The 69,292-nt window shown below is 41.5% G+C and overlaps 1 protein-coding gene across 1 annotated transcript; it reads left to right on the top strand.

The window, feature by feature from the left end:
- Positions 1-27,777: 27,777 nt before the first annotated feature.
- LOC109218058 (WRKY transcription factor 22-like) lies at positions 27,778-29,213 on the top strand. The gene is made up of 3 exons (XM_019382374.1): positions 27,778-28,283; positions 28,381-28,494; positions 28,619-29,213. The coding sequence occupies exons 1-3, from the start codon at positions 27,778-27,780 to the stop codon at positions 29,049-29,051; spliced, it is 1,053 nt and encodes a 350-aa protein (XP_019237919.1). The 3' UTR covers positions 29,052-29,213.
- The last annotated feature ends 40,079 nt before the right edge of the window (positions 29,214-69,292 follow it).

Here is a 69,292-nt window from a genome sequence, read left to right as displayed (position 1 = left end):
TCCTAACATCTTCACTGCTCCACCATGCTCTGCTACAACACAACCTTCACTGCCAAGGCCCGCCTTTGATCCCTCAGCTTTCACCTTCCAAAACCCTATCTTTCCAGTGGATCCCCCTCAATATCCCACATATAATTACTCTCAGCCGCCACCATTTGAGCTTACGCCAGGACAAGATCAAACTCCCAAAGCTCCTGAACAAGATGAGATGGCGAAAAGAATAAGAAGCCTTGAATAGAGTTTGAAGAATATGCAAGGTTTGAGTGGGCAAAAGAGTGTTTCTTATACAGATCTGTGCATGTTCCCTCACGTGCACCTGCCCATGGGATTTAAAACGCCAACGTTTGAAAAGTATGATGGGCATGGCGATCCCATCGCTCACTTGAAAAAGTATTGCAATCAGTTGTGTGGGGCTGGCGGAAAAGAAGAGTTGTTGATGGCATACTTCGGAGAAAGCTTAGTAGGCATTGCCTCAGAATGGTATATGGACCAAGATGTCTCACGATGGCACATTTGGGACGATCTTGCCAGAGATTTTGTAAGGCAGTTTTAATACAACATCGACATCGCACCAGACAGGAACTCCTTGGCAAACTTGAAGAAGAAGCCCTCGGAAAGCTTTAGAGAATATGCTATTAAGTGGCACGAACAGGCATCGAGGGTGAAACCTCCCATGGATGAAGTAGAAATGGTCACTGTCTTTCTTCAGGCCCAGGAGGCGGATTATTTCCAGAACATGATGTCAGCCATGGGCAAACCTTTTGCAGAGGCGATTAAGATCGGGGAAATGGTGGAAAATGGTCTGAAAACAGGCCGGATTTTGAGTCAGTCGGCCATCAGAGCAACCTCCCAAGCCATCCAAGGCGGGTCTAGAGGAATGGCCAAAGGTAAAAAGAAAGACGAAACGGTCATGGCAGCATTAGGGGCAAGAAGATACCGGGCTCCTAGACCTGTGTTTTCCGAAAGAACCCCTCAACATTACTACCCTCATGATATGGCTTATGCTCCTCCACCTTATGCGGTCATGAATGCTCAACCCTTTGCTCGGCCTCAGCCACATGCCAATAGAAACCATGTTCCATTCCCAAGAAATCAGCCTCCCCACCAAAACCACTATAATCCCCGTCCTCCACAAAATAACTATCCTCCCCGTGAGCCACCCAGGAGGCAAACTTTTACTCCAATTGGTGAATCTTACTCCAATTTGTTTCCAAAACTTGTCCAAATGGGTCTATTGCAGCCCGTCCCTCAGAACAAACAAAACCCGGCGTCGCCTGCCTACAGAGCCGGTGTGAGGTGCGCATATCATTCAGGGGCAGAAGGCCATGATACAAATGACTGTTGGATGTTGAAACGAGCAGTGGAACATGTAATAGAGCAAGGAAAAATCGTACTGAGGGATGAAGATGTCCCAAATGTGACCAACAATCCATTGCCCGCTCACAACAATGGGTCGGTAATCGGGATGATTTGTGAAGACAAGGAGTTTGATCCGGCCTTGAAAGCCATAATTGCTATTGCCGATGCAGAAAAGAAGCCCAAGGTACCCCCGAAGCAAGAGAAAGGAGAGAAGAAGAATAAAAGTGTCAAAAATGAGCCTGAGAAGAAACCCGAAACAAAAGCAGAAATGGAACCCCCTAAGAATGGAATTCTCTATGTTCCGCGAGGACGCCAAGAAAAACCACTAGTTGTCAGTGCTCCAAGGAAGTTTGAAGTAAAAAGGGAAACGCAAATGTATGTGCCAAAAGGAGCTTATGTGGTATGGGGACAATTAAGCCGCCTCGGCTGAATGAGCCAGTGGTTATTGGACGCGTACCACAGAAGCCAATGACAGACCCCTCTGCAGTGCCATGGAACTATCAGCAAACAGTGGTTATATACAAGGGCAAAGAAATCTCGGGAGAACTACCAGGAAAAACCTTTGTTGAAAAGTATTCAAATGTATAAGAGGTAAACAATGCCACACGAAAGCGCTTTCCGTCCAAGAAGCCAGTGAGTGCTGAGGAAGCAGAGGCCTTCTTCTAGAAAATGAAAATGCCTGATTATGAGGTAGTAGATCAATTGAGAAAATATCCTGAACAAGTGTCATTACTGTCATTAGTGACGAAATCCTCCGAACATCAAAAGATCTTAATGAAAACTCTGAATGAGGCGTATGTGCCAGTTGAAACTTCAGTCGAACAGCTTGAAAGAATGGCAGAAAGATTCTTTGCCGTCAATCAAATCTCCTTTAGTAGAAATGACTTGCCTCCAGAGGGAGCGGCTCACAACAAAGCCTTACATCTGACTGTCAGGTGTGAAGGTTACTATGTCAAGCGAGTCATGGTGGATGGCGGTTCGGGTGTTGACATCTGCCCACTCTCCATGCTGCAAAGAATGGAAATCGGGACTGGAAGGATTCGTCCCAACAATGTCTGCGTAAGGGCCTTTGACGGTATCAAAAGAGACACATTGACCTAATCTTGACCATTGGCCCGGTGGATTTCGAGGTGACTTTCCAATTTCTAGACATGGACACGTCCTACAATTTTCTTCTAGGAAGGCCTTGGATCCATGCTACAGGAGCTGTGCCCTTTACCCTCCATCAGATGGTGAAATTTGAACACGAGGATCAGGAGATCGTGGTTCATGCAGAGGATGAACAGTCAATCTATCGGAACCCATCTGTCCCATGCCTAGAAGTGAGGGAAGGCAGTGAACACATAGTTTACCAGGCATTCGAAATTGTGGTGGCAGACTAGCATGAAGAAGGAAACCCATGTCCCCAACCTTTCCTATCCAATGCCTCGATTATGGTAGCCAAAGAAATGATCAGACATGGTTTTAAGCCAAGGAAGGGACTTGGAAAAGCTCTGCAAGGAATATCTGAACCGGTGACCCTGCCAACAACTGAAAAATTCTTCGGGATAGGTTTTCACCCCACCCCAGATGATGTAGAGTGGGCGGCTGAGAGAAAGAAAGAAGGATGGGTCTTGCCACAGCCACTGCCACATCTGTACGAGACCTTTGTTAAGCCAAAATACAATGAAGCAGAAGAGGATGAGGCCTTTACGGCCGAAGAGATTGAAGAGATATGTGGGGAAATGAGAAAGATATTGTACGAAACCCACATGGTTCAGCCGGGAGAGGGCTCCAGCACCGCTGAGGTGCTGTATATGGGACCAAGCGCCAAGCTGCAGAACTGGAAGGCTACACCATTCCTGATCAGGCGGGAGTCCCGATAGACCCGTCCTGCTACTTTTTCTGCATCCCGAGTTATTCCAGGGTGTAACTCGGATGTTTCCTGTAGTTTCTTGTCTTTAAATTCTCGACTGTGAACCCTGTTATCTTTAAAATTCCAAGAAATGAAATCAATATTTCATCGTTCATTTTTCTTTATTCTTTCTGATTTGCTAGTTCTCTCCTTCATTTCTTCTCTTCAGTTTTAATAATGCAGCTTTAAATAACATGACATGCTTGCGGACTTCATGCCCAGATCCCAAAACGCTGTCAGATTTCGAAATAATGAATCAAGAGGCGAAATGCAAAGAAGGTAACCTTGAGGAAATAAAACAAAGAATTGGAACAATGGAAGGAAAATTGGTTCGCGGGTTGGAAAGGTCCATACATTACAACAAAAGAGTGTGTTGTACTCAGGGCACATCCGGGCAGTTGTACCAACAAAATAGCCCGCGCCTACAACAAGAAGGTGCGTCCCCAGGAATTTTGAAGTGGGACAACTCGTGTTAAGACGCATTCTCCCTCATCACCAGGAAGCCAAAGGAAAATTTGTTCCTAATTGGAAGGGTCCATACATTATCCGAAAAATATTGCCGAGAGGAGCATTGTATCTGGGGGACATCGAAGGCAATGATCTCGAAGCAGCTGTAAATGCGGATGCGGTAAAAAGGTACTATGTCTAGACCTTTTACGATGATGACTTTGCGCAGTTGAGATGACGAAGGCTTTCCTTCCTGCTACCCCAAACACTATCAATCCTTCGTAAACCCTTTGGGCCGGTTACGCTTCTTTGGTCACCCCCTTTGGAACCCGGAAGTATTTTTGAAAAAAAAAAGAAAAAAAAAAAGAGAAAAAGAAAAAGCAAAAGAAAAGAAAAAAAAGAAAAGAAAAAAAATGAAAAAAAAGAAAAGAAAAGAAAAGAAAAGAAAAAAATGAAAAGAAAAAGAAAACAAAACAAAAACAAAAACAACAAAACCAAATGTTTTCCTGAACTACGTGTGACTTGATTCCGAAAGGATACGTAGGCAGCCTCTCTCTGGGGTTCAACCACACCAAAACAAAAATCACAATTCCCCAAAAAATGAAACTGGGGCAGATGATATAATGGCTCGGCAATGAGTCCACCAAAACGGTTCCAAAGTTGTAATTCCATCCAAGATTCTTTTTACCCAAAAACCTTGTCAAAGTCCTTCCGATCAATTGGCAAAGGCGTGGGAATTGAAAACATTATTGTTGGAATCTGATGCAATCAAATTGAGAGAAATAAAATGAGAGAATCTTATCGTTGAAAACCTACGGGTACCATAAGGCGACGGTGAGTAGAGAAATTGAAAATGAGAGAGTCCGCTTAGTGAAAACTCATAAAGAGCACTATCGGGCGATGGTGAGAAGAGAAATGAGAGAGGTCGATTGGCGAAAACCCGCAAAGGGCGCCGTCGGCCGAAGAGAAGACATCCCCCACCACTGAAAGAGTCCTGGCAAGGTTCCCTGGTTTTGAGACACAGGTCAATGAGTTTACGAGAAGTTGGAAAGTTTGTGCGGGTTGGGCATCTAGTCCAAGAAGCATGTCATGTTTATTTGAAGCTTGCATGCACCCCCAGATAAGTCCTTCTCTTTCCCCCCGAAAGGGACGCTTCTCTTTAAATTCATCTTCTTGCTTACTTTTTCCTTGAATCCCTTTCGGTCTAACGCTGATTCCGAAACTATTACAAAGAAAAGGTGGCAGGATTGGCTTTACAGGGCTCCCCCTAACAAAGCTAAAGAAAAGTACCCAGCCTCAACGGGTGCATCAAGTCAATCCCGATTGGCCATGTTGGCGGATGCTTTGAAATCAAACTATTGAAAGAGAAAAACAAAAAAAAGGGTCAAGGACAAAGGTCTTAAAGGCAGAATAAAGTGAAAGGCCGGAGCCCCACGCGGGCGAGTTGTCATGAAATCCTGAAAGATGAGCCATTCGGTTTGAAAGAGAGAAGAATCTTCGAAACCAGCAAGCAGCGGAGGCTCTCAACAAAAGCTAGGCCGGGATCAAGCAATCAAGGCCACAAAACCAACCACCGTTTCAAACTAACAATTGTTCTTTGTGTGAAAATTGAAACAGGTGCAATCTAGGCAACCGCGCAAAAGCTGGTGCAGCCAAAAGAAAAGAAACACGCAAGTGCTGAAACAACTTTGCAGCAAATAATCAATGCAAAAGGGAAGTTTCCTCCAAGTTCTTTCCTACATCTTATCAAAAATGAAAAAAAAAAAGAAGAAAAAAGAGATAACAAAAGAATCCCAAAAAAGGATAGTTTAGAATTCCTAATACCAACCTGTTACTTGGTTTAGCCAACATTAGGGCTCCAACCCCTGAGTTGAGCGTTTTCCCTTTAGCCAACATTAGGGCTCCAACCCCTGAGTTGAGCATTTTTCCTTTTAGCCAACATTAAGGTTCCAACCCCTGAGTTGAGCGCTTTCTTTTTAGCCAACATTTGGGCTCCAACCCCTGAGTTGAGCGTTTTCCTTTTAGCCAACATTAGGGCTCCAACCCCTGAGTTGAGCATTTTTCCCTTTAGCCTTTTTCTCTTAATCCCGGAATAACCCGTGGATCTCCTTGGCATAACCCAAGGAGCCCTTTTTCTTTCCGTCCCGGCATAACCCGAGGACCCTTTTTTTCTTTTTTCCGGCAAAACCCGGTCATTTCCAGCATAACCTGGATTCATTCACAAGGATACACAATCCCGATTTGATCGCTTAGATATGTGTCACAACTAACCCACGAAATTTTCCTAGTGAAAACTGGGGCAGAAAATTTCGTTCGTTTGTTTGTTTTGGTATCTTAAGCAGGTTGACCTCAAGACATAGGGTGCGAGACGACTGATGGAATGAATCTCAATCCAGAATAAAGAAAAGAAGAAAAGAACAAAAAGAAATGAAACTCAAAGGTGAAGCAAACAAGGGTGCGGATTGCTCAAAATCTGATTAAAGTCACAAGCTCCGTTGATCAGGTTTTGACCCAATGCTACAGAAAGAAGTAAACACCTACAACTTACGAGCATCAAGATTCAGATCAGGGTCCACGGCAAAATCAGCTAAGACTCAAGATCAAGTTCAAGAGAATTATAGATAGGAATCTGTAACTCATAGTTGATAGGTCAANGGAACACTAGTACCTTTGGTAATATTTTTCATAAAAAAATGTACTAGTTTCTAGAATTAATGGGATACAAAATTCCCCAAATTACACCACAAGTCAATTCCTTCTAGATCTAGAAACAAATCTTCTGAAGGAATTAAATGAAATCCTAAAATTGGAAGAGGAATTTTGGAGACTCAAATCTCGAATACAGTGGTTAAATGAAGGGGATGCGAGCACAAAATTCTTTCATATTACCACAATGCAAAGAAGAAGAAAACATAGAATTCTATGTCTTAAAGACGAAGTGGGCAATTGGTTCTACGACCAAAAAGAAGTGAAATCCCTAATAAATAATTACTACAAGAACCTCTTCACTACAAGTCACAACAAGTCCCATAAAACGAATCATTGCATGTCCTTCTATGCAACCCTGAATAACATAGACCAAGAAGATCTGTGCAAAGATGTCACAGTCCGCGAAATTAAAAGTGCTTTGGACTCTTTCAAGCCATACAAAGCCCCCGGGCCGAATGGCCTTCACCCATTCTTTTACCAAAAATTCTGGAATGAAACCAAAGAAGCACTAATTGACTTTTGCAAAGACACATTTAGGAAGAGAAAAATGGCCGAGGACATGAATAGCACTTATATATGCCTAATCCCAAAGTACCAAAATGCTGAAACTATTAAGCAATATCGGCCTATCAGCATGTGTAACACAGCCTATAAAGTAGTTACAAAAGTCATCGTAAATAAAATCAAACCCTTATTGGCTAAACTAATCCACCCAACACAGACTAGCTTCATGAAGGGAAGAAGATCTTCCGATAATGCTATTATTGTCCATGAGACCCTAAACCACTTTAAAAAAATAAAAGGATTAAAAGGGAAAATGCTGCTTAAAATAGATTTGGAAAAAGCTTTCGATAAGTTGGAATAGTCCTTTATAAAATTATCACTAACTTCCCTAAACTTCTCCCAAGATTTAGTTGACCTAATCATGTCCTGTATCTCCACTACGTCTACCTCTATCATAGTCAACGGTTCCAACTCTGAATTCTTTAGACCGTCCAGAGGTATCCGACAAGGCGACCCTCTATCCCCTTATATATTCATCATCTGCATGGAAATGTTGTCAAGACTAATCCACCACGAAATTGACTGTTGTAGATGGGACCCAGTAAAGATTTCTCCAAACATCCCCCCTCTATCACATCTGTTCTTTGCAGATGACCTAATCCTATTAGCAAATGCTAACCAAAAAAGCTGCAACTCTATGATAAATACCCTCAATAAATTTTGCGCACACTCAGGGCAATCCATCAATTTTAACAAATCAAGGCTAATATTTTTCGAAAATGTGCCAATTGATTTAGAAAACGACTTTAGCAATTGTCTCTCAATAAATCACACTAGAGATTTCGGAAAGTATTTAGGGTTCCCTATAGGATTCTCCAACCCCTCAAAGAAAGACTTCCAGTATATCATCGATCGACTAAACAACAGGCTAAAAGGGTGGAAAATCAATTTCCTTAGTGTGAGCACGTGATTTTTGCCACGCTTAAATTACTCCTATAGAATTTATTAGAGTTAGAATTTTTCTTTTAGTATTTAAATATTTTAGGAATTAATTGCATGATTTTGTGTTTTGTTTGCATTTTGTGTGCATTTTTAGGTGTCATAAAAATGAAAATTACAAAAAAATAGCACACTTGCATTTAGGACCTAATGCTATATTCTAGATTGATTAAACATCATTGAAAATAGGAGAAAATAATTAAAAATAGTCCTTTATATCGTTTACTTTCAATTTTTGATTTTTCCTTAAAGTTTCCTTTTAAAATTAGGATTTGTTTAATTTTTAGGAAATTTGATTAGTCTCATTTAGAATTAAATCAGGTTTTGGCTATTTTTAATTTTGTGTTTAATAAAATCCAAAATTCAAATAAAAAATGTAAAAGAAAAAGAAGAAAACAAATAAAAAGGAATTAAGATAAAGAAGTAAAGGGCCAGCCAGCTTTTGGGCCACTTTCGTGCCAAACACCATGGCCCAAGACCCCCAAATCCGTTCCCCCAGTCCAAGCCCAAATCTCCAATAACCTGGTCCAGCCCTCAGGCTAATAAAACGACACCGTTTTGGCGTCAAGAAATCTAGGCCATTCATCCACGTGAATCTAACGGCCCAGGTTCAATCACACATTTTAGATAAAAATGTCGAAATTCCTTTAGAGATTCAGAGACAAATGCCTCCTTCCTCGTACCCACTGTCCCTCGCCGGCTCCGCCTTACACCGCCGCCGGAAATCGCCTCACGGCGGCGGCCGGCCTCCAAACTCGCCCAAATTTTCACCACAGATTCCTCCCTCCCTCCTCTTTCCATATCCACGCTTGAAATCCTTCGAATCCTAGCTGAAATCCTCAAATATATCAAACCCTAGGCGCCGCCACCACCGTGCACGGCGGCACCGTCACCCAAAACCTACCAAGTCCACACCCTACACTCCCCTCACTCTCCTTAACCTAAAACCCTAAACCATTTTCCCCAAATCCAACTGGAACTCGTAAAATCTTAGATCTAGGGTTTTCAAAGTTCAAACTGTTTTGGAATTCAAGAACTCGGTTGATTTTTAACTAATGTTATAGGTTTATTTTTAACAAAATAAACATGTAACATTAATTAAAAATCGAAATCGATCAAGTTGAAGAACGAAATCAGTAAGTCTTCTCCTTATTTGATTATTTTTCTTCTTTTTATTTTTTTGGTTGATAATTCTATTTTTTTTCTTCTTTTATTTTGCATTGATGATTCTGTTGTTCTTTTGTTGGTTGATGATTCTGCTTTTTTTTTCTTTTTCTTTTTTTTTATTTTCTTTTGATGATTCTGTTTAGTTATTGTTCATTAAAATTCATTTTTGTTGTCTTATTTTGTGATTTGATTGTTAATTCTGTTTTAATTGATAATTAGATAATAGTGTGAATTAGGATTGATTTTCAGTCCTGTTTGGTATCAATTGGATTCAATGATTCAATCTTAGGGTTTTGGAATTGTTTTGGTTATAGCTGTTCATTTTTAATCCCTTAGTTGATTTTAACTAGAGTAAAATGTGTTGGGTTTAGTTTAACTAGTGTTAGTAAATTCAAGGGTATCCAGGGGTAATCTAGGTATTTAGAAATGGATAGGAATGCTGTAGTTAAAGCTAGAACTCTCTAGAATCTTCTAAAATAGGGCTTTAATTCTAATTTCAGAAATTTAATGCAGTAACTTGAGAAACAAGTCAAAACATTAGGGACTAATGTATAAAAACTGAAAATAAAAAGATGGGGAAAATGGGTAATAAAATCTAGAAGTTTCCCCTTGATTTTCTGCCTATAAAAGGCACCCCCCCCCCCCCCCTTTACCTTCTTTTACAAGTTTCAACACTGGAAAAATTCCCAAAAAAAATTTTAAACATCTGAAAAATTCCCCAAAAACTTCCAGCATCCAAATTTCCCCCCAAAACGTTTTCAGCAAGTTTTAGCCTTAAAAATTTGAATTTTAAATAAATAAAAAAAACAAACCTGAACTCTTAGAGTTCCAAAAACTTCATCCTAGATATAAATTTCCAGAAAAACCAAAAAAAAAATTAGCAAAAAACTCCAAAATACTGTTCTATTGAAATACTTAGGTCAATTTCAAGTTGTAGTGGTTAATCTGCATCTTCTAGCCTAAGTTCTAATTGCTGAAGTATTAGAACTCTTCCTGGGTTAAGTTCGAGTCTGGAGTTGGTTTCAATCAAATTATTTTGGGCTGTCTGGTGGCTTTATACTTCTGTGATCTATCCCTGGTTTTTTTAACTATATCCTGGGTTTGAGATCGATTTCGTGGCTGTTGTTGAATTCTAGTTGCTGCTGATTATTGTCTGCATTGCTGATCCCTCCTCTTTTCATTTGTTCATTTCCAGGTATACTCTAAAACCTCAAGTGAGGACTGAATTCATATGTATGACTACTGTTGAAGAGGAACATTGGAGGACTCTTTTGTTTCCTTTGTTTTACGTGTTCTGATTTGTATACTTAGGCATTTAGTTCAATATTGTTATTAGACTATCATCTATCTTTTGTATAATTAAGGACTGATTGGACTGTTTTAGACTGGACTGCTGCATTTTTACTGAGAACTATACGAATGTCCTGATAATATTAGCCTTGAGTATCCTGTTAGGTTGAACTTAAGACTAGAGTAAGTCATTGGTTAGAAATTAAATCTGGAGATAGCATGAGCATTTTATTAATGAAGAATTGACATCTCTTGTAGTTTAGAAAAATTGATCATGTTTATTTGTTCACCATGTGTTTGTTGAAAAGTAGGTTTCAGAGTAATATATTCACAATTCAAAACAGTTTGGCACTCCAGATTCATGTCGCATTACATGTTTAAGTTTGGACGTTCATTATTAAATGGTTGATTGGATCTCTGAAAAACCTTGTTAATTACCAGTGTACCAACGAGTTGAATGAACTGAATTAATTAGGTGTTTGAGATTTAGAGTTGATGTGAATAAATTATGCATCTATTTACAAGCTTGCTGGCAGGCCCAAATTTAAGGTTAATATTCGATTTCTGGGCCTGTTATGAGCCCAGGAAGCCTTGCTTCTTGTAAATGAAATCTGGGCTTGTGATCGAAGCCCACAAATGGGCATTGTCTTATATAACAAACTGACCGAAGATCCTTGGGCCAAATTCAAGGCCCCATTTGCTAAAAGTTTAATTTTCCTTTTCAAATTGCAATTTAGTTTAATAATACATTTCTAGGCTTTCCAAGCTAGGTAGCGAATTTAAATTAAGAGGCTTTCCTCTTGTTTAAATTCGGACTTGAGCTTGAGGCCTGAATTTCATAATGCCAACTAATTAGGGCCCTTTAGAGACAAATTCGATAGAAAATTATAGTTTGCTCTAGGATGGCCTTTGAATAATAAAATGAGGTGCGTCCCGCCAAACAAAATGCATAAATCGCGGGGCCCTCTTTAAAATGCTTATATTAAAATACTTAGAATTCGGGACGCGCCGTTTAACGAATTTCACGGCCTCCCGCAAAGACAAATAACACGTTAGTCGCTTTAGGCCCGGCATTTAATAATATTACTTTCTCAAACTCGGGTGCACATTTATGTGACCCAAATCCAAATCCCAACGAAGTCGAAATGTGTCGAAATCCACGGGTGCATTTATGTGACGTGGTTCGAGACGTGTTTTCACGACGTTGCAATTCTCTTTAAAAATAATAATAAAAGCGGTTTAAAGTTAAAAAGCACATAGGTTAAAACATGTATTAAAATCAGATTTTTAGCCAATTATAATAATTTAAGCGACCGTGCTAGAACCACGGGATCCGGGGGTGCCTAACACCTTCCCTCGGGTCAACAGAATTCCTTATTCAGAATTTCTGGTTCGCAGACTCCAACTGGGAAGTCGAAAATTTTCCTCGATTTGGGATTCAAGTTAAACCGGTGACTTGGGACGCCAAAAGACAAACCTATCCCAAGTGGCGACTCTAAATAAATTAATAATCCCATTTCGAATAATGTCACTTTAAATGGAAAAACTCCCTTATACATTATCCTTCGGGGTAGGTGTGTAAAAAAGGAGGTGTGACAGCTCTGGCGACTCTGCTGGGGATACGAACCCAGAATTTCGATTCAGGGTTTAAGAATTCGAGCTTAGTATAATTGTTATATTTGGCTTTATCTGATGTTTCTACATGTTCCATGCTATATGTGCTAAATGTTTTACCGCTGTGATATTATCTGAATTGTATATATGAAATTGTTACGAAACCCTTCTCTTCTCATCTCCAGGGATGTGCTCACTGGTTGAGACTCTCTATTCTGTTAGTGTCAATACCTTAAAAAAGAAAGAGGCCGGACAAGTTACTAAGCCGGATGGCCTTTCGGTTCCCGGTACGTAGCCCCCTCCTCGACTCGAGTTGTCCGCTCGGGTACACAGTCTAGAACATATACTCAGGTTTTGAACCTAGAATAACTCGACCTCATGCCGGATCCCTAGTAGGACGTTTGTTTGCATCATGTGCATTTGGCTTAGGGGACTCAACACAGGGGTTGGGTCCGTCTAGGACAGGTGACCTGAAATGAAAAAGACCATCCAGATGCATCTTACGTGCTACTTGTGCATTTATTTGCTCGGCTTTTGCATGTTGACCGGCCTGTATATAATGAGAAAATTGAGAAAATAGCAGTGTTGGGACTAAGTGAAGGTAACCATGTGTTTTGAAAAACCAATGCCCAAATAGTACCGAAATGCTGCCGGATTTTTGAAAAAAACAAATGGAAAAAGAAAATATTTGAAAATGAAAAATTTCTGTTCAAAAAATACATTTGATTTTGTCCTAATCTGCCCGAACTACGCTGGTTTGATTCTCACCGAATGTGAGATACGTAGGCAACCCTCATCGGGTCCAACCACCCTTTTTGCAAAAATAGCCAAAAAATGTCAAAATTTTAATTTTTGTCACAAATAAGTCAGGTGATGCCATTCTTGCTTAAAATAAGCCGAATGTCCCCAAAAGGACGCCGGAAGGCTGTTTTTGCAAGAACAGCCATCTTGGGTCATTTTTAATGGTTAGCAGGCACAACCTTAAAATCTTCCCCCAGAAGTGCTGAAAGGCCGTAACTGCGAAACCAAGTCTTTGTTTTTCTTAAATGAAAATTTTGCAAAAAATAGCCTTTTTTATGTTTAAGTCAAATAAGTCATTAAATCACTTTAAATAAATGTGCAGGATGAGCACCATTCAAAATAAATCTTTCTCAATCATGAATAAAATCCCTATGGAGTTGCGTCTGTGGTGGAACGATCTAGGAGGAGAAGGAAAAGATGAAGTCAAAAAATATTTGAAAGGGCTTACCGGTTTGTTGGAAATTACGCCCCGGGGAGACATCATAAGGGCATTAGTTACATGTTGGGACCCGGCGCACAATGTGTTCCATTTTTCAGACTTTGAACTCACCCCGACCTTGGAGGAAATAGCCGGGTACATCGGACGTGCTGAGGTTCCTTTAAGACACAAGTACTTGATTGCCCCGAGAATTGTGGTCGTGCACAAATTCTTAGACTCACTGAAGATAAGCAGGACGGTCCACAACACGGATTTGGCGGATGACTTTTGTACTCCACACTTCATATACCATAGATATGACCACATCGGAGGGCTCAATAACCCGGAGAACAAGATATGTAGCAAAGGAAACCGCCAAAAATGGGAAGAACATAGACGTTTTGCTTTTATGGTGGTCTTTTTGGGGCTTTTGGTATTCCCGAGGAAAGATGGAAATATTGACATAAAGATAGCCGGGGTCGTCAGCACTCTACTCACTCAAGCAAAAAGCACTCTTGCGCCCATGATATTAGCTGAAATCTTCCGCGCTCTTACAGCCTGCAAAGCCGGAGGAAACTTCTTTGAGGGGTGCAATCTCTTGTTGCAAATGTGGATGACCGAACACCTGTGTCATCGTCCTCAGTTCCTGAGTTATGGGTCTACAGAGAAAACCTGTATAGAGGAGTTTTATACAAGGATTAAGGGGGTCAGCTTGCCTGAAGGATTCACAGGCTGGACATCATACTTTCGGTCCCTCACTGCCAGTCAAATAGAGTGGACGTTTGGGTGGTTACCTGTCGATGAAATCATATATATGCCGGCAGCGGGGCCGCACTTTCTCTTGATGGGTCTTAAGAGCATTCAGCATTATGCTCTGTATCGGGGTTTAAGGCAACTCGGGAGATGCCAAGTAGTGCCAAAGGACGACGACCTTAGTATCCAAGTAGTTGAGATTGGTCCTGATGGTCAGTTTCCTGAAGCAAGGGTCCGTCAGGTTTGGAGCGAATGTCAATTCTTGGCGGCAAATACTTGTGTCCAGGATCGATCTAAAGGAGAAGTGTCACCTGAGTATCATGCCTGGTATAGAAGGGACGTTGCATTTGGGAGGCCGGCCAAAAGACCTCACCTTCAGGATTTTGTCGAATCATCTCAAGAACAATGGGCCTGGTTAGCTAAAGAAAATGAATACAGAGCTAAACTAGGAGAATTGGAAAAGCAAATCCGAGACCTTCAGTTTGAAACAGTGTGCAAGCTGCAGTCGATGAGAGTGAGAAAAAGAAATTGGCCAAAGAGAATGAAGCCTTACGAGCCCAAAATCAAAAGATGAAGATAGCGGCCAAAGATCCCGTCAGGAGTGCCAAAGATGCAAAACTTATAGAAAATCTAAGGCAAAAAGTGAATGACTATAGTTTTGACCTCAACAAAGCAGAAAGAGAATTAGCTGGGGTTCGAAAACAATTGGCTAAAAACGCGGAAGAACGAGCCCGCATGGTTAAACAGTTGAAAGAAGAATACGATAATGAGGTCGCGGGATTAAGGAAAAGGGTCATCGCCACAGAGAACAAAATGATCAAACAGGCAAAAGAATTCAAGATTGAAAGAGAGCATTGCTACGCGGCATTGGCACAATTAGAAATGGACTTGCAACAACTCCAGGAACAAAACCAGATAGCCGAGCAGACTTTGGAGGCCACGGCCCAACAGATAGGGCGGTTGCTTCAGGAATAGGGCAGAATCAGAGAAAGAATCTTAACCGTTGCTCACTACATTACTAGGAAATGCCAAATGTGCGAGAACATGACTCGCACCACTTTCTTTGCATCGGTGATGATATTTGTGAAGCAAATAATGAGTGACCTGGACAGACTTCAAGGGGAACTTGCATATAGGCCCGCGGCGAGACCGAACGATGTCCCGCGGGCACCAGGAGCTTTAATGTATTCGTGATTCTCATATTTCCTTTTTTCTAGAGTCTGTCAGTGTTTGAGTCTGTATTTTCTTTTCGCTAAGAGTCTGTCAGTGTTTGAGTCTGTATTTTCTTTTCGCTAAGAGTCTGTCAGTTTTGAGTCTGCATTTTCTTTTGAAATAGAATAGTTGACGTTGGAGTCTGTAGTTTTTCTTTTATCAGAGTCTGTTATGTTGTTTAATTCGTCAGTTTTGAGTCTATGTAATCAAAGTATTTTCTATCAATAAAATTGAAAATCCCAAAACATTTTTCTTCCATTTTACATTTATTTTGCAAGAACTACGCTTGGTCTAATTCATGCGGGGTCATGATACGTAGGCAATCTCCATAGGATTCGACCGTAACCCTAAAAAAAAGAAAAAAAAATACGAGGGAAGGAAATAAAAGAAAAACAAGAGAGGAAAAGAAACGCAAAAAGAGAAAATAAGGAATTGAGAGAAAGACCATGGCAAAAGAAAAGGGAAAAGCAGAAAATGAAAAAACAGAGAGAAAGAAAAATGAGAGAAAAAATAGAAAGAGAAAGAAAAGCAAGAAAGACAAAGAGTAGAAATCAAAAGAAGAGAAAATAGAAAAAGAAAAGCTGGGATGACGCATGCAACCGTTGCAAACATGTAGACACCCAGTTAACTGTATAGGTGCATCACACCCCAATGTGCGATTACCTATCTGTTACTTGTCTCAAACTAACCGTGTGTTGCTGTCATTTCCAGCTTAGCTTTTAGAAACGGTGGTTGGTTGTGGTAAGCTGGCATCGCATCAATACTTCACCAGATCGAAAGGAAGTGTGGAAATGTCTACAGAAATGACTTTGCCTGCAGTTTCCATCTCTGAGGACAGCCCCATCTCGGGGATCCCGGCATCTGAGTCTGTCACAGCGGAAGAGAACCGGATACTAAGTCTCCGACTTATGGAGATGTAGGACGCCTGGACTAATGGAAGAGAGCCTCCAAGCGCCATCCCTGGATTTCCTGAACTATTCCCTAGATCTGGGGGTACCTCCAATATCCCCATCAGCCACCCTCACACTCCTTTGGGACAACCTACCATGACCGCTCACTTTGTTGGAACACCTTCTGAGGTCCACCCTCAGGTATCCAGCAGGAGCAGCTCCTAACATCTTCACTGCTCCACCATGCTCTGCTACAACACAACCTTCACTGCCAAGGCCCGCCTTTGATCCCTCAGCTTTCACCTTCCAAAACCCTGTCTTTCCAGTGGATCCTCCTCAATATCCCACATATAATTACTCTCAGCCACCACCATTTGAGCTTACGCCAGGACAAGATCAACCTCCCAAAGCTCCTGAACAAGATGAGATGGCAAAAAGAATGAGAAGCCTTGAACAGATTTTAAAGAATATGCAAGGTTTGGGTGGGCAAAAGAGTGTTTCTTATACAGACCTGTGCATGTTCCCTCACGTGCACCTGCCCATGGGATTTAAAACGCCGAAGTTTGAAAAGTATGATGGGCATGGCGATCCCATCGCTCACTTGAAAAAGTATTGCAATCAGTTGCGTGGGGCTGGCAGAAAAGAAGAGTTGTTGATGGCATACTTCGGAGAAAGCTTAGTAGGCATTGCCTCAGAATGGTATATGGACCAAGATGTCTCACGATGGCACATTTGGGACGATCTTGCTAGAGATTTTGTAAGGCAGTTTCAATACAACATCGACATCGCACCAGACAGGAACTCCTTGGCAAACTTGAAGAAGAAGCCCTCGGAAAGCTTCAGAGAATATGCTATTAAGTGGTGCGAACAAGCATCAAGGGTGAAACCCCCCATGGATGAAGTAGAAATGGTCATTGTCTTTCTTCAGGCCCAGGAGGCGGATTATTTCCAGAACATGATGTCAGCCATGGGCAAACCTTTTGCAGAGGCGATTAAGATCGGGGAAATGGTGGAAAATGGTCTGAAAACAGGTAGGATTTTGAGTCAGTCGACCATCAGAGCAACCTCCCAAGCCATCCAAGGTGGGTCTGGAGGAATGGCCAAAGGTAAAAAGAAAGAGGAAACGGTCATGGCAGCATCAGGGGCAAGAAGATACCGGGCTCCTAGACCTGTGTTTTCCGAAAGAACCCCTCAACATTACTACCCTCATGATATGGCTTATGCTCCTCCACCTTATGCGGTCATGAATGCTCAACCCTTTGCTCGGCCTCAGCCACATGCCAATAGAAACCAAGTTCCATTCCCAAGAAATCAGCCTCCCCACCAAAACCACTATAATCCCCGTCCTCCACAGAATAACTTTCCTCCCCGTGAGCCGCCCAGGAGGCAAACTTTTACTCCAATTGGTGAATCTTACTCCAATTTGTTTCCAAAACTTGTCCAAATGGGTCTATTGCAGCCCATCCCTCAGAACAAACAAAACCCGGCATCGCCTGCCTACAGAGCCGGTGTGAGGTGCGCATATCATTCAGGGGCAGAAGGCCATGATACAAATGACTGTTGGACGCCGAAACGAGCAGTGGAACATCTAATAGAGCAAGGAAAAATCGTACGAAGGGATGAAGATGTCCCAAATGTTACCAACAATCCATTGCCCGCTCACAACAATGGGCCGATAATCGGGATGATTTGTGAAGACAAGGAGTTTGATCCGGACTTGAAAGCCATAATTGCTATTGCTGACGCAGAAAAGAAGCCCAAGGTACCCCCGAAGCAAGAGAAAGGAGAGAAGAAGAATAAAAGTGTCAAAACTGAGCCTGAGAAGAAACCTGAAACAAAAGCAGAAATGGAACCTCCTAAGAATGGAATTCTCTATGTTCCGCGAGGATGCCAAGAAAAACCACTAGTTGTCAGTGCTCCAAGGAAGTTTGAAGTAAAAAGGGAAACGCAAATGTATGTGCCAAAAGGAGCTTATGTGGTACGGGGGACAATTAAGCCGCCTCGGCTGAATGAGCCAGTGGTTATTGGACGCGTACCACAGAAGCCAATGACAGACCCCTGTGTAGTGCCATGGAACTATCAGCAAACAGTGGTTACATACAAGGGCAAAGAAATCTCGGGAGAACTACCAGGAAAAAGCTCTGTTGAAAAGTATTCAAATGTACAAGAGGTAAACAATGCCACACGAAAGCGCTTTCCTTCCAAGAAGCCTGTGAGTACTGAGGAAGCAGAAGCTTTCTTCCAGAAAATGAAGATGCCTGATTATGAGGTAGTAGATCAATTGAGAAAATATCCTGAACAAGTGTCATTGTTGTCGTTAGTAACGAAATCCTCCGAACATCAAAAGATCTTAATGAAAACTCTGAATGAGGCGTATGTGCCAGTTGAAACTTCAGTCGAACAGCTTGAAAGAATGGCAGAAAGATTCTTGGCTGTTAATCAAATCTCCTTTAGTAGAAATGACTTGCCTTCAGAGGGAGCGGCTCACAACACAGCCTTACATCTGACTGTCAAGTGTGAAGGTTACTATGTCAAGCGAGTCATGGTGGATGGCGGTTCGGATGTTGACATCTGCCCACTCTCCACGCTGCAAAGAATGGAAATCGGGACTGGAAGGATTCGTCCCAACAATGTCTGCGTAAGAGCCTTTGACGGTATCAAAAGAGACACCATTGGAGAAATTGACCTAATCTTGACCATTGGCCCGGTGGACTTCGAGGTGACTTTCCAAGTGCTAGACATGGACACGTCCTACAATTTTCTTCTAGGAAGGCCTTGGATCCATGATGCAGGAGCTGCCCTCTACCCTGCATCAGATGGTGAAATTTGAACACGAGGATCAGGAGATCGTGGTTCATGGAGATGATGAACAGTCAATCTATCGGGACCCATCTGTCCCATGCCTAGAAGCGAGGGAAGGCAGTGAACACATAGTTTACCAAGCATTCGAAATTGTGGTGGCGGACCAGCATGAAGAAGGACACCCTTGTCCCCAACCTTTCCTACCCAATGCCTCGATTATGGTGGCCAAGGAAATGATCAGACATGGTTTCAATCTAGGGAAGGGACTTGGAAAAGCTCGCAAGGAATATCCGAACCGGTGACCCTGCCAACAACTGAAAAATTCTTCGAGATAGGTTTTCACCCCACCCCAGATGATGTAGAGTGGGCGGCTGAGAGAAATAAAGAGGGATGGGTCTTGCCACAGCCACTGCCACATCTGTACGAGACTTTTGTTAATCCAAAATACAATAAAGAAGAAGAGGATGAGGCCTTTACGGCTGAAGAGATTGAAGGGATATGTGGGGCAATAAGAAAGATATTATATAAAACCCACATGGTTTAGCCGGGAGAGGGCTCCAGCACCGCTGAGGTGCTGTATATGGGACCAAGCGCCAAACCGCAGAACTGGAAGGCTACGCCATTCCCGATCAGGCGGGAGTCCCGGTAAACCTATCCTGCCACTTTTTCTGCATCCCGAGTTATTCCAGGGTGTAACTCGGATGTTTCCTGTAGCTTCTTATCTTTAAATTCCCGAATGTGAACCCTGTTATCTTCAAAATTCCAAGAAATGAAATCAGTATTTCATCGTTCATTTTTCTTTATTCTTTCTGATTTTGCTATTTTTTCTCCTTCATTTCTTCTCTTTAGCTCTAATAATGCAGCTTTAAATAACATGACATGCTTGTGGACTTCATGCCTAGATCCCAAAACGCTGTCAGATTTCGAAATAATGAATCAAGAGTCAAAGTGCAAAGAAGGTAACCTTGAGGAAATAAAACAAAGAATTGGAACAATGGAAGGAAAATTGTTTCGCGGGTTGGAAAAGTCCGTACATTACAACAAAAGAGTGTGCCGTACTCAGGGCACATCCGGGCAGTTGTACCAACAAAGAATGGCCCGCGCTTACAACAAGAAGGTGCATCCCAAGAATTTTGAAGTGGGACAACTCGTGTTAAGACGCATTCTCCCTCATCTCCAAGAAGCCAAAGGAAAATTTGCTCCTAATTGGAAGGGTCCATACATCATCCGAAAGATATTGCCGAGAGGAGCATTGTATCTGGGAGACATCGAAGGAAATGATCCCGAAACAGCTGTGACTGCGGACGCAGTAAAAAGGTACTATACCTAGGCTCTCTGCGAGAATGGTTTTTTGTGCAATTGAGATGACGAAGGCTTTTCTTCTCGCTATCCAAACACTATCAACCCTTCGCGAACCCATTTGAGCCGGTTACTCTTCTTTGGCTACCCTCTTTGGAACCCGGAAGTACCATCAAAAAAAAGAGAGAAAGAAAAGGAAAAAGAAAAGAAAAGAAAAGCAAATATGATAAAAAAAAAACAGAAAAGAAATGAAAAAGAAAATATGATGAAAAAAAAGAGAAAGAAAAGAAAAGAAAATATGATGAAAAAAAAAGAAAAAGAAAACAAAAACAAAAACAACAAAACCAAATATTTTTCCTGAACTACGTCTGACTTGATTCCGAAAGGATACGTAGGCAGCCTCTCTCTGGGGTTCAGTCACACCAAAACAAAAATCCCAATTCCCCAAAAAAAAATGAAACTGGGGCAGATGATATAATGGCTCGTCAATGAGCCCACCAAAACGGTTCCAAAGTTGTAATTCCATCCAAGATTCTTTTTACCCAAAAACCTTGTCCAAGTCCTTCCGATCAATTGGCAAAGGCGTGGGAATTGAACACATCATTGTTGGAATCTGATGCAATCAAATTGAGAGAAATAAAATGAGAGAGTCTTATCGGTGAAAACCTACGGGCACCATAAGGCGACGGTGAGTAGAGAAATTGAAAATGAGAGAGTCCGCTTAGTAAAAACTCGTAAAGAGCACTATCGGGCGACGGTGAGAAGAGAAATGAGAGAGGTCGATTGGCGAAAAGTTGGCCGAAGAGAAGACATCTCCCACCATTGAAAGAGTCCTGGCAAGGTTCCCTGGTTTTGAGACACGGGTCATTGAATTTACGAGAAGTTGGGAAAGTTTGTGCGGGTCGGGCATCTAGTCCAAGAAGCATGTCATGTTTATTTGAAGCTTGCATGCACCCCTAGATAAGTCGTTCTCTTCCCCCCGAAAGGGACGCTTCTATTTAAATTCATCTTCTTGCTTACTTTTTTCTTGAATCCCTTTCGGTCTAACGCTGATTCCGAAACTATTACAATGAAAAGGTGGCAGGACTGGCTTTACAGGGCTCCCCCTAACAAAAGCTAAAGAAAATTACCCAGCCTCAGCGGTTGCATCAAGTCAATCCCGACTGGCCATGATGGCGGATGCTTTGAAATCAAAGTTATTGAAAGAAAAAAAAAGGTCAAGGACAAAGGTTTTAAAGGGAGAATAAAGTGAAAGGCCGGAGCCCCACGCGGACGAGTTGTCATGAAATCCTGAAAGATGAGCCATCCGGTTTGAAAGAGAGAAGAATCTTCAAAACCAGCAAGCAGCAGAGGTTCTCAACAGAAGCTAGGCCGGGATCAAGCAATCAAGGCCACAAAATCAACCACCGTTTCAAACTAACAATTGTTCTTTGTTTGAAAATTGAAACAGGTGCAATCAAGCAAAAGCAGGTGCAGCCAAAAGAAAAGAAACGCGCAACTGCTGAAACAGCTCTGCAGCAAATAATCAATGCAAAAGGGAAGTTTCCCCCAAGTTCTTTCCTGCATCTTATCAAAAATGAAAAAAAAAGATAACAAAAGAATCAAAAAAAGGATAGTTTAGAATTCCCAATATCAACCTGTTACTTGGTTTAGCCAACATTAGGGCTCCAACCCCTGAGTTGAGCGTTTCTCCTTTTAGCCAACATTAGGGCTCCAACCCCTGAGTTGAGCGTTTTCCTTTTAGCCAACATTAGGGCTCCAACCCCTGAGTTGCGTTTTCCCTTTTAGCCAACATTAGGGCTTCAACCCCTGAGTTGAGAATTTTCCTTTTAGCCAACATTAGGGCTCCAACCCCTGAGTTGAGCGTTTTTCCTTTTAGCCAACATTAGGGCTCCAACCCCTGAGTTGAGCGTTTTCCCTTTTAGCCAACATTAGGGCTCCAACCCCTGAGTTGAGCGTTTTCCTTTTAGCCAACATTAGGGCTCCAACCCCTGAGTTGAGCGTTTTCTCCTTTTAGCCAACATTAGGGCTCCAACCCCTGAGTTGAGCGTTTTCCCTTTTAGCCAACATTAGGGCTCCAACCCCTGAGTTGAGCGTTTTTCCTTTTAGCCAACATTAGGGCTCCAACCCCTGAGTTAAGCGTTCATCCCTAGTTGATTTTCCCTTTTAGCCAACATTAGGGCTCCACCCCTGAGTTAAGCGTTTCCTTTTTTTCCTTTTAGCCAGCATTAGGACTCCAACCCTTGAGTTGATCGTTTTCCCTTTTAGCCAACATTAGGGCTCCAACCCCTGAGTTGAGCGTTTTCCCTTTTAGCCAACATTAGGGCTCCAACCCCTGAGTTGAGCGTTTTTCTTTTAGCCAACATTACGGCTCCAATCCCTTAGTTGAGCGTTTTTCCCTTTAGCCTTTTTTCTCTTAATCCCGGCATAACCCGTGGATCTCCCTGGCATAACCCAAGGAGCCTTTTTTCTTTCCGTCCCGGCATAACCCGAGGACCCCTTTTTTTTTCCGGCATAACCCGGTCGTTTCCACAATAACCTGGATTCATTCACAAGGATACACAATCCTGGTTTGATCGCTTAGCTATGTGTCACAACTAACTCACGAAATTTTCCTAGTGAAAACTGGGGCAGAAAAATTTTGTTCGTTTGTTTGTTTTGGTGTCTGAGCAGGTTTGACCTCGAGGCATAGGATCCGAGGTAGCTGATGGAATGAGTCCCAATCCAGAATAAAGAAAAGAAGAAAAGAACAAAAAGAAATGGAATCAAATGTGAAGCAAACAAGGGTGCGGATTGCTCAAAGTCTGATTGAAGTCACAAGCTCCGCTGATCCCGTTTTGACCCAATGCTGCGGAAAGAAGTAAACACCTACAGCTTGCGAGCATCAAGATTCAGATCGGAGTCCACAGCAAAATCAGCTAAGACTTAAGATCAAGATTCAAGAGAATTATAGATAGGAATCTTGTAACTCATAGTTGATAGGCATAGCTAGCTTAGTTTAATTTTCCTTTTGGTGTAATAAGGAGGTCAGCAAGCAGTAGCAGCAGCAACAACAGTGACATCACAGCTCCTGGTAGTCCCAGCTACCAAACCTTCCAGAACTACACTGACCTGATTCCTTTTCAGCTAAGGATATGTAGGCAACCTTTGAAGCAGGGTTCGGTCAGACGGTTTTCAAAATTGCTTCTCATGGAGTGCCAAGCGGGCAAAAATCTCTCATAATTGCTCATTTATCTTTGCCCGAAAAACCTCCGTGTCTCCGAGCAAAGAGGGGCAGTTGTGAGCACGTGATTTTTGCCTCTCTTGAATTGCTCCTACAGAATTCTTAAAATTAGGATTTTTCTTTTATTATTTGATTTTTAGGATTTAATTGCGCAATTTTGTGTGTGTATTTGCATTGGTATGAGCATGATTAGTTAGATAATTCATAAAAAAATATAAAAATATTGCATTGGCATTTAGGATTTAATTTTACATTTTTTTTAGATCAATTAGTAATTAAAATTGATTTGTTTTGTTTGGTTTAAATTTTAGGTTTGAGGTTTATTAGTTTCCTTTAAATTGGTATTTTAGTAGTAGTTTTAATTATAACTTAATTATGTAGGTTGAATTAATTTTTTAGGTTCAATTTTAGTTTTGAAAAAAAAAAGAGAAAAGAAAATAAATAAAAGAAAAGGAGTTAAATGAAAAGGAAATAAAGAAAAAGGGACAATTGGGCCAAGGCTAATATAATTCACTAGCCCAAGCCATTAATCACTGAGACCCCGTTCAAAAACAGCCCAAACCCATCCCTGACCCGGTCTCCCTTCCCCCCTTAATAACTCAAACGACGTCGCTTCATGGGATTAGATCAGGACCGTCGAGGTTTCTTGATCGGACGGTCCTGAAGCTTGGTTGCTTTGATATATATTGTCCAAACACGCCCCTACCCCCCCTGTCGACCTTCTCTCAGACCCCTAAACACCCAAACCCTAATTCCACCGCCTGCCACCGCAAACCGACGGCCGGAAATCATCTCCGCCGGCGGCGAGTCACCAATGACCCCCAAATTTTCACCACAACATCCTTTCCTCTCCCTCATCATAGATGTGTTGTTATTTTTTATCAAATCCCATTGAAACCCCCTGAAAATCATAAACCCTAGGGCGCCGCCATGGGTTCCTCCGCCGTGTCCGGCGGCGCCACCACCCAAACACCACCAAAATGATACCAAGCCACCTCCACCTCCCCCTCTTCCCTAATCCATGGTTGATTTTCTCCAAATCACCCCCGTCTCCTTCGAATCTAACTGTGAAAAAGCCCTAATTTTACAAAATCCAATTTAGAGGGGGATTACTGATATTTGGATTATAATAACCCTTAGTCATGTGTTTTCTAAGGACTGTTTTAGTCCAAACAATTCATAGCAGCTTGCCAAGATTCGAGGTTTAATTGGGCCAATTTCTAGGTATTTTCACTTCACATTTCTCTTCTGTTTTTCTTTTATGATTTTTATTTTTCTGTTCTTGCTTATCTTTCGATTTCAGTATTTCTTTTGTTATTTTAATTTTTGTTCTTGATTTGATTTGTAGTCATTTAGGGTTCTGTGTATATGAATACCAGTATAGTTCATTGTTAATTTAGATTTGAAGTAATCCGTTCCTTATTCTGTTTTGACCCATTTGATTCTGTTAGACTTAGTTGTATTTCTTTTGGTTGATAAATTTTGAAGCCCAAGAAATAGTAGGCCCAAGTAGGTACTTCATTTGGGTCCATGACCCATTTGATTTGGCCTGATGAACTCGTGGTTTTCAGGGGTAATTAAACATGGGATCAAGGGTAATTGGGGTAATTCAATTAAGGAATCCTGCAGTAACTGAAAATAGAAGCCCCTAGAACCTTCTAGATTGGGGAACCAATTTAAATTTCAGGAATTAAGTAGTATAACTTAGGTAACAAGTCAGTACCCTAAGGGCTTTTAAGCTAAAAACTGAAAATTAAGAGGGGGCTAGGGTGTAAAGTAAAAGTCTGAAAATTGGCCTAATTTTGCCTATAAAAGGCAGTATCCCTGCCTTGCAAAACAAGTTGGAGGGGGAAGAAATCTGAAAATTTGAAATCCAAAGTTTGAAGTCTGAAAATTTGAAAATCCAAAGTTTTGAAATCTGAGAGTTTTGAATAGTTTTGAGAGGGAATTTTCAAATCTAAAAAGAGTTCTAGAGAGCGTAGAAAGCTACTGAAATTCAACACAAAACTGCAGAATTTGAGAGTTCAAATGCCTAGATTTTAGATCTTAGAGAAAGAAAATCCTAAAAAATTAACACAAAAAATGGCTTAGGAATCCAGCTAAGATACTGTTTGTATTCATCTGGTTGAGAGGTGTTTAAACTGGTTCATTGAAGCTTGGTGTTAGATTCAGCTGGGCTATTGTTCAATTGGTTTAACTCTAAAGCATTTCAAGTCGTTTAGCTGGGTTGATAGTTGTTGCTGATTTCCCCTGCTATTTGCTGATACTCCTGCTTTACTTTTGTCTTCAATTTCCAGGTATTTACTTAACCATTGAATGGCCAGAGGTTGTGGAAACATGTAGTTGAAGATTAATTTGAATAAAAGGTTGTTCCAAGCTGATTTCCTCTTTTCTGATTCCCTGTTTATTCATTTGATTTGTAATAAGAGATGTAATCCTACATATTGTTCGACTTATTGATCTATGCATTTAAAGTCTCATACGTTCGATAGCCATGAGTAAAAGTAGCGTTGTTTGCTTTAGATTGTGTTATTCATTTAGTCAAACTCTATTTTAAGTCAGTAAGTCATGTGTAATTAAATTAGGATTGTTGTCAGATCATCTTGGATTAATTAGTTTTGCTGAGATTAGCTTGGATCCTGTTTTAGATCTGGTAATAGGTCCGTTAGGTTCAATTGCTCAAGGTTCATTTTAGTTTACTGAATGTGTCTCAGGTGTTTTGCGCCTAAACACATGATTTTCTAAAGTCAATACTGGATATATGTTTTCTTTTAAGGAAATCGATTTGATAATATGTCAATAATTGTTTTGGTTGTTTTAAATTGTTTTAGTTGATTTAAATTGAATCATGAGCAGCAAAAAATTCAAATTCATCTTCTCATATACTTGTTAGTTAAAAATGCAAATAATATGGAAGCTGCCCAGGTGTTCGAAAATGGGCCTGTTTGTTGATACATGGGCCCAAAGCATTGGGCAGCCTTACAACTGAGGCCCCCGAAATACTTTCTGCATAGAGGTGGACCTCCAGTTAATTACCAGGCCCAGATCATGCGTTAGTATGCAGTGAGTTTCAGTAGCTTCAGAGTATTAAAGCATTGGGCCTCCCCTTCAGGCCCAGCTATGGCACATGTGTGTTCTTGTGTTTAGCAATTGGAATTTAAATTCACAGCCCATATCTAATCCTTATGACCTTAGTAAATTAGTAAGACCCTCAAAATAATTTTAGGAGGGCCATTTTAGATAACCCAATAGTCCATGACCCTTCAAGCTTAGTTTAATATCCTTTAAAAGATGAAACCGAGGTGCGCCGCGCCAAACAAAAATCGCAAATTTGCGTGGCCCTCTTTAGTTACTTCCATTTAAAATACTTAGAAATCGGGACGGGCCATTTAGTGAATTTTCATGGCCTCCCGCAAAGTTAATAATACGCTAGCTGCTTTAGGCCCGGCATTTAATAATATTACCTTCTTAAGTACGGGTGCACATTTATGTGATCCAAATCCAAATCTCAACGAAGTCGAAATGTGTCAAAAACCGCGGGTGCATTTATGTGACGTGGTTCGAGACGCGTTTTTACGACGTTGCAATTCTCTTTAAAAAGAATAATAAAAGCGGTTTAAAGTTAAAAGGCACATAAGTGAAAACATGTATTAAAATCAGATTTTTAGCCAATTATAATAATTTATGCGACCGTACTAGAACCACGGGATCCGGGGGTGCCTAACATCTTCCTTCGGGTCAACAGAATTCCTTATTCAGAATTTCTGGTTCGCAGACTCCAACTGGGAAGTCGAAGTTTTCCTCGATTTGGGATTCAAGTTAAACCGGTGACTTGGGACACCAAAAGCCATTCCTATCCCAAGTGGCGACTCTAAGAATAAATAAATAATTCCATTTCGAATAATGTCACTTTAAATGGAAAAACTCCCTTATACATTATCCTTCGGGGTAGGTGTGTAAAAAAGGAGGTGTGACAATTCCAAACATTTAAAATTTGAATTAGATATTGATTATATAAATCTCTTCACGTTGACTCTGTCTTATTCAAACACTCTCACCCCAGAAGTAAAAAAGAGAAAAAAACAATTGTTGTGCTTGAAATGCTAAGCAGAAGTGGACGTGTGGGGTGGGTAGGTAACCCCCTTTGAGTTCCCCTATGTATAACAAACAAATCCTGGTCAATTTCTGCATCCATCATTGTTTGGTCCTAATTCTCTACCCACTCTCTTCTGTAACTTACACAACACACACACATGAAAACCATGATAGAGACATAGCTACAATTTAGGTTTTTTAGCATTTCTTTATTTTTAACTTTAGATTTCTTGCCCCTACCTATCATCCTCTCTTCCCCATTTTCTCTGTAGCTACCTAGATATTTTATATAGAGCTGAAAATGGGTGACAACAATTGGAATCTAGGTGCAGTTGTAAGAAGCTATAACATTAGACCTAGTCATGACACCAACAAGGTAGAAGTTCCCAGTTTAGGCTTAGAGTCTCTGACTTTTGAAAACGATGATGATTGGAATTTTTTCCATAGTCTTTTAGATGTTGACCGTGATGACGACATCATGACTTTCGAATGTTTAACTGATATATTCTCTAGGAATGAACAAAAACCTGATGCGTCTCAACCTTCTTTTGTTAGTGTTCCTATTGCTGATGAGGTCAAGAATGACCAAAATCACCAACAGCTGCTGTTACAGCCCATTCAATTACCAGCTCAGCAGACCCAACCAATTCCTCCACCATCACCAGCGGCTGCAGTGTGTGTGCCAGCAGCAGCACCGCAGCAAGTGATTCTGCAGAAACTGAATCCATGTCCAGTTCTGAAGCGGGCTAAAGTCCGTCCTACTATCACTGTTTCCATTAGAAATCCAATCATCCAAATTCGAAGAAGGTATATATATATATATATATCATGGTTAACTCGCTTTTTTGTATGTGTCTTTTTCCCTTTCTATTGGAAAAAAATAAAATTTTTATTGTCGTCACAGGAAAAATCAGCCGGAAAAGACAGTCTATGAAGTGAGCCAAGAGGAACTCATTGATTTTACATGGGCATGGCGTAAATATGGTCAGAAGCCAATCAAAGGGTCTCTATTTCCGAGGTTTTGTTTTTCAGCAGTTTCACTACAACTCCCATTCATGGATTCTGAATTTCAGTGATAAAAAAAAAGGTTGCATTATTAATTAATGATATGCTTGTTATTCACTGTGTATATGACATGACAGGAACTACTTTAGGTGTAGCACTTCAAAAGACTGCGACGGAAGGAAACACATTGAGAAAAGCCCAAGGCATCCAAACCTTTTTATCGTCGCCTATTCAGGTGAACACAACCATCCTCCCCCGGCTAACCGGTGCACTCTCTCCGACAGCACCAATTCCAAACCCAAATCCAAAAAGCTCCCAAAAGGCATAAACATTGTTCCTAGGCGATCCTTAAGCTTCAATTCATCTTCATCTAATGACTCCGGTTCCAGACCAATTAGCCCAAATATGAACGAAATGGTTGTAGAGGAGACGAAAGCAGACAATGAAGAGGAAGAGGAGAAAGTTGTTCCGATTCCTAACAATTTCATGACTGAAGACATTATCAAGAGCTCTGAAGAACTCAATGGAATTACTACCGCTGCACCAAAATTTGCCCACCTAATGGCATGAAAGGGACAGAGGGAATTGAGCATATGCATATTATCTTTTCCCTCCTCCGCCAACTCTATCTATCACCTTTTTTCTGTTATAACCATGTTGTTATAGGCTTCTATTTTAGATTTAGTGCGCGCAGGAATTTCGGGTATGTAGTTTGCAGTTTAACTATGTACATCGTAGTCTATGGTCTCTAGTCTAGCTAGATATGGACTATTTTCAGTTTCGTTATTATGTTGTTCTCCTATGACAAGTCTAATCTGGTTTGGTCCGGTCCTAGCTGTAAGTTGTTGTATCTTTAAGAAAAAAAATCTCGCTCTCCATATATATATATATATATATATATATATATATATATATAACAAACTATATTAACTTTATGGTGGTTAAGTATTATATTGAGATAAAAACAAATATATTATCTCATAATTAATTAAGATTAAGTGATAAAATATATGTGAAAGATACATGTGAATGCATTCATTGATTTGATGCATACTTACAAATCCTTTCTATTCCTTTAATTTTTTAAATTCAAGAAGATTAATAAGTTTTAATGATTTAACAATTTATTTTAATTCCTCAAGCTTTTAGACGTAATATATGCTATATATTTTCGTTTTTTGTTTTGTTTTCTACTCCTTTAATTTTGAAAGTTATAACGTCTGTGGTAGGTGGTAACGATGTCGTTGACCTCAAGAACTTTCCTCATTACGTTTTGGCAGGATTATATACTACTATATATTGAACAAATAAATTGTAGTGAAGGGGGACGAAATTCATATAGATCTCATGAATGAAGTCATTATATTAACTTTCAAGCTATCCGAGGTTTTGTAAATGCGCTCATCTTCTACATATATTATAAACAATCTTTGGTTTTTGAGTATAAAAAATCTTTTAACCGTTTATAATACTATATAGAAGGTAAACTTTATAAATATCAACTATAAGATCCTATGAATTATGAACGTGATAAAGAGAGTAATAGCCTGCTATAACCTAGTATAAAATTATATTGATAATAAAAACAAATTTTACAATATAAATATATAAGATATAGTTAGATGTTCCAATTATCAATTTTTCTTCTTCTTACTTTTCGTCTGCCACCAAAGAATAGTTGTATGCTTATACGCTCTCATCTACCTTTGATATATTCACTTCACAAATTCTAAGTTTATTGGATTCGATGGATCTCTTTGTGTCTTTGATGTCCCTACGATTTAAGTACTTGTTCTAGAGGTCATTTTGTAGGACGCATAAGGAAAATTAATTTCAGCATAAAATTTCATAACTGCAATGTTTAGTCTATAACGCAGAGAGTCTACATAACTACTACAAATTTGATTTTTCCACACATCCCTAGTTAATCCAATGACCATATTTACGTAATTAATAACAATTAACAGTTAAAAAAGGATACGTTTTTAATTTGTGTTCAAATTAAGTGCGAGCATACAAGAATAGTTAGACAAGGAACAACGTATAATCTTACATTATAGTTTCATTATTGATTCCCGCCCTATTTTCTAAAAGAAATTTTGTTTCACTCCTTTAATGTAGAAGCATCCCCGTTGCTCTCCCTCGTACCCATTATTATTTCAAGGAGACATGTCACGACCCTAAACCCAGACCCGGTCGTGGTGGCACCTCTCATGAAGAAAAGGCCAGCCGACACACTTTCAATTCATTTTAAGCAATTAAAATAATAAATATTAAGTCTTTAACATAATAAAATCCCAAAATATAGTAAACAATACAGTTTGCGGAATAAAACACAGCCCGACATGGGGGTGCCACTAGTCATGAGCATTTATAATAATACTACAAGTCTGAAAAGGTCTACTCCACTATTACAGAACTAAACACAGAAGGAAATAAGATAGAAGGAGAATGCACTGGGCTGCGAATCGCCGGGCAGCTACCTAGCGAATCTCCGGAATCTACTGGACAGCTCTCAACCCTTGCAAGCAGGACCTGTAGCGCCCGAATCTGCACACAGGGGTGCAGGGAGTAAAGTGAGTACTCCAACTCAGTGAGTAATAACCATAAATGAAGACTGAGCAATACAAAATCACGTTAAACACAACAATAAGCTATAAGAGGCAGAATAAAATTAGTAAATGCAATTAAATAGTGTAATCTCATAAAGCACCTTTTAAGCAGTTAAACAAATAAAGGAAAAGCAGCTAGAAAAGGTAAACACATAAAAACCGCCCCTCGGGCATCATAACAACAGAATCAGCCCCTCGGGATTTAACAAAGAACAATACCAGCCCCTTGGGCTATATCTCATATCACAATGGGTACCCGCGCTCACTGGGGGTGTACAGACTCCGGGAGGGGCCCCTTATGGCCCAAGCGCAATATCAAGCCATCTCGTGGCATAATCACATAGGCTCTCGGCCTCATATCAACAAGCCACCTCGTGGCGTACAATCTCAGGCCCTCGGCCTCATAATCATAATCAGTATATCACCGCTGCGGCGTGCAGCCCGACCCAAAAGTATCCTCATAACATAGGCCCTCGGCCTTACTCAGTCAGAATCTCATAAGCCACTCGGGCAACTGTGTAACATGATGCTCAGCTCAAAATATCTTTTAAAATATCATTTGAGGTGTTTAAAACAGAGTAAACATGGCGGAGTTATGAAAGCATTAAAATATAGCATGACTAAGTACAAGTATAAAGTTAATATAGTGAGGAAATGGCAGTGAAAATCCCCTAAGGGTCCAAACAGTTGGCACGAAGTCCAAATATAGCATTTAGCCCAATACATGATAATATCACACAATTTGCAATGAAATACGCAGTAAGATAGTCATTCGGGATGGACCAAGTCACAATCCCCAACGGTGCACGACCGAATGCTCGTCATCTAGCGTGTGCGTCACCTCAACATAGCCTAGCGCTGTGTAATCCGGGGTTTCATACCCTCAGGACAACATTTAAAATCATTACTCACCTTAATCCGGCCCAAACTCTAGCTCACGATGCCTTTGCCCCTCGAATCGGCCTCCCGATGCTCCAAATCAAAGAATCAGAACGTAACGATCAAAATATGCTAAAGGGACAAAGCCCACTCGAAAACAATCGAAAAAACAATGGAATTCTCAAAATTAACCAAACCCGACCCCTAGGCCCACGTCTCGGAATTTAATAAAATTCACATCAATAGATTCCTCATCTCCCCACGAGTTCACACATATCAAAAGTTCCGAAATCCGACCCCAAATGGTCCTTCAAATCCTCAATCAAAGGCCTAAGTTTCCTAGCCCTAGTTTCATCCATGTTTAACCCTTAAATTCCCCTAATTACAGTCCAAATCCGTGAAATAATACCATAGAAATGAGTTTTTATGATCCAAAACCTTACCTCAATGAAGTCTCCTTGAATTCTCTCTTCAAAATCGTCCAAAACTCTAGAATTCACGTTGGTGAAGCCCTCTGAAAATCGCGAAGGAAGAAATATATACATTCTGACCCAGGTTTGTCGCACCTGCGGTCAATCCACCGTATCTGCGGTACCGCTTCTGCGGTCCAAATCACCGCACCTGCGGTTTCCACTTAAACTCCGCCTTCCGCATCTGCGATGCCCCAATCCGCACCTGCGCCATCGCAGGTGCGGTCCATCAACCGCTTTTGCGGTTTCTGCCTTCCCAGGCCCTATCCTGTTCTGCGATTCAAATCTTGCTTCTGCGAGACCGCACCTCCCCTAGCAGCAGGTGCGGTTATGACAGCAATGGGAAACTTCAGCTGTCACAACCAACTCCAAATCTTTCCGCCAACCATCCGAAATCACCCCGAGGCCCCCCGGACCTCAACCAAAAGCACCAACAAGTCTTATACAACCATTCAAACTTATACCAACCTTCAAAACACCTTAAACAACATCAAAATGACCAAAACACATCGAATTCAAGCCTAAGGTTCTAAAATCTTCCGAATCCGCTTTTGATCAAAAAGTATACTAAACTACGTCCGAATGACCTAAAATTTTGCACACATATCGCAAATGACACAACAGAACTACTGCAACTTCCGAAATTCCATTCCGACCCCTATATCAGAATCTCACCTATCAACTGAAAAATGCCAAAATCCCATTTTTGCCAATTCGAGCCTAAATCTACTCCGGACCTCCAAAACACATTTCGATCACACTCCTAAGTCCCAAATCACCTCCTGAAGCTATCCAAACCATTAAAATTCACATCCAAGCCCTCTAACACCTAAGTCAACATCCAGTTGACTTTTCCAACTTAAGCTTTCTTAAAAGAGACTAAGTGTCTCAAATCTTACCAAAACCTTTCCGAACCTGAGCCAACCAACCCGATCACACATAGAACTGATAAACAAAGCGAATAGAAGCAGATATGGGGGAAACAGAGAGGTAGCTCATGAAATGACCGGCCGGGTCATTACATCCTCCCCCTCTTAAACAAACGTTTGTCCTCGAATGAGTCAAGAAACATACCTGAAGCCTCAAATAAGTGAGGATATCTGCTCCGCATCTCTCGCTCGGTCTCCCAGGTAGCCTCCTCTACGGGTTGACCTCTCCACTGCACTTTCACTGAAGCTATATCTTTTGATCTCAACTTCCGAACCTGACGCTCCAAAATAGCTGCCGGCTCCACATCATAGGTCAAATCACCATCTAACTGAACTGTGCTGAAATCTAGAACATGAGACGGATCCCCAATATACTTTTGGAGCATAGAAACATGAAATACCGGGTGCACACTCGACAAGCTGGGTGGCAAAGCAAGCTCATACACCACCTCCCCTATCCTCCGAAGTACCTCAAATGGCCCAATGAATCGAGAACTCAATTTACCCTTCTTCCCAAATCTCATAACACCCTTCATGGGCGAAACCTTCAATAGAACCTTCTCACCAACCGTGTAGGATACATCCCGAACCTTCCTGTCAGCATAGCTCTTTTGTCTCGACTGCGCTGTACGAAGCCTCTCCTGAATCACCTTCACCTTGTCTAAAGCATCTTGCACTAGATCTGTACCCAATAGCCTGGCCTCGCTCGGCTCAAACCAACCAACTGGAGATCTACACCGCCACCCATACAAAGCCTCATATGGAGCCATCTGAATACTCGACTGGTAACTGTTGTTATAAGCAAACTCTGCAAGCGGTAGAAACTGATCCCATGACCCTCCAAAATCAATGACACAAGCGCGCAACATGTCCTCCAATATCTGAATAGTGCGCTCATACTGCCCGTTCGTCTGAGCATGAAAAGTTGTGCTCAACTCAACCAGAGTACCCAACTCTTGCTGCACAGACCTCTAAAACTGCAAAGTAAACTGAGTTCCCCTATCTGAAATGATGGAAACTGGGACACTATGCAAACAAATAATCTCCCGGATATAGATCTCTGCCAACCGCTCTGAAGAATAAGTAGTACAGATAGGAATGAAGTGCGCGCACTTGGTCAGCTGATCCACAATCACACAAATAGCATCGAACTTCTTCAATGTCCGTGGAAGCCCAACTACAAAGTCCATGGTGATCCGCTCCCACTTCCACTCTAGAATATCCATCCGCTGAAGCAAGCCACCCGATCTCTAGTGCTCGTATTTCACCTGCTGACAATTGAGGCACCGAGCTACAAATCCCACAATGTCTTTCTTCATTCTCCTCCACCAATAATGCTATCTTAGATCCTGATACATCTTCGCGGCACCCAGATGAATGGAGTACAGCGAGCTATGGGCCTCCTCCAGAATCAACTCCCGAAGCCCATCTACATTGGGCACACATATCCGGCCCTGCATCCTCAACACCCCATCATCGCCGATAGTCACATCCCTGGCATCATCATGCTGAACTATGTCCTTAAGGACAAGCAAATGAGGATCATCATACTGGCGCTCTCTGATGGGCTCACATAAGAAAGACCGAGGGATCACATAAGCCAATACCCGACTAGGCTCTGAAATATCCAACCTCACGAACTGATTGGCCAAGGCCTGGACATCCACTGCAAGAGGTCTCTCCCCAACTGGAATATATGCCAAACTCCCCATACTCACCGCCTTCCCGCTCAAAGCATCGGCCACCATATTGGCCTTCCCCGGGTGATACAAGATAGTAATGTCATAATCCTTTAGCAATTCCAACCACCTCCGCTGCCTCAAATTGAGATCCTTCTGATTGAACAAGTGCTGGAGGCTACGATGATCAGTAAACACTTCACAAGACACACCATATAAATAATGCCTCCAAATCATCAACGCGTGTACAATGGCTGCCAACTCCAAATCATGAACAGGGTAGTTCTTCTCATGAGGCTTCAACTTACAAGAAGCATAAGCAATAACTCTACCCTCCTGCATCAGAACACACCCAATACCAACTCTCGAAGCATCACAATACATGGTATAAGAACCTGAAGCTGATGGCAATACTAACACTAGAGTTGTGGTCAAGGCAGTCTTAAGCTTCTGCAAGCTTTCCTCACACTCGTCAGACCACTGAAATGAAACACCCTTCTGAGTCAACTTGGTCAAGGGCGATGCAATAGATGAAAATCCCTGAACAAACCGGCGATAATAACCCGCCAAACCAAGAAAACTGTGAATCTCTGTGGCTGAGGACGGTCTGGGCCAACTTTGAACCACCTCTATCTTCTTCGGGTCAACCTGAATACCATCACTGGACACTACGTGCCCCAAGAAAGCCATTGAACTAAGCCAAAACTCACACTTGGAGAACTTTGCATAAAGCTTCTCCTCTCTCAATCTCTGCAACACCACTCTCAAATGCTCCGCGTGCTCCTCCTGACTACGCGAGTATACCAGAATATCATCAATGAAGACTATGACAAACGAGTCGAGATACAGCCGGAACACGCTGTTCATCAAATGCATGAACGCTGCTGGGGCATTGGTCAGCCCGAAAGACATCACCAAGAACTCATAATGACCATATCGGGTCCCGAAAGCTGTCTTGAGAATATCCGAGTCCCTGATCTTTAACTGGTGATAGCCTGAACGGAGATCAACCTTGGAGAACACTCTCGCTCCCTAAATCTGGTCAAACAAATCATCGATACGAGGCAAAGGATACTTTTTCTTAATTGTTACTTTGTTCAACTGCCTGTAATCAATGCACATTCTCATCGTGCCATCCTTCTTCTCCACAAAAAGAACCGGCACACCCTAAGGTGACACACTAGGACGAATGAACCCTTTGTCAAGGACCTCCTAAAGCTGCTCCTTTAACTCCTTCAACTCCGCTGGTGCCATACGATACGGTGGAACAGAAATGGGCTGAGTGCCCGGCACCATATCAATACCAAAATCAATATCGCTATCCGGTGGCATGCGCGGCAGGTCTGCAGGAAACACATCGAGAGAATCCCTCACAACTGCAACAGAATCAATACTGGGAGTCTCTGCACTGACATCCCTCACAAATGATAAGTATGAAAGACAACCTTTCCCGACCATACACTGGGCCTTCAAGAATGATATTACCCTGCTGGGGACATAATCAGACAGATCACACCACTCAATCCGTGGCACACCCGGCATAGCTAATGTTACTGTCTTGGCATGACAGTCCAGAATAGTTCGGCACGCAGATAACCAATCCATGCCCAAAATAACATCAAAGTCCACCATACATAACAACAATAGATCCACTTGGGTCTCCAGACCCCCAATAGGCACAACACACGACCAGTACACACGGTCTACCACAATAGTATCGCCCACCGGCGTAGAGACGTGAAAAGAAGAAATGAGGGACTCCCAGGGCATATCCAGATAATGGGAAAAATAAGACGATACATAAGAGAAAGTAGAACGAGGGTCAAATAACACAGAGCCATCTCTGCGGCAGACTGAAATAATACCTGTAATCACCGCATCTGAAGCAACCGTATCAGGTCTAGTTGGAAGTGCATAGAAATGGGCCTGACCCCCACCGGATCGACCTCCCCCTCTTGGGCGACCCCTAGATGACTGTCCCCTACCCCTAGCTGGCTGGGAGGATGGTGAAGTAACTGGCGTCGAAGTTGATGGCTGACCCCTCTGTTGAGATGAACCCCCAAGATGACGAGGACACTGCCTCCACATGTGACCCATCTCTCCACACTCACAGCAACTCCTGGGTGCTGGAGACGGGGACTAAAGGGAACACCCTAGCATCGGAATGACTAGCAGACGCTCCTGGCGTAGAAGAATCCTGAACTGATGGAGCACGGGACGAACCTTGGGCTGGAAGTGCACTGAGTAAGGAATGACCCTACTGAGAACCGTGAGAACCATGGCCCGATGATGCCCCACAATAACCTGGGCGAGCTGACTGAGCATGCCTGAACTGACGGCCTCTGCCATGCTGAAACTGGCCCCTCGAAGGAGCACCCCCAAAACTACCATGTCCTCGAGGCCTCTTGGCCTCCCTCTCCTCGCGCTCCTAGCGACGGACTGACTCAATCTCACGAGCGATGTCAACAACCTCCTCAAACGTAACACCTATCTCTCCCTAGTCATGATAACCCGAAGCTGATATGTGAGGCCATCAACAAACCTCCTGATCCTCTCTCTCTCCGTAGCAACCAGCCAAATAGCATGACGAGCTATCTCTGAGAACCTCATCTTGTACTGAGTAATAGTCATATCCCCCTGTCGTAACTGCTCGAACTGCCTAAGCAGCTCCTCCGTGACTGTGGAACATACTTCTCAAAAAATAGAGCGGAGAACTGCTGCCAAGTAAGAGGTGCCAAACCAACAGGCCTATACCTCTCATATGCCTCCCACCAGGTGAAGGCAGCTTCGGTGAACTGAAAGGTCGTGAACGCAACCCCGCTGGTCTCTAGAATACCCGCGGTGCGAAGAATCCTCTGACATATGTCCAAGAAACCTTGGGCATCCTCGCCCTCTACACCACTGAAAGTAGGAGGCTGGAGTTTACCAAGCCTCTCCAATCTACGCTGCTCGTCCTCAGGCATAACTGGAGCTACGTAACCGTGAGCAGCTGCCACTGGCTGGGCTAGTGGTGCCTCCGGTGTCTGCAATCCCTGAACCACCTGATCGGGTGTGCGGGCGGCGGGAGTCTGAGAGCCTCCCCCTGCCTGAGAAGTGGCATCGTAACAATAGAATCACATAATCATATAGTCGTAACAACAGAATCAGCCCCTCGGGCAATAACACATAAAAACCGCCCCTCGGGCATCGTAACAACAGAATTAACCCCTCGGGCAATAACATAGAACAATACCAGCCCCTCAGGCTATATGTCATATCATAATGGGTAACCGCGCTCACTAGGGTGTACAGATTTCGGAAGGGGCCCCTTACGGCCCAAGGGCAATATCAAGCCATCTCGTGGCATAATCACATAGGTTCTCGGCCTCATATTAACTAGCCACCTCGTGGCGTACAATCTCAGGCCCTCGGCCTCATAATCATAATCAGTATATCACCGCTGCGGCGTGCAGCCCGACCCAAAAGTATCCTCACAACATAGGCCCTCGGCCTTACTCAGTCAGAATCTCATAAGCCACTCGGGCAACTGCAAAACATGATGCTCAGCTCAAAATATCTTTTAAAATATCATTTGAGGTGTTTAAAACAGAGTAAACGTGGCTGAGTTATGAAAGCAGTAAAATATAGCATGACTGAGTATAAGTATAAAGTTAAAATAGTAAGGAAATGGCAGTGAAAATCCCCTAAGGGTCCAAACAGTTGGCACGAAGTCCAAATATGACATTTAGACCAATACATGATAATATCACACAATTTGCAACCAAATACGCAGTAAGACAGTCATGACCAAGTCACAATCCCCAACGGTGCACGACCCCACACTCGTCATCTAGCATGTGCGTCACCTCAACATAGCCTAACGCTGTGTAGTCCGGGGTTTCATACCCTCAGGACAACATTTAAAATCATTACTCACCTCAATTCGGCCCAAACTCTAGCTCGCGATGCCTTTGCCCCTCGAATCGGCCTCCCGATGCTCTAAATCTAAGCAAAATCAGAACGTAACCATCAAAATATGCTAAAGGGACAAAGCCCACTCGAAAATAATCAAAAAACAATGAAATTCCCGAAATTAACAAAACCCGACCCCCGGGCCCACGTCATTGAATTCGATAAAATTCACATCAATAGATTCCTCATCTCCCCACGAGTTCATACATATCAAAAGTTCCAAAATCCGACCCCAAATGGTCCTTCAAGTCCTCAAACAAAGGCCTAAGTTTCCAAGCCCTAGTTTCCTCCATGTTTAACCCTTAATTTCCTCTAATTACAGTCCAAATCCGTGAAATAATACGATAGAAATGAGTTTTTATGATCCAAAACCTTACCTCAATGAAGTCTCCTTGAATGCTCTCTTCAAAATCGTCCAAAACTCCAGAATTCGCGTTTAAAAATTGTGAAACCCTCTGAAAATCGCGAAGGAAGAAATATATACATTCTGAACTAGGTTTTTCGCACCTGCGGTCAATCCACCGCATTTGCGGTACCGCTTCTGCTGTCCAAATCACTGCACCGGCAGTTTCCACTTGAACTCCGCTTTCCGCATCTACGATGCCACAATCCGCACCTGCGCCATCGCAGGTGCGGTTCATCAATTGCTTCTGCGGTTTCTGCCTTTCCAGGCCCTATCCGCTTCTGCGATTCATAACTGGCTTCTGCGAGACCGCACCTGTGGTCCCCTAGCCGCAGGTGCGGTTATGACAGCAATGGGAAACTTCAGTTGTCACAACCAACTCCACATCTTTCTGCCAACCATCCGAAATCACCCCGAGGCCCCTGGGACCTCAACCAAAAGCACCAACAAGTCTTATGCAACCATTCAAACTTATACCAACCTTCAAAGCACCTCAAACAACATCAAAATGACCAAAACACATCGAATTCAAGCCTAAGGTTCTAAAATATTCCGAATTCCGCTTTTGATCCAAAAGTATACCAAACCACGCCCGAATAACCTAAAATTTTGCACAGACATCCCAAATGACACAACGAAACTAATGCAACTTCCGGAATTCTACTCCGACCCCTATATCAAAATCTCACCTATCAACCAAAAAACGTCAAAAACTCATTTTTGCCAATTCAAGCCTAAATCTACTCCGGACCTCCAAAACGCATTCCGATCGCGCTCCTAATTCCCAAATCACCTCCGAAGCTATCTGAACCATCAGAATTCACATTCAAGCCCTCTAACACCTAAGTCAATATCCGGTTGACTTTTCCAACTTAAGCTTTCTTAAAAGAGACTAAGTGTCTCAAATCTTACCAAAACCTTTCCGAACCCGAGCCAACCAACCCGATCATAAATAGAACCGATAAAAAAAGCAAATAGAAGCATAAATGGGGAAAATGGAGCGGTAACTCATGAAACGACCGGCTGCGTCGTTAAAAAAAAAAATAAGAGATACAATGATAGAACCAAAACAATATATCGAGGCAATCAATGAGCCACGGATGTTGATAGTCTTACTTTCTGAATGGTATTAATTGGACTGTGATATACCAGGTAACTAAATAACTGCTCTTATTAAGTAACTATTTTGATGTTGAAAGGTTCAATATTGGATTAGAGAAACCATGAAAAGTTCTACTTGAGAAAAGAAGATGAGAGTTTTATAAAATAATAATGGGTACAAGGGTTTTTGGAAGAGAGATACGTTTAGGAGTAAGGTTTATTTCGGGTGGATTTACCTTTAATGAATCAGGTTGGATTTATTTTTGTTGGGTGATAATTATTTTATGTAACAAAAAATATAAAAAGTCCATGTGGACTACTATCACAGGAGTGTTTTATGTCACACAAAAACTGCCCGCGCGGCAGCCAAGTCTCACACTTGACTTCAGCCTGCTCCAACACTTAGCCAAAATTTTAGCAACTTTAGACTTAGAATGTTTTAGACAACTTTTCAACGTAGTAAGTTTAGGACTGATTTTAGGCAACGAAAATAAGTAAAGGCAACAGAAATTTAGATGAACACAAGGCACAATATACAGGAAACTCTTTTCCCAACTTTGTATTTAACTCGAGCATACAAAGAAACTCAAACTCGAAGTACAATGCCGTGTACAAGAAGATCACTCTTGACCCTCACAAGACTACTCTTAGCTTTAGGTGTTTTCACTCTTGAAAACTAGACTTAGGACTCTTTCCTAACTCAATGTGTACTCTTACACGTTTTTCACTCATGCCACAAACATAAAGGGTGCTGCCCATTGATAACACATGAACCAGCCCCTTTTCTTATATTAGTTGCCTTAGGCTTATACACTTGTCCCACATAGCCCACTATTTTAGCCTAATGTAGTTGACAACCCCCAACTACTAGGAACATGTAAAGATCATGCCAATAATAATGGAATCATGGCAAAAAACGTGCTAACTCTCACCTGCCAGCATTTTGAACAAAGCCAACTGCTGCTCATGTGCACAGCATGTGCCAGTAACCGCTCTTGACTTGGTCAATCTGATGCTTGGTGCCCATTTCGTGCCTTGGCTTGAATCAGGCGCCAATGCCATTGTATCCAGCTGGATTAGCTAGGTTGTCAACTTTAACCAATCTAAGTTAACGTTTCTCTTTCGCTGTTATCCCGATTGGATAGTTCATTTCTAATGTCACATGTCATAATATGAAACAAGTAGAACTCCAAGCTCAAGACCTAACGTAGAAGGGTAAAGTCTATCTAGCATCAATCCTCTTCTCTCTTTGTCTTTCCGAAAATGCATTGATTAGATTCGCAAGTTTAAATACCAAATAAGAATATTGTTATGTGTGTGCAATAACTAGCTGTTCCACTCTCATTTATCACATTTTCTTCCTTATCCATTTTGTTTGTGCTTTAAAATATAATATATACCGCTTCTCATTTGCTGCATCCTTAATGACCAATTCACATGGAAAACATTTATAACCCAGTTCAAACCAAATCAGGTCCGTCTATATAAACATAAATATTTATCAACTAACTAAATATGAACACAGTTAACTGGCATGTACAAGATGATGATCAATTAAATTATGATCACCTCTTGTCATATGGAGCATCAATTCTTTATACACTAATTCTGAATTAGTATGATAAATTGATAACCATAAAACATTCACACAAAAGTACTAGTCTCTATTGCCATAATCACCTCTTATCATATGGAGCATCAATTGTATTTGATTTTAGTATCTTCAGACAAATTTTGTTCTTAAAGGCACTTATTGCTTTCGTGAGTGCACACGCTGTACATATATACATAGTGATAGCTTTTGTTATTATTATTTTCGAATATATGCCCCATTTTGTTATATGTAACCGTTTTGGGAAAGGCTTTTTTTTCTTTTCTTTTTTTATAAAGTTCTCAGTAGGATCTGGGTTTTCATTGCATAACCAGAGACTTTACTTGAGGAGGATGTGGCCTTGCCTCAATGATAAAACATTTCTGTGCATTATTAAAAAAAGTTACTGACACAGTTACAATTGAGGTAACTTAACTTTAGAAAAAAATTTGCCTTATCATATCTTATTCTCTTACTAAGAAGTTGCCATCTATCCAAAAGAAAAGCTCCTTTGATATGATCTGTAGGAAGATATCAAAAAATACTCGCATTTTGCAAAGTATTTGCATATTTAGCTAGTCCATCTACAACTTGGTTGACCTCTCTAAAGCAGTGCTTAACCCTCCACATTAGCTTGAGATAAAATGTAACGACCCGGCCAGTCGTTTTGAGAAATTAAGCTCTGTTCGCTAGCGTAAGGTCTGGAACAGCTTCATAATATGAGTATCGACTTGCGTGCATGGTTGAATTCAGTTAACGGATGATTCAGGGTCAAATTGGAAGAAGAAATCTAGTTTTGGAAGTTTGAACGGTGAGAATTTGATCGGAGTTGGACTTTTGAGTAAACGGCCCCGGACTGGGTTTTGGGCGATCTCAACAGCTTCGTATAGTAATTTTGGACGTAGGCGTGCGTTCGGATTGTGTTTTGGAGGTCCTTAGCTAATTTAGGCTTGAAATGCCGAAAGTTGAATTTTTGAAGTTTCCGGTTCGATAGTGAGATATTGATATCGGGGTCGGAATGAAATTCCGGAAGTTGGAGTAGCTCCGTAGTGTTGAATGTGACGTGTGTGCAAAATTCCAGGTTATTCGGACGAGGTTTGATAGACTTTTTGATCGAAAGCGTAATTTGAGAGTTTTTTGAATTCTTAGGCTTGAATCCGATGAAACATTGGTGTTTTGATGTTGTTTTGAGCGTTCCGAAGGTTGGAACAAGTTTGAATGATGTTTTAGGATTGGTTGACATGTTTGGTTGAGGTCCCGGGGGCCTCGGGTATGTTCCGGGTGGGCTATGGGTCATTTTTCCCTATGTTTAAACTGTTGTTCTGCTATCTGGTTTGTCCTTCTATGTGATCGCATAGGCATAGCCGCGATCGCGTAGTACAATGTCAAGCTGCCATATTTTCCTTCATTGCGTTCGCACAGATAGCTTCGCGATCGCATAGTGTAGCTCTGGGCCTTAACATTTTTCCTTCTTTGCGACGCATTGTTTTGTTCGCGATCGCGTAGCACAAAATTTGGACAATAGCCATGTTCCTTCTACGCGATCGTATCAGTCCTTTCGCGATCACGTAGCACACTTTGGGCCAGCAACTATTTCTTCTATGCGATCGCGTATGCGATCGCGGAGCTATTATTAGTGTTAAGGATCATTTTATGAACTCTATTGACATGCTTAGTATCAAACCAAATTTGTAAAACTTCTCTGATAGGTCTATTATGATGTCTAATATCTAGAGGACAACCAAAGGATTTTCATTTTTTTTTTTTGGTTAATTCTGCCATATGGTGGCAGTGCCCTTTATATCAAAACAAATGAAGATCAACATGAAAAGGTTGGCTCTTCTGCCACTCCCTTTTCAATCTGCAGAGTAGCGCGACATCCATTCTACATAAAAAATAAAGACTGCTTCCTTTACATCTATATTATTATCTTCCCCTTCAATATACAAAAATACTGTTGAAATTCAAAGGGGAAGATAGAGCAAAAATACAAATAAAATAAAATAACTTATGACCAGGTATGTTGATTCTTCGCCACCCAGTACGAAAGGATCTCCATAGTTTTATAGCCACCTCACTATCAATAAACACATGCTGATGTGTTTTATATTTTGGAACAATGCAACAAGGCAGAATTCATCTCACTTCTTCTTGTTTCGATTTTACTGAAATACCACGCTATTCTCTCTATTCCTCGTTTAAGTAGGTGTAGCTTACAAGTGACGTGTAAAGAGAACAAGCATGCCAAATGAGAATAGTCAAATCCTTGTAAACTAAACTTTCTTTTTAAAAAAATTAAGAGGAAAAATGATGGGTTCACAGGAAGAAGAAGAGAAATAGAATGTAGGGTAAAAGTTAGCTTTAATTGAAATAATATAATAGAATATAATAATAATCAACAACCTTTTTCTCATGTTCACGCGTCCTTCCCCACGCACTCAATCATGTCACTACAAAGTGTCTAATTGACACGAATGTGGTTTAGTTGAAGGGCCTGATAGGAACAACTCCATGTTTAGGTGTTCAAGTGAGAAAAAAGGCCAGGTTTAAGGGTCCAATTATGTATTCTTCCATGCAACAATGACATTTAGAGACCATGTGATTGCCAAATTTAAAAAGAGCATCATCAAGAGGAAGTTTTTCTCGTAACATTCTTCATGCCAGAAATGAAATCTTAAAAGGATCTTTAGAATGCTATATATTCATCGTAATAATGCCGAACTTCATTGTTATTCTTCTGATACACAGACTTAGTAGAGTATTTTCCATCATTAGAGGCTTCCCATATAGGGTAATCTTCCTGATCCTGTTTCCCAATCGGAAAAGGCTTATGATAATGTGTGCTATTTTCACTCGTTGTCTAAGATTTTCATTAGTTGAATATTCAAATTATTTCACATGATATCATAACCAAATTTTTATAAGCCTATCTTCAAAACACTTTTCTTTTAATCACTCTGAAATTTGTTGTCTCAACTCATTCCTTCAAGTTGCGTGCTCTAGTCTATATTCTATCCCAATATAATTTCCAGCTCTGATCCAAATAATTGAGCAATTCCATCAATATTTTTATCCTAAGCCAGCTCTTTATCCTGTTGAGTGCACGATCAGTCTCCTAGAAGCAAATAATAGAGAGCGTAACCTAGAAAAGAATAAAAAGAAATAAAGAAATATAATCTTTAAATTCATATGTAAACCCTAGAATTCAATAACTCGTGCAGATCGACGTTGAAAATATTCATATTCCATATTTATTGTGAAGACTTTCCAAATAAATTTATATTAGGGTTCAATCACTTCACTCATTATTAATTAGGCTTTTGGTTGAATATTCATCAACCCTAAGGTGCTAAATTTTACTGTTTGCACTATTCTGTCTCTAATTACAAAAAACATTTCTTTAAAATGGCTTTAAAACCTAAGGTAGTGTATGGACTAGAGGTTAACCACCTGATAATACAGAATATCCCAGTTTGAAATATTAAAGGTTAAAGCTTAACAATGTCTTAAAATCAATATCTTATTCTTTACCAATACAACCCACGTCGTTCCGTGATTCTCATACACCTATAAAGCATAACATAACCTTTATTGAAATTTCCTCTACTCGAGCCATCCTCGGTCTCAACCTCCGTAAGCCATAACCGATTAACCAGTGCGCCTCCAACTGGAACCATCATAGCATATAACCGTGCCATCAACTAATCAATAGCAGACTCCCCCACTTGGCTCGAAGCCATAGATCAAAACACACAATAACTTATAATGAACATACTCTATTACTGCCATAATACCATAGTGAGATTAAACTAAATCCTTCAAAGGCTCGTGCAACACTGCCCATCTAGTACTTCAAATCTTCTGCAAATCTCGCATTCACCCTTATAACAGTCAAGCCCACTCTCTGAAGCGGTCAAAATGTAAATTGTAACACATATATTCACTGGTACAAGAGGTCTTCCAACAAACACCATAAGGATCACACAGACTTCAGAACACTCAGCAGGAGATAACCCACCTGCTTCGCCTCAAACTAACATTTCTTATACCCTTCCACCGCCATAAACATTACGCAGTCACTTAATCTTCCTGAGTCTGAACTCATATCGCAACGTGAAATCTACCTCACTTCCCAACTAGGCAACCTGAAAAGGTGCTTCAATCACGCCTACAGCTCGGGCCATACATCAAATCACGATGGAAATCACGCACCGGATAGTTCTTACTACCCCCAAACTGACCCTTCTCGTCTCATTCAAATCATTGGAACACATCTCGCAATCACATCATACTTACCACATAGTGATCCAGCCACCACTTCCACTAATAAGGACACTACCGAACATATAAATTCAAAAAGCACTCGCTCACACAATCAGCACCTCAGTGCTCATGCTACAGGCAAAACCCAGCCTCAAGTCCTCCAGACTGGCCTAACATCATTGCACATAAACCACATCTCGCCCCTCGATCAGGGGATCACAAGCTGTCAATGCACAGCTGATACCGAGCGCTCATCTGCGCATACGAACGCGTGGAAGGAATTCAAAGAGTTACATTTCAAGCTAAATCAGGGACGCACGATAAGAATTCAAGAATGTGAAGTTTTTCCTAAAGGTTCTGCAGCCTCTCGAGGATAAGCACAGACGTCTCCGTACCGATCTGCGAGACTCTACTAAACCTGCTCATGACTCGGGAGATCTATGTAACCTAGGCTCTGATACCAACTTGTCACGACCCTAAACCCAGACCCGGTCGTGATGGCGCTTCTCGTGAAGACAAGGCCAGCCGACACAAATCCCAAGTTTAATTAACATATATAATGATTCATAATCAAGTCATTAATAATGATAAATCCCAAAATAAAGCGAAATATATCAACTGCGAAAACAAAACACAGCCCGACGTCGGGGTGTCACAAGTCACAATCATGTACTAAGGTCTGTACACAACTAAGAATCTAAAATGTACTAGATACAGTATAAGGAAGACAAGAGAGAGAAAAACAGTGCTGCGAACGTCGGGCAGCTACCTTGCTAACTCCACTGACTCTGCCACTGCGCGATCAACACCCGGGTTCAGACTACCTGAATCTGCACACAAGGTGCAGGGAGTAATGTGAGTACGCCAACTCAGTAAGTAATAAAAGTAAATGAAAGCTGAGGAGTAAGAAAACACGTAAGCCACGTCATAACGCTACAGCAAATGCAGTACATTTCCAAAATAGTACAGAAATCATTTACTTCGTAAATCAAGCTCAGTTTCAGTAAAATCTCTTAAAACAACTTTCAATAGTTTCAAACGAGTGATAAAACAGTGATTAAAATAATAGAAACGTAAACAGCCCCTCGGGCGAAACATGTACCATAAACCGCCCCTCGGGCATAACATCATCAGAAACAGCCCCTCGGGCTACCTTACAATCACTCGTAATTAGCCCCTCGGGCATAACATGAATCAAGGACTGCCCCTCGGGCAACATGGATCAAGAACAGCCCCTCGGGCTACAATACATCAAACACACTGGGTACCTGCGCTCACTAGGGGTGTACAGACTCCGGGAGGGGCCCCTTACGGCCCAAGCGCAATATCAAGCCATCTCGTGGCATAATCAATCCGGCCCTCGGCCTCACATATCAAACAAAATCATCACACTGGGTACCCACGCTCACTGGGGTGTACAGACTCCTGGAGGGGCCCCTTACGGCCCAAGCGCAATAATAAGCCATCTTGTGGCATAATCAACAGGCTCTCGGCCTCATATCAATTACAAGCCACCTCGTGGCATAATAAATCAGGCCATCGGCCTCTCATATATCACAATCGATACCACATGCTGCGGCGCGCAGCCCGATCCCATAGAATCCTCACAACACAGGCCCTCGGCCTCTCATATATCACAGTCGATACCACATGCTGCGGCGCGCAGCCCGATTCCTCACAACACAGGCCCTCGGCCTTACTCAGTTAGAATCTCACAAGCCACACGGGCAACACTAAAACATGATGCTCAGCCTAAAAATATCATTTAAAATATCAAAAATAAATAAAGATGACTGAGTTGTGAAAACAGTAGAATATAGCATGACTGAATACAAATACTAAGTCAAAACAGTGAGGAATAGTAGTAAAATCCTGGCACGAGGCCCAAATATGGCATTCAGCCTAAAACATGATGATAGCAAACAACTTTCAATCAAATACACAGTTAAATAATCCTACGAGACGGACCAAGTCACAATCCCCAGCGGTGCACGACCCCACGCTCGTCATCCAGTGTGTGCGTCACCTCAAAATAGCATAACGATGTGAATTCCGGGGTTTCATACCCTCAGAACAGTATTTACAATCATTACTTACCTCTATGTGGTCCAAACTCTAGCCCGCTATGCCTTTGCCTCTCGAATCGGCCTCCGGGTGCTCCAAATCTAGCCAAAAACAGTTTCATGCCATCAATATATGCTAAGGGAACAAAGCCCACTCGAAAACAATCGAAAAACAACGCGAATCCCGAAATTAACCGAACACGACCCCCGGGACCACGTATCAGAATTCGATAAAATTGTCATCAATATATTCCTTATCTCCCCACGAGTTCATACATATCGAAAGTATCAAAATCCGACCACAAATGGCCCCTCAAATCCTCAAGTCAAGGTCTCCAATACCAAGCCCTAGTTTCCTCAATTTTAACCCTTAATTTTCACTAATACCATGATTAACCAATGGAAAAATGATCATAAACTCAAGTAATGAAGCTTAGGGAACTTACCCAACTGATTCACCTCGATTTTTCCTTGAATTCACTGCCCTAGCTCGTTTCCCGTCTTCAAAAATGGAGAACTTAGCCAAAAATTCTCGAAGGAAACATTATATACTTCTGGCCCACGGATTCCGCATCTGCGGCCCTTTCACTGTTTCTGCGGTCTAGACCACCGCATCTGCGGTCCTCACTTAAGTCCACAACTCTCGCATCTGCGATACACAACCCGCACCTGCGCCATCGCAGGTGCGGTTCCTTAACCGCTTCTGCGGTTCCTGCCTCCTTGCCTTTTTCCGCTTCTGCGACTCCCAAACTCGCTTCTGCTAGACCGCACCTGCGGTCCGGTCCCCTAGCCGCAGGTGCGGTTATGACAGCAATGGAACATCTTCAGCTGTCAAACCAACTTCCAAACTTTCCGTCAACCATCCGAAAACACCCCGAGGCCCCCGGGACCTCAACCAAAAGCACCAACAAGCCATATACTACTATTCAAACTTATACCAATCTTCAAAACATCTCAAACAACATCAAATCATCCAAAACACATCGGATTCAAGCCTAAGGTTCTCAAAATCTTCCGAATTACGTTTTTGATCAAAAAGTCTGTCAAACCACGTCCGAATGACCTGAAATTTTGCACACACATCCCAAATGACACAACGGACCTACTGCAACTTTTGGAATTCCATTCCGACCCCTATATCAAAATCTCACCTATCAACCGGAAAATGCCAAAATTCCACTTTCGCCAATTCAAGCCTAAATCTACTACGAACCTCCAAAACACATCCCGATCACACTCCTAAGTCCCAATTCACCTAACGGAGCTAACCAAATCATAAAAATCCAAATCCGAGATCAAATACTAACAAGTCAAGACTGAGTCAAACCTTTCAAATTTAAAGCTTCCAGCTGAGAATCATCCTTCCATATCTATTACGATTAACCTGAAAACCAAAATCGACGATTTACATAAGTCATAATACATCACACGGGGCTAGTCGTGCCCGAGAACTAGCAAGTGAAGGGCAAAAGCTCAAAACGACGGGTCGGGTTGTTACATCCTCCCCCACTTAAACATACGTTCCTCCTCGAACGTACCCATAGTTGTTCCAAAAGCAAACAAGTCGATGTATAACCTTACCATGCAGATACCTGGGGGTGATCCCATGTCACCCTATCTCATATAGGTCCGATAAGATAATGTAACTGAAATTTCGCAATCCAACCTAGCCCATAAGCCTTAGAACCACATTTCCACTTCTGATATCATCTACTAGTATATTGATTGTAATGACCCGACCGGTCGTTTTATCTTTTTAGAATCCTGTTTCCCTAAACAAAACTCCCCGCGCTTTCTTTGGCTAATTTACGACTTGCGGGGGTAGTTGGTTCGGGAATTGGAAGGGTTTGGGTTGATATAAGCCCACTTGAATCCTTAAGATTTTCTTAAAAGGGCAAGTTTGACTTTGGTCAACATTTCTAGCAAACGGACCCGGATCTGTGTTTCAACGGTCCCGGAGGGTCCGTAGGAAAATATGGTACCTGGGCGTATGTCCGTAATCGGATTCCGAGATCCCTAGCCCGAATAATGAATTTTTATTAGGAATTGTTAAAACTGAAATTCCTAGGATTTAAAGAAACTAATTACTGATTGATCACATCGGTATCGGGCTAGTATGTTGGTCCCGGAGCCCAGTACAGGTCCAATATAACATCTAAGACTTGCCCTCAAACTTTGGTGTCAATCCGAGTAGTCTAAGTGCGTCTCGGCTCATTGGAAGTGAATTAAGAACTTGAAGTTCATACGTTTGATTCAATCGGTTTTAGGGGGCGATTCTTAGATTTAGCGTTATTTCGGGTGATTCGAAGGTTCGAGCAAGTTCGTTTCATAATTTCAAACTTATCGGTATGTTCGAGCGGGGCCCTGGAGCCCCGAGCGTCAATCGGACGAGGCTCGAGTGAAGTTAGGAAATTTGAGAAGTGCTGAAGCCTTCAGTTGCTGTCATAACCGCACCTGCGATTGGCCAGCCGCAGGTGCGAGACCGCAGAGGCGGTCGTAGCCTCGCAAATGCAGCCTAGAGCTGGCTAGGTCAAACCGCAGAAGCGGCTCCTTAGCCGCAGAAGCGGCTGCGCAGATGCGGCTTCAAGGCCGCAGAAGCGGTCCCAGCCCGTTAAGCCAATTCCGCAGATGCGGTCTACCTCTCACAGATGCGGGACCGATGATGCGGTCCCTTGACCGCAGATGCAAAAAATGCTGAAGTAGTGAGCTTCATTTAATATGAGCTCTAGCCATTTTTGACCATTTGGCACGCGGGTATTGAGCGATTTTAGAACTCTTTAGAAGGGATTTCCACATAGCATCGTGAGGTAAGTTCATCCCCCTTATTGGTAAGTTTAATACTCGAGTTATGGGTAGATTAACACCTAAAGATTTGGAGAAATCAAGGGGTTAGAGCCAGACCTACGGTTTTAATATAAACTTAGATTTTACCACGAAATTGGTTATGAAACGAAGTAGAAATCATATATTATTGATCCTTAGGTTACAAGGAACGACTATCTTCGAAAAATGTCGGAATCCGAACACTTGGTCCCGGGGTCGGATTTTAGGAAACGTGTGTTTAAGGGTGGGAAATTGCTTTAATAGTTAGATTGCGATCTTGCAAGCTTGTATTGACTAGTTCCTACCTCATTTAACTAGTTTTGGATCGTTCGGCTCCAAATTGAGAGTTCGGGCTCGTTCTTGGTATTGGAAGTGCACTTTGGAGTGAGGTGAGTCTCCTATCTAACCTTGTAAGAGGGAATTGTCCCCATAGGTATAATAATTGAATAATTTGTCACTAAATGTGGGGGGTGGGGGGTGGGGGCTACGTACGCGCTTGGTGATGAGGGCCCGTGCGTAGCTACTTTTATGCTTAAGTCCGGGTAGTTTAGGACCGTAAAGCATGCTTTATGTGATGTTCTTGTGACTCTATGATTAATTCGAGACTTCTTTAATCTTGTTGAATATGGTAAGCGGATCTAATAAGTGGAACACTATATTCTGTCCTTTTAAGAAGGAGAAGCTGATATTTTACAAGTACTTGTTCTCCTGATGTTTGATCTTATCTGCTTGTTGATGTGTTTAAATACATTTGACCGCGTCGCATGGATGATTCACGAGCGGGGTAATAGATGAATCTATGGTTCACGCCGTTCGACCCTCCGGCAGTGCACACTTTATTTTATGTTGTATCGGGCCGTATGACCTCGGCACTACTTGTGTATGCTTATTGACTGGTATAATACTTTGGATAAAACCTTGTTATATTCCTTGAAATGAAATGGGTTAGCTGTGATATCACCTAGTTAAGGGTTTGTTGCTTCATGCTATAAACTGTTATTTATTGTGCTATCCATGCTTAGTATACCACCTATCATGTTATTTGACCCTAGTAAGTGTCATGTCGACCTCTCGTCTCTACTTCTTCGAGATTAGACAGGATACTTACTGGGTACATATTGTTTATGTACGCATACTACGCTTATGTACTTAAATGTACAGGATCTGAGGCAGGTACATCTGACTACCAGGCTGGTGCATATCCTTGATTGTCGAGATTCCACGGTGAGCTGCTCCCTTCCTATGCCGTCCAGCAGCCCGATGGAGTCTTCTCTGTATTTTTGGCTAACTATTCTATTTGAGATAGTAGGGTAGTATTATTCTTTTGTATATTCTACTAGTTACCCACGCACTTGGGACACCAGGTCTTGGCACATACATTAGTGGACTACTCTTTTAGGATGTATGACTATTTCTAATGTTGATTATTGTCGTATGCTTTAATTTCTAATGAAGAAAATTTCGTACTTGTTTTAGTAAGTAAAAATGAGAATTTGTTAATATTATTCCGCTTGGCTAGCCCAACAACGGTGTTGGGCGCCATCACGACTTGAGGTGAAATTGGGTCGTGACAATATGGTATCAGAGCACTAGGTTCAAGTAGGTCTCACGAGTCATGGGAAAACCTTATAGAGTCTTGCGGATCGGTACGGAGACGTCTGTATTTATATTCGAGGGGCTATAGGGTATTAGGAAACTACTCCTTATTCATTTCCTATCGTGCAGTGGATAGTACACTAAGTTTCTCTCTTCTATTCTCTCATAGATGGTGAGGACTCGCACGACAGATGTTCCTGACCCGGGAGGCGCCGCTCCCCCTGTTGCTAGAGGCTGAGGTAGAGGCCGGGGGAGGGCACCGGCCCGAGGTAGGGGACGAGGGCATCCCAGAGCTGTCCCAGTAGCACCACCAGCGGATCCGGCGGGAGGTCCTGCTATTGAGGAGCAGGGCGAGGTGCCCGCAGCTGACCCTACCCCGGCGGACTTTATGACAGCATCGGGTATTCAGGAGATCATGGGCCGAGTGCTACAGTTCATGGACACCATGACTCAGGCTGGTTTATTTCCAGCAGATCCTGCTACATCACAGGCAGGAGAGGGAGCACAGACCCCTACTGCCCAGGCTCACGGTCATGCAGCTGCAATATATCAGACTCCGGGTGTACTACCCGCGGATGGGACTCAGCTAGTTGCTGCAGTGGTGCCTGAGCCCAGACCAGCTGCGGATGGTGACCCGTAGAAGCTGTTGGATAGATGTACTAGACTTCACCCTCCTGTCTTCGGGGCTGAGCGTCATGAGGATGCTCAGGATTTCATTGATAGGTGCAGGGACAGACTGCACAATATGAGGATATTGGAGTCGCACGGAGTTTATTTCACCACATTTCAGCTTGAGGGCAGGGCCCGTAGATGGTGGCACTCTTATGTTCTTGGAAGACCCGCATGCTCTCCTCCTATACACTTGGGGGCAATTCACACAGTTATTCCTGGACCGGTATATTCCACCCTCTGAGAGGGAAGAGCTGCGGTACCAGTTTGAGCAGCTTGAGCAGGGTCAGATGTCCGTGACTAATTATGAGGCGAGGTTTTCAGAATTATCCCGCCATGCATTGATGATACTTTCTACTAATGCAGAGACAGTGCGGAGGTTTGTTGCAGCGTTGCATCCAGGCATTAGGGCCGACATGGCCCGAGAGGTGGAGATGGGGACTTCTTATCAGCTAGTGGTAGAGATTGCTCGGAGGATTGAGGGCTACTGTTTGAGAGGTAGAGAGCAGGCGCAGCAGGACAAGAGGGCCCGATTCTCCGGAGATTTCAAAGGTACCCCAGCTAGGGGTAGAGGTCAGTTTGGTAGAGGTCAGCCCAGCAGGCCCCCACATCCAGCACCACCACCGGCTTAGGGTGCTCCAGCGCGCCCCTATTTCAGTGCCATACCAGAGAGTTCCTATTGCCAGCCAGCTATTCAAGGTTCCTCCAGTGGACGTTCGGGTCCCCAGGGTTCTTCTGGCTCCTATCCCAGTGCTACGCCAGAGAGTTCGTACCGTCCAGCCATTTCTGGTTCCTCCGGTGGGTATTCAGGCCATCAGGGCAAGGCTTCAGGGCAGCAGGCTATGCTGCCCAGAGTTTGCTACGAGTGTGGAGACCTAGGCCACATGAAGAGGACCTGCCCCAGGCTTCGAAGCAAGTCGGTATAGCAAGGTCAGCAGCCTATGATTTCAGACCGGCTGCCCCGCCACCTAGAGGTGGAGGGCAGGCTGGTAGGGGCCGTCCTAGAGGTGGAGGCCAGATGTGGAGAGGTCAGCCAGCTACTGCTCAGTCGGGTGGAGGCCAGCCAGCCGGCGCTCCCGCCAGATTCTATGCTCTTCCGGCCAGACTAGGTGCATTGGCCTCAGATGCGTAATCACAGGTATTATTTTCGTCTGCGGTAGAGATGCTTCGGTATTGTTTGACCCAGGGTCCACCTATTCGTATGTGTCATCTCTGTTTGCTCATTTTTTGGTTATTACTCCTGAGCCCTTGGGCGCTCCTATTCATGTGTCCACCCCTGTGAGCGATTCTGTAGTTGTGGATCGGATCTATCGGTCCTATGTGGTCACCTTCTGTGGTTTCGAGACTAGAGCAGATCTCCTGTTGCTTGATATGATTGATTTTGAGGTCATCCTGGGCATGTGTTGGTTGTGCCCATACCACGTCGTCCTTGATTGCCATGCCAAGACTGTCACATTGGCGATGCCAGGGTTGCCAGGGTTAGAGTGGAGGGGCTCCACAGTTGATACAGCCAGTCGGATTATCTCTTTCTTGAGGGCTCGGCATATGGTCGAGAAGGGGTGTTTGGCGTATCTAGCTTATGTTCGGGACACCACCGCAGAGTCTCCGACGATTGTTCCAGTTCCAGTAGTCCGGGAGTTTGCCGATGTGTTTCCTTCTGATCTTCCTGGCATGCCACCGAATCGCGATATTGATTTCTGTATTGATTTGGCTCCAGGCACCCAGCCTATATCTGTCCCACCGTACCGTATGGCTCCGAGAGAGTTGAAGGAGCAGCTGGAGGAGTTGTTAGCAAAGGGTTTTGTTAGACACAGTGTTTCACCTTGGGGCGTACATGTGCTATTCGTGAAGAAGAAGGATGGGACTATGCGGATGTGCATTGACTACTGCTAGTTGAACAAGGCTACCATCAAGAATAAGTACTCGTTGCCGCGCATTGATGATTTGTTCGACCAGTTGCAGGGTGCTAGGGTGTTCTTTAAGATCGACTTGAGATCAGGGTACCATCAGTTGAAGATTCGGGACTCGGATGTTCCGAAGACTGCATTTCGGACGAGGTATGGCCATTATGAGTTTCTGGTGATGTCCTTTGGCTTGACTAATGCCCCAGCAGCATTTATGGACTTGATGAACAGAGTGTTCAGGCCTTATATTGATTCCTTTGTCATCGTCTTTATTGACGATATCTTGGTATACTCCCGTAGCCTGGGGGAGCACGAGCAGCATTTTAGGGTAGTGCTTCAGACCTTGCGAGAGCAGAAGCTGTATGCTAAGTTCTCCAAGTGTGAGTTCTGGCTAGAATCAGTGGCATTCTTGGGGCATATTGTTTCAGGAGAGGGTATTAAGGTGGATCCCAAGAAGATTGAAGCCGTTCAGAGTTGGCCACGTCCTACTTCGGTGACCGAGACAGGAGTTTCCTAGGGTTAGCAGGTTATTACAGGCGATTCGTGCAGGGCTTTTCATCTATTGCGTCACTTCTGACCATATTGACCCAGAAGGGTGCTCCTTTCCGTTGGACCGATGATTGTGAGGCGAGCTTTCAAAAGCTCAAGACAGCTTTGACTACAGTACCAGTTCTTGTGTTGCCTTCCAGTTCAGGGCTATATACGGTATATTGCGACGCTTCACGCGTTGGCTTGGGTTGTGTATTGATGCAGGAGGGGCGAGTTATTGCCTATGCCTCCTGTCAGCTGAAGATTCATGCGAAAAATTATCCTGTGCACGATCTGGAGTTGGCGGCAATTGTTCATGCTCTTAAGATATGGAGGCATGACCTGTATGGGACGTCATGTGAGGCAGTGCAAATGGATTGAGTTACTGAAGGATTATGACATTACCATTCTTTATCATCCGGGCAAGCCAAATGTGTTCGCGGATGCCTTGAGTAGGAAAGCAGAGAGTATGGGTAGCTTGGCAATTAATCCAGCAGAGGAGAGGCCACTAGCCTTGGACATTCAGTCCTTAGCTAACAGACTTGTGAGGTTGGATATTTCGGAGCCCAGCTGAGTCCTTGCGTGTTATTGCCCAGTCTTCATTATTGGGGGAGATCAAGGCGCGACAGTTCGATGATCCGCATCTGGCAGTTCTCAGAGAGACGGTGCTACAGGGTAGTACCAAGGAAGTTTCTATTGGCGAGGATGGTGTCCTGCGACTCCAGGGTCGCCTATGTGTTCCTAAAGTCGATGGCTTAAGGGAGATGATTCTAGCAGAGGCTCATAGTTCGAGGTATTCTATACACCCAGGTGCTACGAAGATGTATCGTGACCTAAGGCAGCATTATTGGTGGCGACGGATGAAGAAGGACATAGTGGAGTATGTGGCGAAGTGTTTGAATTGCCAGCAGGTCAAGTATGAGCACCGGAGGCCAGGCGGCCTACTTCAGCAGATGCCCATTCCCGAGTGGAAGTGGGAGCGCATCACTATGGACTTCGTAGTAGGATTGCCCCGGACCTTGCGGAAGTTTGATGCAGTGTGGGTCATTGTTGACAGGTTGACCAAGTCAGCACACTTTATTCCTATTGTGACTACTTACTCTTCAGAGAGGTTGGCTTAGATTTACATTCGGGAGATAGTCCGGTTGCACGGTGTGCCCATTTCCATCATATCATATAGGGGCCCTCAGTTCACTTCCCATTTTCTGGAGAGCCGTTCAGAGTGAGTTGGGGACCCGCATGGAGCTCAGTACAACATTTCAGCCTCAGACCGACGGGCAGTCAGAGAGGATAGTTCAGATTCTGGAGGACATGCTTAGGGCATGTGTGATTGACTTTGGAGGATAGTGGGATCAGTTCCTGCCTTTGGCCGAATTTGCTTACAACAATAGCTATCAGTCTAGCATCGAGATGGCCCCATATGAGGTTTATACGTTCGGCGATGTCGTTCTCCGATCGGGTGGTTTGAGCCCGGAGAGACTAAGTTGTATGGTCTGGTGAAAGATTCTTTGGATAAGGTGAAGTTGATTCAGGAAAGGCTTCGCACAGCTCATTCCAGACAGAAGAGCTATGCGGATCAGAAGGTGCGTGATGTGTCATTCATGGTTGGCGAGAAGGTCCTCTTGAAAGTCTCGCCAATGAAGGGTATTATGAGGTTCGGGAAAAAGGGAAAGTTGAGTCCAAGATTCATTAGCCCATTTGAGGTGTTGAGGCGAGTTGGGGAGGTTGCTTACGAGCTTGCTCTACCCCCCGGCTTATCGGGAGTTCATCCAGTTTTCCACGTGTCCATGCTCCGGAGGTATCATGCCGCCTTGTCCCATGTGTTGGACTTCAGTACTATTCAGCTGGTTAAGAGCTTGGGTTATGAGGAGGAGCCAGTTGCCATTGTTGATAGGCAGGATCGCCAGTTAAGATCCAAGAGGATTTCAGCGGTGATGGTCCAGTGGAGGGGCCAACCAGTCAAGGAGGCGACCTGGGAGTCCGAGGAGGACATGCGGAGTAAATATCCACACTTATTCAGCACCTCAGGTACTTTTCTATGTCCGTTCGAGGATGAATGTTTGTTTAAGAGGTTGAGAATGTAACGACCTGACCGGTCGTTTTACCTTTTTAGAACCCCGTTTCCCTAAATAAAACTCCCCGCACATGCTTTAGCTAATTTATGACTTATGGGGGTGGTTGGTTCGGGAATTGGAAGGGTTTGGGTTGATATTAGCCCACTTGAATCCTTATGATTTTCTTAAAAGGGCAGGTTTGACTTTGGTCAACATTTCTAGCAAATGAACCCAGATTTGTGTTTCGACGGTCACGGAGGGTGCGTAGCAAAATATGGGACCTGGGCATATGCCCGGAATAGAATTCCAAGGTCCCTAGCCCGAATAATGAATTTTTATTAGAAATTGTTAAAACTAAAATTCCTAGGATTTAAAGAAACTAATTAATGATTGATCACATTGGTATCGGGCTCGTATGTTGGTCCTGGAGCCCAGTACAGGTCCAATAACATTTAAGACTTGCCCTCAAAGTTTGGTGTCAATCCGAGTAATCTAAGTGTGTTTCGGCTCATTGGAAGTGAATTAAGAACTTGAAGTTCATAAGTTTGATTCAATTGGTTTAAGGGGGTGATTCTTAGATCTAGCGTTGTTTCGGCCGATTCGAAGGTTCGAGCAAGTCCGTTTCATGATCTCAAACTTGTCGGTATGTTCGGGCGGGCTCCGGGATCCCCGAGCGTCAATCGGACAAGGCTCGAGTGAAGTTAGAAAATTTGAGAAGTGCTGAAGCCTTAAGTTGCTATCATAACCGCACCTGCGGTTGGCCAGCCGCAGGTGCGAGACCGCAGAAGAGGTCGTAGCCTCGCAGATGCGGCCCAAAGCTGGCCAGGTCAAACCGCAGAAGCGGCTGCGCAGATGCGGCTTCAAGGCCGCAGAAGCGGTTCCAGCTCGTTTAGCCAATTCCGCAGATGCTGTCTACCTCTCGCAGATGCGGGACTGCGGATGCGGTCCCTTGACCGCAGATGCAGAAGACGCTGAAGCAGTGAGCTTCTTTTAATACGAGCTCCAGCCATTTTTGACCATTTGGCACGCGTGTATTGAGCGATTTTGGAGCTCTAGAGAAGGGATTTCCACATAGCTTCGTGAGGTAAGTTCATCCCCTTTATTTCTAAGTTTAATACTCGAGATTTGGGTAGATTAACATCTAAAGATTTGGAGAAATCAAGGAGTTAGAGCTAGACCTAGGGTTTTAATAAAAACATAGATTTTACCACGAAATTGGTTATGAAACAAAGTAGAAATCATATATTATCGATCCTTAGGTTACAAGGAACGACTATCTTCGAAAAATGTAGGAATCCGGGCACGTGGGCCCGGGGTCGGATTTTGGGAATCTTGTGTTTAAGGGTGGGAAATTGCTTTAATAGTTAGAATGCGATCTTGCAAGCTTGTATTGACTAGTTCCTACCTCATTTAACTAGTTTTGGATCGTTCGCCTCCAAATTGAGAGTTCGGGCTCGTACTTGGTATTGGAAGGGCACTTTGGAGTGAGGTGAGTCTCCTATCTAACCTTGTAAGAGGGAATTGTTCCCATAGGTATAATAATTGAATAATTTGTCACTAAATGTGGGGTGCGGGGTGGGAAGGGCTACGTACGCGCTTGGTGACGAGGGCCCGTGCGTAGCTACTATTATGCTTAAGTCTGGGTAGTTTAGGACCCTAAAGCATGCTTTATGTGATGTTCTTGTGACTCTATGATTAATTCGAGACTTCTTTAATCTTGTTGAATATGGTTAGAGGATCTAATAAGTGGAACACTATATTCTGGCCTTTTAAAAAGGAGAAGCTAATATTTTGCGAGTACATGTTCTCCTGATGTTTGATCTTATCTGCCTGTTGATGTGTTTAAATATATTTGACCGCGTCGCATGGATGAATCGCGAGTGGGATAATAGATGTATCTATCGGTCGCGGCGTCCGACCCTTCGGTAGTGCACACTTTATTTTATGTTGGATCGGGTCGTACGACCTCGGCACTACTTGCGTATGCTTATTGACTGGTATAATACTGTGGATAAAACCTTGTTATATGCCTTGAAATGAAATGGGTTAGCTGTGATATCACCTAGTTAAGGGCTTGTTGCTTCATGCTATAAACTGTTATTTATTGTGCTATCCATGCTTAGTATACCACCTATCATGTTATTTGACCCTAGTAAGTGTCATGTTGACCTCTCGTCTCTACTTTTTCGAGATTAGACAGGATACTTACTGGGTACATATTGTTTATGTACTCATACTATGTTTCTGTACTTAAATGTACAGGATTTGAGGCAGTTTCATCTGACTACCAGGCTGGTGCATATCCTTGATCGCCCGAGATTCCTCGGTGAGCTGCTCCCTTACTATGCCGTTCAGCAGCCCGATGGAGTCTTCTCTGTATTTTTGGCTGTCTATTCTATTTCAGACAGTAGGGTAGTATTATTCTTTTGTATATTCTACTAGTTGCACACGCACTTGTGACACCAGGTTTGGCACACACATTAGTAGACTACTTTTTTGGGATGTATGACTATTTCTAATGTTGATTATTGTCGTATGCTTTAATTTCGAATTAAGAAAATGTTGTACTTGTTTTAGTAAGTATGAATGAGAATTTGTTAATATTATTCCGCTTGGCTTGCCCGACAACGGTGTTGGACGCCATCACGACTTGAGGTGAAATGGGGTCGTGACATTGATTCTTTGCCACCCTGTACCAAAGGATCTCCATAGTTTTATAGCCACCTCACTATCAATAAACACATGCTGATGTGTTTCACATTTTGGAGCAATGCAACAATGACATTTACAGACCATGTGATTGCCAAATTTAAAAAGTGCATCATCAAGAGGAAGTTTCTCTCGTAACATTCTTCATGCCAGAAATGAAATCTTAAAAGGAACTTTAGAATGCTATATATTAATCATAATAATGCCGGACTTCATTATTATTTTTCTGATACACAGACTTAGTAAAGTATTTTCCATCATTAGAGGCTTCCGATATAGGGTAATCTTCCTGATCCTGTTTCCCAATTGGAAAAGGCTTATGATAATGTGTGCTATTTCACTCGTTGTCTAAGATTTTCATTAGTTAAATATCAAATTATTTCACATGATATCATAACCAAATTTTTATAAGCCTATCTTCAAAACATTTTTCTTTTTATCACTCTAAAATTTGTTGTCTCAACTCATTCCTTCAAGTTGCGTGCTCGAGTCTATATTCTATCCAATATAATTCTCAGTTTTGCTCCAAAGAATTGAGCAATTCCAACAATATTTTTATCCTAAGCCAGCTCTTTATCCTGTTGAGTGCACGATCATTCTCCTAAAAGCAAATAATAGAGAGCGTAACCTAGAAAAGAATAAAAAGAAATAAAGAAATATAATCTTTAAATTTATATGTAAACCCTAGAATTCAATAACTCGTGCAGATCGACGTTGAAAATATTCATATTCCATATTTATTTTGAAGACTTCCCAAATAAATTTATATTAGGGCTCATTTACTTCACTCACTATTAATTAGGCTTTTGGTTGAATATTCATCAACCCTAAGGTGCTAAATTTTACTATTTGCACTATTCTGTCTCTAATGAAAAAAAAATATTTCTTTAAAATGGCTTTAAAACATAAGGTAGTGTATGGACTAGAGGTTAACCACATGATAATACAGAATATCCCAGTTTGAAATATTAAAGTTTAAAGATTAACAATGTCTTAAAATCAATATCTTATTCTTTGAGTCTATTTTATAAAATTGAATTCACCTTGAATGTAGCGAGATATCACTATGTAAATACCATGTAGATGGAAGAAATGGGGCTTCCTTTCCTCAATATTCAGATGAGCTAACTCATGTTGAAGTGTATCTTCATTTTGCCCAAAGACTACTAGATATATCAAAAACATGGAATTTTGCACTTTGTCGAGTCTAATTAGGCCTTTACTGATAATAGATCACTATACATCTCATTTTCTGGCTTCTCTAACAAACTTTGCTCAAAATCCTTTTTCTTACTCTTCTTTTTTATCTTATTTATATACTCTTTAAAGTGTTAATAGATGAGCTAACCTCATGTACTAGTATATAAAATGTGCTTTTGAACCACATTTTACCTTAACGGCCGTTTGTGACGTTAAGTAAAACGCCTTTTAAAAAGACGTTTTATATAAAATGCCCTTTGTAAATACGTTTTACCTGTTTTGTTGGCCCACCAGTAACTCTTCTGCGCTTAACTGACATAACAATAATTCAAATGGGTAAAACGCCCTTTTAAAAAGCGTTTTACTTTCACCCCCCCCCTCGGATTGGGCTTTGCCAGACGTTAAGGGTTTTGCAAAAATTCATTCAGAAATATTCTCAACTCCTGATAAATTTGTCTTCTTGTTAAATTCTCAAGCTTTTTTTCATAATGTCTGAAGAGCGAAAAGTAAGGGTTTCATTATATTGGGGGGGGGGGGGAAGTGAGGTTGTGGTGGCGAATAACTCGGTGAGCTATAGTTTATCTCCATAGAGTCATGTTAAGTTGCCACTTACAATGGAGTACGATAGACTGGTATCGTTGTTATGTAATAAAATGAGGCTGAGCAAATGTTCGGTGAATCTTAAAATAACCGGAAGAAATCCGTATTCTGTGATTCCGCAAGGGGTTGCTTGTTACGCTGAGTTTAACATCGAGGATGATGAAACTCTGAGAGATTTTTTGGGGACTCCGGATGAATACCGGGAACTTATTTTGATAAAAATGTTGGAAATGTACTTGAAGGTTGAAGTCGTTTGCAATAATGAGGTTGCGCAAAGCAGGGATAACCCTCAATCATCGGGTGGTTATTCTGGAGCAGTTTTAGCCGAACAGGTTCCAGCTGAAAGAGTTTGGCCGGATCTAAACTTATCTCCACGGGCGAATGAGGAGACGGGAAATAATTTCTCTCCTACTTTACATAATCCACAAGACGACTGGTAAACTTCAATTTTTCTTTGTGTTACGATGTTTATTTTTGTTGTATTGAATTTGTATTAACACTCACATATTCCATAGGGGGTACCGTCCAGATATGATTTTTACAAGTTATGAACCCACGCCCAGTTGGAATATGCGTAGTTTGGTGTGTTGGGTCACGGTGGTCCATCTGGGAGTCATTACCAACAGGATAATGTCTATCAAGGAATGTCAACACATTACGACTTGTAAGTGAAGTGATACAGCTATATGTAATGTATTTATCAATTTGAGTAGCTTATTATTTTGTTGTTTGTGCAGTGAAAACGAGCAACTTGATGGTCCAGGCTCGATATTTGAGGCCTAGTAGCACCAAGATATCCTGAATTCTTCTATGTGTTAGTTTTGTTATTTTACATGTTAGTTTTATAATTTTATATGTTTTTTTTAAATTAAATAATTAATTTTTATAATTATATAATATTTAATTATTAAATATTCACATATGGGTTCCAGGCTCGATATTTGAGGCCCAGTAGCACCAAGATATCCTGAATTCTTTTATATGTTAGTTTTATAATTTTATATGTTTGTTTGTAAATTAAATAATTAATTTTTATAATTATACAATATTTAATTAATATGTATTCACATAAGGGTTCCAGGCTCGATGTTTGAGGCCCAGTAGCACCAAGATATCCTGAATTCTTCTATGTGTTAGTTTTATTATTTTGCGTGTTAGTTTTATAATTTTATATGTTTGTTTGTAAATTAAATAATTAATTTTTATTATTATTTAATATTTAATTATTAAATATTCACATATGGGTACCAGGCTCGATATTTACGGCCCAGTAGCACCAATTCTATGTTGACTATAATTGGACAGAGTTTGTGTTTGATCTATCAGTTATTTTGACGTATTTTTGAGTATAAGAGATGCTTAAACTACAGGGAAACTACGCTAAAAGGCACTACATTTTACTACGCTAAAAGGCAATACATTTACTACGCTAAAAGGCAATATATTTTACTACGCTAAAAGGCACTACATTTTACTACCCTAAAAAGGCACTATATTACTAGTCTTTAAGAAAATAAATAATATAAACCAGATAAAAAACAACAAATACATTTTAATCACAAAACATTCACGAAAATACATATAAAACAGTAAAAGTAATTTATTAACAAATAATAATGATTTCTCATTTTACTATATTTTTTTAGAACACTAATATCTAATCCGGATAAAAATACATACCAGTTTAATCGCAAAAAAACTACAAAACAACATACAACACATGTAAAACAGCCAATATGCATTTTTTATACGAGTTTCGACAAAAACTAAATCGGAATACCTCGATTTATGTTTTTTTTTTGGAAAGTTAAGAATTGGAGATTTTAGTCCGAAACGAGCAACCACAATGAGAGAGACCTTAACTAGGATGTGGGACCAACACTCGATACTTTTTATGGACGGGTGGGGTCCACTCGAGTTTTTTTATCTTGTTAATGGGGGGGGGGGGGGGGGTGGGGGCGCTGGTTCAATTTAAAATTGGGGGGGGGGGGGGGGGGGGGTTCTGAATTTGTCGTGGGGGAAGGGAAGGGGACGGGTATATGAAGAGGCAAAACGTGGTTTATTAAGGCATTTTATTATATAAAACGCTTTAATAAACCACGTTTTATATAAACGTCCAATTAGATGGGGTAAAACATATTTACAAAAGGCGTTTTATATAAAATGTCTTTTTAAAAAGCGTTTTACCTTAACGTCCTAAACGACCGCTAAGGTAAAACGTGGTTCAAAAGCACGCTTTATTTATGCTTTGGTTACTAAGTTTTTTCCACCTATTTATGTATTTCGAGTCCAAAAAAACAACAATTGGGTTCCGGATTCTCAGTAAAGTACCCCACTCACTTAACTTTTAATGATAAACAGAAAAGACAGGAGATGGACGAAGAGAAAAAAATTCGGTAATTTAAAAATAAATAAACAACTATGAAGAAGACACTCTCTTCTTCGAATAATCCTCGTGATCCATTGTTATTAGGTCACGTTAAAAATTGGCATCAGATCTAGAAGGTGAGGTACGAGTTCGGTTAATTTAGAAATTTTACTTCAAAGCTTGTATTTATATCAAAAAATTTACTATATATATAAATAAATTTAGAACCCAATTTACTAACACATAATGTTACTATCCTAAAATATAGGATTCATAAAGTTCAAAGATCGATGTCTTTTTAATATAGGAGTACTACCTTTTTCTCCATCTTCTTCGCCAGTATCTTAGGCTTTGCATCTTTTCTTTTCGCTTTGACATCATAGGGCCAAATTCAGTTCATATAGCTGGATTAAAAATAATTTAAATGCTAACTGTGGATTGTGAGCTATAAAATGATCAATTCGGAAATGTACACATAACTCTATTTATGCTTATACTTTGCACATATATACACGCTCCAATTACCACTAAACACTGAGTTCTATTGTACACGGTCAAAATTGTGTATGTTCGATTTAGTGGGCTCGAGGAACTACTTCAAGAATCGGTCCGAAGTACACCGGGTTCGAGGCCGATGGCAGAATTCGAAGATCGAGTACCAAAGTGACCGATGAATATCGAGCCCGAACGTGACCGGCCTCGAGATAATGCCGTTGTAGCTTTGTAATAGAATGAGCAAGATTCCTGCCACGTCCCCAAGATCGTGGCGTAAATTCCGGAATTGATTTGTACTAGTCCGTACTAGGCAGTTAGACAGCTGTCCCAATAAGATTCTTTACTGTAAATAGAAATGTACCTTATTTGGGGTTCCCCTATAATATAAAGGGGACCCCAATCATTTGTAACCATCATCAATCATTGGCAAAGAATATACTCTCTTACTTTCTCGCTCATTGTTCATCAGAATTGTCCTTTAGCTTTATTATTCTTGTTTTACTGTTCTTGATTCACCTCGAGGTCACCTTAGCTCGAGATCGAGACTGGCCTACATATTGGTTTGGTTTTACTTATTTCTTTCATTTATACTTCAGATTTTTTGGTTATTAATTAATATTGAACTAAATCACGTATCTTTAAAACCATAAATCAAGTTTAATTGTTACTCAAATTTTCGAGGTAAACATCTACCGAACTAAGAAACCAAACAAAACGGATCATTTGCAAGGGGCCGGGCGGACTCCACCATTTCCATGAAAATCTTTACGGCCTATATATTTTAATGAAGCATAAGGTTGGATTCAGAACAAGAAAAATCCTTTTTGTGAGGATGACTATATAATTATCATAAGTGGGAAGCTATAAAGTGAAAGTTAAAATACTAAAATACCCATTAATAATTGGATGGCCTTTTAACCTTCAATCTATAATATTCTTTTTACTATTAGTGTACAAAAATGTGAATATGTATTTCATGATTTACGGTGAAATAAAGAATCGTAAGTTATCTATTAGCAAGACAACAAATAGATTCATAATTATAGTGTACAATAAATTAGCCATTGACACAAGTAAGGTGCATGCACCTTTTTCTTAGCACTAATTACAGATGTGAACTTAATAGCTCTTCTTGGGAATTAAGTGTTTTTAATGTAGTACAAGACCAAGCAATATGGACTGGCTCAACTAATGGTCAGTTCAGTTGTTCCTCAGCCTGGAATAGCTTGAGACAAAGATAAGGAATTTCTTTTGTGAATAAGTTCTTATGGCATAACGCTATTCCTTTCAAAATCTCTTTTTTCTGTTGGAAACTTTTGAGAAACAAACTAACGACAGATGATAATATCAAGAAAATGGGAATTCCTTTTCCATCAAAATGTGCCTATTGTTTGAAACCAATGAATGCAGATGGGCATCATATTTTCATTGATAGCAACATCAGCAAAGCAGTCTGGAAATGCTTCATAGTCCAATTTGGGATTAGGGACTATGATGGTGATATTAGGCAACATATGATGGTTTGGTGGCTCTCTGAATACCAGAACCCCATCCATAAACTCCTTCTTCAAACAGCCCCTTTAGTCATCAGTTGGAACATCTGGAAAGCGAGAAATAAGAGTAAATATGATCAACAAAGGTTCTTTGTTCCTAAAATTGTACACCAAATTTGCCATGATGTTACACTGATTATCCATAAGCAATTCTGGCAGGTTGACTTAGCAATTCCATGAGCGCAATTGACTCAGGTGATTGTGGAAGCTAGACCACAGTTGAATATTATCAAAGTCTCATGGAAATTTCATCTAGAAGGGACCATTAAATTAAACACTGATGGATGTTCTAGAGGTAATCCTGGTATTAGTGGTGGAGGAGGGGTCATTAGAAGGCACACTGGAGAAATGGTGGGTGCATTTGCAGCATCTTTTGGTACCCAGAGTAATAATGCAGCTGAATCTATGGCTCTAAATATGGGGTTGCAATGGTGCATAGATCAGGGACACAAAAATATTATTGTGGAATTAGATTCACTCTTAGTTATTAACTGGATGCTTGGAAAGTTTAATCCTCCTTGGAGTTTGCTGACTACTATTGAAGAAGCTAAGAGGAAGACTAATTTCTTTAATGAAATACAATTCATGCATTGCTTCAGGGAAGCAAACAAAGTGGCGGATGCGTTAGCTAATGAAGGAGCTGAGATAAATGTTGTTAAATGGTTTTACTCTACTCATGAACTTCCATCTCAGGCCAGGGGACACTTATACATGGACAAGGATCAACTCCCTAATTATAGAATAAGATACTCCAAGAAGTTATTTTGTTTATGATCCACTTGATAACAGTGTTGCTACTTTTTGTGCTTTGGTTAATCACTGCAGTTGTGAATAAGGGAAATGGTCCTTTCCAAACGATAGGATCTTCATTGTATATCCTTCTTCATGAGTCCAGGCATATGCCTTCAATTTCTTTTGTTTTAGTGGAGGTTAGGTTTTATGCCCCCCTCCTTAATGTGTTTACCTCTGGATTTTAATTTACAAGGTTATTTAAAAAAAAGTATTTTTAATATATCATGTGTATGAACTTTGTAACGGATACAAAGAAACCCAGCAGACTTTTGAGGCATTCCAACATGACTTTTGAATTTCTACAGAATCCTTAGACATACTTTTTGGCTCACAAGTATATATAGTTATGTGTTTCATGGGATTTTTCTATGTGCACTGTGTCAATGCCACATGATATTGTCTTACTTTTGAAAGCAATTGATATTGCTTATCTGGTTAAGATAATGAACAATGATGGTGGCCTGGTCATAACATCAATGAATTATCATCATCTTCATTATCAAGGGGTGAGAAAAACTAAAAAATCTGATGACCCTCATCACTGTTGTATATATACTTCAACAAGTTAGCAATAAAAATATTTCATTAGAGTTAGCTATGCATCATGTTTAATTATTGCATCTCTTGTTTATTTAGATACTATTTCTCTTTGCCACTTGTATATATTAACTGATAACTTTCTAATGGTTGATGAGATGCTGAAACAAAGAGATCCACGATGTTCATCCAGTACTCTTTATTGAAAGTGAATGTATTTCAGTTGTGGAGTAAGTATTTCATTAATGGAAGTAGCTATAATCATCACGTACTTTTAAACACTTAGGGCGAGAGTAGATGTACATATGTTGTGCTTTATTTTGAGATTTTGTGGAGATATATATTTACTCTCTGTGTTTGGTCAATTGTTTTTGAGCTCTTCTATATGTTTTAGCATGAATAGTTATTGCTAATTACATTAGATGTTTTGTACATGCATCTACCATGAAATCTGGAGTAGAAAATTCATTCGACATATCTCATATACCATTATGGAGCTATATTATCTTAATTATATAGCTTTACGTATTGCTTGGCGGCAAATATACTGTCCTCTTATTTTGTGTTTTATTTTATTAATAAGAATTTAATATAATGGCAGAACCAATATTCCTTGGTTTCAGCAATTCCTTTTTAGCAAACAAATAACTTATACTAGAGAAATCACCTTACATAGTTGTATATGAATAAAAAAAATATTTCATAGAATATATTATAGTCTAGAAAAAAAACTGGAGAACTTTTTCAAAATTAATTGAATAGAACTCAATATAATGACTACAACCTCTACAAAAACACTAAGAGATAAATATCAAACACCATGAAAATAGGCGTTCCATATTAATTTTAACTCTATTTAAGTTTAAAATTTGCACAATTTTAAATTTGAGTCCTTATATGATTGATTCACTATTTTGCAATATAAACATTATAATAAAAGCTGAAGATAAACGTGCAACGCACGCGTTAACAGAAGCTAGTACATATATATATATATATATATATATATATATATATAGAGAGAGAGAGAGAGAGAGAGAGA

This window comes from Nicotiana attenuata, unplaced genomic scaffold, assembly GCF_001879085.1.
Source record: "Nicotiana attenuata strain UT unplaced genomic scaffold, NIATTr2, whole genome shotgun sequence".
NCBI classification, from domain to species: domain Eukaryota; kingdom Viridiplantae; phylum Streptophyta; class Magnoliopsida; order Solanales; family Solanaceae; genus Nicotiana; species Nicotiana attenuata.
This window is presented reverse-complemented; position numbering and strand designations above follow the sequence as displayed.

Bases quoted from the DNA above. Each gene is read 5' to 3' on its own strand.
- LOC109218058 (XM_019382374.1), top strand. From the start codon at position 27,778: ATGGGTGACAACAATTGGAATCTAGGTGCAGTTGTAAGAAGCTATAAC. The intron at 28,284-28,380 runs GTATATATATAT...TTGTCGTCACAG, and splicing joins ATCATCCAAATTCGAAGAAG to GAAAAATCAGCCGGAAAAGA. The intron at 28,495-28,618 runs GTTTTGTTTTTC...ATGACATGACAG, and splicing joins AAAGGGTCTCTATTTCCGAG to GAACTACTTTAGGTGTAGCA.